The following is a 72,089-nucleotide window of genomic DNA, read 5'->3' as shown; positions in this document are numbered from 1 at the left end:
TTCATACTTGAGCTTCTTGTCCATCGCCTCCATCAACGATTTGAACCTCTCCGCCTTTTTCTCCTCCTTGTTGCCCGAGCGCTTCACGCATGCCCATCCGGCGGCGTCCAATTTGAACCACTCTATACTGTGGCACGCACGTCTGGCGGCGTCCACCACGAACGCCTCATCCGCCACAACCTCCACGCCGAACACCACCACCAGACCCACTGGCGGCCAACTGCTCTTGAGCTTCTCCTCCTTTGCGGACTTCGCTCTAATGCGGCGAGTTTGCCATGTAGCCGAGCTGATCTTCCGGGTGAGCATGATGCTCAGATCCTCCAGCGCCTTCATCTCCGACAGGTTCTCTGGTGGTTCCATGCGTCAGCGGCGGAAGGAAGGAGAGAGTTGGAGAAAAGAGCGGGAATTGGACGGAGAGCGATGGGGATGGAAGAAGAGAGTGGGGGGTTTTGGCACGAAAACAATGCGAGATGCTACAAAAGCGCGGGCTCCGTCTTCCTTTTGGGTGGACCAGGATGGCAGGGAGCGACGTTCCGCGTGTCCAGACTCCCGCAAAGCCCCCCCCACCCCAGTTTGTCTCCGGTTTGCGGAAGAAAACACATCTGAATTTCCCTACAGACTGGTACAGACCCGCATTGGATGGCGCAACACATTTAGATAACGCGTCGCCCATTGGAGATGCTCACCTTCAATATTCTTTGCCTTTCTTATTAATAGGGTATAGATAAATTTGCTAAAAATGAACCTCTCCTATAGATGCAGGATAAATCTTTGCTCACAATGATTTTGCCTTCAAGTTTTAAAAATACTCCCTCGTCTCATAATGTAAGACTTTTTTGACACTACATTATGGAAAGGAGGGGGTAATTTTTTTATTAATAGGGTCCATGGATAGATTTGCCTACACATGTGCGTCAACGTTGTTGCCATTGACAACATGTAATGTCCCATGGCGAGCCTTTCATCTAAGAGCATCTCTAGCCGTTCGCCCCCCCACCAAGGACGAAAAATAGCGCCTCTTGGGGGCTTGCCGGCCCTATTTTTGGCGCGGGGGGGGGGGGGGGGGGATCCAGATCCCAGTCGCCCCCCAAGTCCCCCCCCCCCCAGCCGCCGAGTTCCAACTCAGATTTGGCACAAATTTGTTACACTTCGGCTCAAATTCAACAAAAATAAATTTTTATCACATAGTTCATTACAGAAATCAATACAAATCAAATAGTTCGACGAAGCAAGCTCATAATTCAAACACAAATTAAAAACACAACGAACTAGGCGTTGCCCTTGAGCCTCCGTAGGTGCTCCACCAGATTGTGTTGCAGTTCTTGATGTACCTGTGGTTCTCGGATCTCCTGAGGCATATTGAGGAAGGCAGCCCATGCTGCTGGTACCTGGTGATCACCAGCTGCAAGAGGACCCTACCTGAAATATGATTCAGTGTCAAACACTAGCTCGTCCTGCTCACTCTCAATGATGATGTTGTGTGATACGTCTCCAACGTATCTATAATTTTTAATTGTTCCATGCTATTATATTACCTGTTTTGGATGTCTATGGGCTTTATTTTACACATTTATTGGGACTAACCTACTAACCGGAGGCCCAGCCCGTATTGCTGTTTTTTTTGCCTATTTTAGTATTTCGAAGAAAAGGAATATCAAACGGAGTCCAAACGGAATGAAACCTTCGGGAGCGTGACTTTTGGAACGAACGCGATCCAGAGGACTTGGAGTGCAAGCCAAGAAGCAGCCGAGGCAGCCACGAGATAGGAGGGCGCGCCCACCCCTCCTGGACGTGCCCCCTGTCTTGTGGGCCCCTTGGGCGGCCACCGACGTACTTCTTCCTCCTATATAAGCCTATATACCCGAAAACATCCAGGGAGCCACCGAAAAAATATTTACACCACCGCAACCTTCTGTATCTGCGAGATCCCATCTTGGAGCCGTCGTCGGCGTTCTGCCGGAGGGGGAATCCACCATGGAGGGCTTCTACATCAACACCATAGCCCCTCCAATGAGTTGTGATTAGTTTACCACAGACCTTCAGGTCCATAGTTATTAGCTAGATGGCTTCTTCTCTCTTTTTGGATCTCAATACAATGTTCTCCCCCTCTCTTGTGGGGATCTATTCGATGCAATCTCTTTTTGCGGTGTGTTTGTCGAGATCCGATGAATTGTGGGTTTATGATCAAGTTTATCTATGAATAATATTTGAAGTTTCTCTGAATTCTTTTATGTATGATTGAGTTATCTTTGCAAGTCTCTTCGAATTATCGGTTTGGTTTGGCCTACTAGATTGATCTTTCTTGCCATGGGAGAAGTGCTTGGCTTTGGGTTCAATCTTGCGGTGTCCTTACCCAGTGACAGAAAGGGTTGCAAGGCACATATTGTATTGTTGCCATCGAGGATAAAAAGATGGGGTTTATATCATGTTGCTTGAGTTTATCCCTCTACATTATGTCATCTTTCTTAATGCGTTACTTTGTTCTTATGAACTTAATACTCTAGATGCATGTTGGATAGCGGTTGATGTGTGGAGTAATAGTAGTAGATGCAGGCAGGAGTCGGTCTACTTGTTGCGGACGTGATGCCTATATACATGATCATGCCTAGATAATCTCAGAATTATTCGTTTTTCTATCAATTGCTCGACAGTAATTTGTTCACCCACCGTAATACTTATGCTATCTTGAGAGAAGCCTCTAGTGAAACCTATGGCCCCCGGGTCTATCTTTTATCATATAAGTTTCCAATCTACTTTTATTTGCATCTTTATTTTCTGCATCTATATTAAAAAATACCAAAAATATATTTATCTTATCATATTATCTCTATCAGATCTCACTTTCGCAAGTGGCCATGAAGGGATTGACAACCCCTTTATCGCGTTGGTTGCGAGTTCTTTGTTTGTTTGTGTAGGTTCGTGGGACTTGTGAGGAGCCTCCTACTGGATTGGTACCTTGGTTCTCAAAAACTGAGGGAAATACTTACGCTACTATGATGCATCACCCTTTCCTCTTCAAGGAAAACCAACGCAAGCTCAAGACGTAGCAAGAAGGATTTCTGGCGCCGTTGCCGGGGAGGTCTTCGCTCAAGTCAAGACATACCAAGTACCCATCACAAACTCACCTCCCTCGCATTTACATTATTTGCCATTTGCCTCTCGTTTTCCTCTCCCCCACTTCACCATTGCCGTTTTATTCACCCTCTCTTTCCCAATCTCCTCTCTTTTCTGCTTGCCTTCTTCTTCCTCTCTCTTTCACTTGCCTTTTTCTGTTTTCCTGTGTGTTGGATTACTTGTCGCCATGGCGCAAGATAATACCAAATTGTGTGATTTCTCCAATACCAATAATAATTATTTCCTTAGTACTCCGATTGCTCCTCTTAATGATGTTGAGTCTTGTGAAATCAATGTTGCTTTGCTGAATCTTGTTATGAAAGATCAATTCTCTGGCCTTCCTAGTGAAGATGCCGCTACCCATCTAAACAACTTTGTTGATTTGTGTGAGATGAAAAAGAAAAAAGATACGGATAATGATATTGTTAAATTTAAGTTATTTCCGTTTTCACTTAGAGATCGTGCTAAAGTTTGGTTTTCGTCTTTGCCTAAAAATAGTATTGATTCTTGGAACAAGTGCAAAGATGCTTCTATCTCTAAGTATTTTCCTCCCGCTAAGATCATCTCGCTTAGGAACGATATTATGAATTTTAAACAACTTGATCATGAGCATGTTGCCCAATCTTGGGAAAGAATGAAATTGATGATTCGCAATTGCCCTACTCATGGTTTGAATTTATGGATGGTCATACAAAAATTATGCCAGATTGAATTTTGCTTCTAGAAATCTTTTAGATTCGGCCGCCGGAGGCACATTTATGGAAATCACGTTAGGAGATGCTACAAAACTTCTTGATAATATTATGGCTAATTATTCTCAATGGCACACTGAACGATCTACTAGTAAAAAAGTGCATACTATAGAAGAAATTAATGTTTTGAGTGGAAAGATGGATGAGCTTATGAGGTTGTTTGCTACTAAGAGTTCTTCTATTGATCCCAATGATATGCCTTTATCTACCTTGATTGAGAATAATAATGAATCGATGGATGTAAATTTTGTTGGTAGGAATAATTTTGGAAACAATGCTTATAGAGGAAACTTTAATCCTAGACCGTTCCCTAGCAATTCCTCTAATAATTATGGAAATTCCTACAATAATTCTTATGGTAATTTTAATAAGATGCCCTCTGATTTTGAAAATAGTGTGAAACAATTTATGATCTCTCAAAAGAATTTTAATGCTTTGCTTGAAGAAAAATTGCTCAAAGTTGATGATTTGACTAGGAACGTTGATAGACTTTCGCTTGATGTTGATTCTCTCAAACTTAGATCTTCTTCTCCTAAGCATGATATCAATGAGTCTCTCAAAGCTATGAGGAGTTCCATTGACGAATGCAATGAAAGAACCGCTAGATTGCGTGCTAAGAAAGATTGCTTTATAAAAGCGTGTTCTTCTAGTTTCCATGAAAATAATGATGAAGATCTTAAAGTTATTGATGTGTACCCTATTAGATCTTTATTTTGCAATATGAATCTTTATAATAATGGGACTAGATATGAGTCAACTTTATTTAGAAGGCGTCCCAAGATTTTGGAGTTTTTAGATCTTGATGCTAAACTTGGTAAAAGTGGGATTGGAGAGGTCATGACTTTAAATAGTATTGAACCCACTATCTTGGATTTCAAGGATTTTGATTATGATAATTGTTCTTTAGAAAGTTGTATTTCCTTGTTGCAATCCGTTGTTAATTCTCATCATGCTTATAGTCAAAATAAAGCCTTTACCAAACATATTGTTGATGCCTTGATGCAATCTTTTGATGAAAAACTTAATTTGGAAGTTTCTATACCTAGAAAACTTGATGATGAGTGGGAGCCTACTATAAAGATTAAAATTAAAGATCATGAGTGTTTTGCTTTGTGTGATTTGGGTGCTAGTGTTTCCACGATTCCGAAAACTTTATGTGATATTCTAGGTTTCCATGATCTTGATGATTGCTCTTTAAATTTGCACCTTGCGGATTCCACCATTAAAAAACCAATGGGAAGAATCAATGATGTTCTAATTGTTTCAAATAGAAATTTGGTGCCCATTGATTTTATCATTCTTGATATAGATTGCAATCTTTCTTGCCCTATTATTCTTGGTAGACCTTTCCTTAGAAATTGGTGCGATTATTGATATGAAGGAAGGGAATATTAGATTCCAATTTCCATTAAAGAAAGGCATGGAGCAATTTCCAAGAAAGAAAGTCAAATTACCTTATGAATCTATCATGCGAGCTACCTATGAATCAAGTGCCAAAGATGGCACTACTTAGATCTATCTTCGCTTTTATGCCTAGCTAGCACTACTAGGGAAAACCCTATACACAGAACTTTAGTAGTAGCATGGGTCAGAAAAGCAAGCTGGTGCTAATTAGCAGTAGCGTGCCAGAGGAAACCGCGCAGCAGATAAAGATCTAGCAGTAGCGCGTCTTGCTGAACACACGTTACTACTAAAATTTCCACGGCTTAGCCCATAGGCTACACATAGTAGTAGCGATCTATGACGAACCGCGCTACCGCTACGTCGTTTGTAGCAGCGCTTTTTAATATAAACTCGTTGCTGCTAAAGGTTATAAAATTAAATGGAAAGAGAATGGAAAGGTAATTGAAAATGAAAGAAATAGAATAAGGTGAAAGGAAACAAATAAAATGTGAAGAAAACTAAATGGAAAAGGGAAAGAAGAGAAAGGAGTAGCAGTAGTGTGTATCAGAGAACGCGCTGTAGCTAAGATAGCAGCAGCGCTTTTCCCGGAACGAGCTACTGCTACTTCTGACTTAACCACGGGGTTCGTCCTTCCCCACACCACTTTCCCCCAAATCCAACTCTCTCCACTCTCGCCGCCGCCATCGCCCGTCGGCCGCCGCGCGCTCTCCGCACCCTCTACGCCGCCCCGACCCCCGACCTCAATGCCGCCCCCGCCCCCGACCTCAACGCCCGCCCCCGACCCCAGATTCAACGCCGCCCCCACCCCCGACCTCAACGCCGCCTCGGACGCCGCCCCGACCTCGACGCCGCCCTGCCCCTCCCTCGTTGCAGTCACCCGAGGTGAGCACGCCCGCTCCTCCCTCTCCCCTACCTCTGCCTAGGGTTTCTTTATATTTTAGTTGCATATTAAGTTTATTTTTATTTATAGTACGTTTATTTTAGTTGCATATTAAGAACTAGGTACTAATTAGGTAGTAGAATATTTTTATTTATATTAAGTTTATTTTTAGTAAGAACTAGTTGAATTAATAGAACTAGTTAGTAAGAACTTGTTTATATTTTTTAGTTAAAGCAATTTTTCCTGCCTCGACGTCGACAATGCCTATCCCGCATCCTCATCGTCGAGTCGGCGGAGGACGACACCTGCTTGACCAGATCGGCCATGTCCGGGACTGGGCTCCACCGGGGTGGTACTGGGAGGCGCTACCTACCGGGGGGCGCAGGTTGGTGAGGAGCCAGCCTGTTGTTGACCCGAACCTTCTTTGGTGGCGGCCGCGTGGGCCAGTGACGATCGAGAGGCTCGAGGACTCCGCGGAGGTGGTGCGTCACCGTGTCAGTGAGGACGACGCGCACGTCCGTCGCTACTTGTTTGCGTTGGAGCACAGGCCGTTCTCCAATACCTGGCAGGTTCTCCGGGGATCTCACTGGAGCTATGATCCTGTGATGGTTCCTTCTCTATGGGTGTCCACCGCCCGCGCCGATACCTGTCGTGTGCTAGGGTTTTAGTTGTATTAGTGATGTTATATGTATGACACTATTCGTGATGTATTAGTGATAATATTCGACGATGTATGGACGTATGAGATGATTTACTTTTGCTTATTGAATGCATGCTAATTTGAGTCCTATAAGATATTTTGAAATGTATATCTTGTGTTGCTCAATATCCAAGTGGCCCGTCATGTTTGCAGGTTACACCTCCGAGTGGTCTATGTTTTGCCGGAGTGTTGATTCATTTCTGTTCCGGCAAATTTCAGGCGCTCGATATGTCCTATTTTAGCAAAGGTCATGCCGGATTTTTCCGTGAATTTTGGCATGACTTGTGCCAGAATATGTAGGAAATATCGAGTGCCCCGGATTTGTGTGTTGAGTATCTTGGTAGTTGTCTTCGATCGATTTTCAATTAATGTTTTAACTATGAACATAGGAAATGTCTGACAATGAAAAGGATTTCGGTATTTGCAAATACTGCGAAGACGAGCGCGGCCTGTGCGACGGAATCTTCCTAGATGATGATAGGCACTTCAGCATCAAGCTAGACGAGAACTTCGAAGTGGATACAGTAAGTCACAGCGACAAGTCTTTTTTCGTAATTAAGCATGACATCTGCTTCATTTGCTTCCACTTATATTTTTTTACTATTCTACTAGTGTATCCCCTGCCATGCAAGAGTTTTTGTATTGGATAAGATAGGTTTCAGTCATAGTATGGAGGAAAAGAAAGTTTACTTGAAGACCGAGCATGGTTATATTTTCCATGCAAAATTGTATAATTCAGACAACTACACCTATTTTGGATGCAAAACATGGCGAGCACTATGCAAGACTTATGCATTTGAGCCTGATATGGTTATCACCTTTGATATTCGTCCGGAAGATGATATTGAAGGTAATACCGACATCTAGGTCGATATGCAGACGCCTCCAGTTATACCATTATGTAAGTTTCTCAACCATATTTATGTCTTTGATCGATATTGTTTATTCAAAAATAGTTGACAACTAATTTGTATTGTCAGCTTATTTCGGTGCAAGCAAACATGTCCAGCGCTTGGTAGACAGGACCGTATACTGTCCTGGGGCTGAACTCAACTGCGAGGAGCTTAGTCATTATGTTTCGTGGCTTGAGGATCTTGATACTGTCAAGACAAATTTTCTTCCTGCATTTAGAAATGTTAGTACTGAAAATGTGCGACCAATAGTGTTCGTAATGAACTACGGTCACATCTATTTAGGAAGGATGGTAAGATTTTTACTATTTGTCATCAGTGCATCTTTTCCATACATTATTTTTGAAACTAAACTTTATTGCTAAGTATGTTAACATACGATGTTCTTCAACAGGGACTCCCGATGAATGTTGTGCCTTATGGGATCGAGACTAAAGGTACCATGAGTATTATCAGCTTACAGCCAAGATATCCTACAGATTACTTTAGTGCATTCAAGATTAGCGACGGATGCTTAATAGTGCAAGACTGGACCAAATATGTGATGGGGGAGCGCAGAGAAGTACTAGGGGGCAGCAAACAGATGTGCTACCCACGATTAGGAGACAGGTTCATCTACATGCTCCAGCTTGATCAAGGAGGAGAGCTATACATGTTTTATGTTATTTTACCTAAGAGAGAGCAGCAGGAGTGATTAGCTAGCTAGAAATGAGTTTCAGGATGATGATGTGCTACACTATATTACTATGATGATAAAATAGCTAGTGTTGGTGGTAATGACTATGATGATTATTATTAGCTAGTGTTAGTGGTGATTAAATAAATACTGTTTTTTTAGACAGAAATAAATACTGTTTGTGGTAATGACTATGAGGATGATTAAATAGCTTGTGCTGGCGGATTAGATTCAAGTGGAGGCAACATGTGATGCACATCGAAAGTACTACTAGTCCAAACTAGATCAAGTTTGGATTAGTAGTATACTTTTGACATGCACCACATATTGCCTCCACTTGAACCTAATCCACCTTCATTTGACACAATGTTATGGACATAATGATGTAAACCTCATAACTGGTATTGTATCAATATTTGTACGATGGCACATAAATACACTAGAAATAAAAAAATAAAAAAATGTACTAGTAGCGATGGACAGAAAATACACTGCAAGTAGTTACCTTAGCAGCAGCGTGGTACCAAACAAATGCTGCAGCTATTCGTCCTAGCAGTAGCGCGGGCATGCACGCGCTGCTGCTAAGCAATAGCTGTAGCGCCTTATTAGTAGCGCGCCCTCCCGCGCTACTAGTGAGCACAAAACCCGCGCTGCTGCTAGGGTTTTCCCTAGTAGTGTAGGGGCGTTAAACGATAGCGCTAGTTGGGAGGCAACCCAATTTTCTTTGTGTTTCTTATTTTTGTTGCTGTTTAGTAATAAATTTTGTTTCTACTTTCTGTTTAGATGTGTTTTTATGTTTTATTTAGTGTTTGTGCCAAGTAGAACCTATAGGATAACCTATGATATAAGTTGATTTGATTCTACTGAAAAACAGAAACTTTGCGCTCACAAAAAAACATTCAATAAATCACAGAAACGAGATTTTGCATTGATTCATTTTGATGCTGTTAAATAAACAAATTGTATAGGACTTCCTATTTTGGTAGGATTTTTAAGGTTCTAGAAGTTTGCGTTAGTTACAGATTGATACAGACTGTTCTGTTTTTGACAGATTTGGTTTTTCGTGTGTTGTTTGCTTATTTTGATGCATCTATGGCTAGTATGTAAGGCTATGAACCATAGAGAACTTGGAATACAGTAGGCTTAACACCAATATAAATAAATAATGAGTTCATTACAGTACCTTATGTGGTGGTTTTGTTTTCTTTCACTAACGGAGCTTATGAGATTTCCTGTTGAGTTTTGTGTTGTGAAGTTTTCAAGTTTTGGGTAAAGATTTGGTGGACTATGGAATAAAGGGTGGAAAAAGCCTAAGCTTTGGGATTCCCAAGGCACCCCAAGATATTCAATAATAGCCAAAAGCCTAAGCTTGGGGATGCCCCCGGAAGGCATCCCCTCTTTCATCTTTGTTCATTGGTAACTTTACTTGGAGCTATATTTTTATTTGCTACATGATACGTGTTTTGCTTGGAGCGTCGTGTATTATATTAGTCTTTGATTTTTAGTTTACCACAATCATACTTGCTGTAACACACCTTTTGGGAGAAGCCTCCTTGATTGAAATTTACTAGAATACTCTATGTGCTTCACTTATATCTTTTGAGCTAGATAGTTTTTGCTCTAGTGCTTCACTTATATCTTTTAGAGCACGACGGTGGATTAATTTTGAAGAAATTATTGATCTCTCATGATTCACTTATATTATTTTGAGAGTCTTTTAAGAACAGCATGGTATTTTCTATGGTTATAAATTGGTCCTAGAATGATGAGCATCCAAGTTGGGTATAATAAAAACTATCATATGAAGTGAATTGGATGCTATGATCTACTTGATACTTGATAATTGTTTTGAGATAGGGAGGTAGTGATATTAAAGTCATGCTAGTTGGGTGATTATGAATTTAAAGAATGCTTGTGTTGAAGTTAGCAAGTCCCGTAGCATGCACGTATGGTTAAATTTGTGTAACAAATTTGAAGCATGAAGTGTACCTGGCTTGTGCATCCTTATGAGTGGCGGTCGGCCGGGGATGAGCGATGGTATTTTCCTACCAATCTATCCCCCTAGGAGCATGCGCATAGTGCTTAGTTTTTGATGACTTCTAAATTTTTGCAATAATTATATGAGTTATTTTGACTAATGTTGAGTTCATGGATTATACGCACTTTCACCTTTCCATCATTGCTAGCCTCTTCGGTACCGTGCATTGCCCTTTCTCACCTTGAAAGTTGGTGCAAACTTCGCCGGTGCATCCAAACCCCATGATATGATACGCTCTATCACACATATACCTCCTTATATCTTCCTCAAAACAACCACCATACCTACCTATTTATGGCATTTCCATAACCATTCCGAGATATATTGTCATGCAACTTTCCACCGTTCCATTCATCATCATCATGACATACATTACTTTTTTCATATTGCCATTGCATGATCATGTAGTTGACATCGTATTTGTGGCAAAGCCACCATGCATAAGTTTTTATACATGTCACTCTTGATTCATTACACCATCCCGGTACACCGCCGGAGGCATTCATATAGAGTCATATCTTGTTCTAGTTTCGAGTTGTAATTCATGTGTTGTAATCAATAAAAGTGTGATGATCATTATTATTAGAGCATTGCCCAAAAATAAAAAAGAAAGGCCAAAAGAAAAAAAAGGCCAAAGAAAAAAAAGAAAAAAAAGAAAAAAAAGAAAAAAAAGAAAAGGAAAAAAAAGAAAAAAAAATTAAAGGGGCAATGCTACTATCTCTTTTTTTCCACACTTGTGCTTCAAAGTAGCACCATGTTCTTCATATAGTTTGTCTCATATATTGTGCTTCAAAGTAGCACCATGTTTTCATGTACAGAGTCTCATAGGTTGTCACTTTCATATACTAGTGGGAATTTTTCATTATAGAACTTGGCTTGTATATTCCTACGATGGGCTTCCTCAAATGCCCTAGGTCTTCTTGAGCAAGCAAGTTGGATGCACACCCACTAGTTTTCCTTTGTTGAGCTTTCATTCATTTATAGCTCTTGTGCATCCGTTGCATGGCAATCCCTACTCCTCATCTTGACATCAATTGATGGGCATCTCCATAGCCCGTTGATTATCCTCGTCAATGTGAGACTTTCTCCTTTTTTTGTCTTCTCCACACAATCCCCACCATTATTCTATTCCACCCATAGTGCTATATCCATGGCTCACGCTCATGTATTGCGTGAAGGTTGAAAAAGTTTGAGATTATTTAAGTATGAAACAATTGCTTGGCTTGTCATCGGGGGTATAGAAGTTGGGAACATCTTTGTGTGATGAAAATGAAGCATAGCCTAACTATATGATTTTGTAGGGATGAACTTTCTTTAGCCATGTTATTTTGAGAAGACATGATTTCTTTTATTAGTATGCTTGAAGTATTACTATTTCTTTTGTCAATATGAACTTTTATTTTGAATCACTTGGATCTGAATATTCATGCCACAATAAAGAGAAATTACATTGAGAATTATGCTAGGTAGCATTCCACGTCAAAAATTCTATTTTTATCATTTACCTACTCGAGGACGAGCAGGAATTAAGCTTGGGGATGCTTGGTATGTCTCCAACGTATCTATAATTTTTTATTGTTCCATGCTATTATATTACCTGTTTTGGATATGTATGGGCTTCATTTTACACATTTATATCATTTTTGGGACTAACCTACTAACCGGAGGCCCAACCCGTATTGTTGTTTTTGCCTATTTCAGTATTTCGAAGAAAAGGAATATCAAACGGAGTCCAAACGGAATGAAACCTTCGGGAGCGTGATTTTTGGAACGAACGTGATCCAGAGGACTTGGAGTGCAAGCCAAGAAGCAGCCGAGGCGGCCATGAGATAGGAGGGTGCACCCACCCCTCCTCGGCGTGCCCCCTGTCTCGTGGGCCCCTCGGGTGGCCACCGACATACTTCTTCCTCCTATATAAGCCTACATACCCCAAAAACATCCAGGGAGCCACCGAAGAAATATTTCCACCATCGTAAACTTCTGTATCCGTGAGATCCCATCTTGGAGCCGTCGTCGGTGTTCTGCCGGAGGGGGAATCCACCATGGATGGCTTCTACATCAACACCATAGCACTCCAATGAGTTGTGAGTAGTTTACCACAGACCTTTGGGTCCATACTTATTAGCTAGATTGCTTCTTCTCTCTTTTTGGATCTCAATACAATGTTCTCCCCCTCTCTTGTGGAGATCTATTCGATGTAATCTCTTTTTGTGTTGTGTTTGTCGAGATCCGATGAATTGTGGGTTTATGATCAAGTTTATCTATGAATAATTTTTGAATCTTCTCTGAATTCTTTTATGTATGATTGAGTTATCTTTGCAAGTCTCTTCAAATTATCGGTTTGGTTTGGCCTACTAGATTGATCTTTCTTGCCATGGGAGAAGTGCTTAGCTTTGGGTTCAGTCTTGCGGTGTCCTTACCCAGTGACAGAAAGGGTTGCAAGGCACGTATTGTATTGTTGCCATCGAGGATAAAAAGATGGGGTTTATATCATATTGCTTGAGTTTATCCCTCTAGATCATGTCATCTTTCTTAATGCGTTACTCTGTTCTTATGAACTTAATACTCTAGATGCATGCTGGATAGCGGTCGATGTGTGGAGTAATAGTAGTAGATGCAAGCAGGAGTCGGTCTACTTGTTGCGGACGTGATGCCTATATACATGATCATGCCTAGATAATATCAGAATTATTCGCTTTTCTATCAATTGCTCGACAGTAATTTGTTCACCCACCGTAATACGTATGCTATCTTGAGAGAAGCCTCTAGTGAAACCTATGGCCCCCGGGTCTATCTTTTATCATATAAGTTTCCAATCTACTTTTATTTGCATCTTTATTTTCTGCATCTATATTATAAAATACCAAAAATATATTTATCTTATCATATTATCTCTATCAGATCTCACTTTCGCAAGTGGCCGTGAAGGGATTGACAACCCCTTTATCGCGTTGGTTGCGAGTTCTTTGTTTGTTTGTGTAGGTTCGTGGGACTTGTGAGGAGCCTCCTACTGGATTGATACCTTGGTTCTCAAAAACTGAGGGAAATACTTACGCTACTGTGATGCATCACCCTTTCCTCTTCAAGGAAAACCAACGCAAGCTCAAGACGTAGCATTGTGCAATATGACACATTAATTCATCACCTCCCACATCTGAGATTTCAACCAGGTCAGAGCGGGGTACCGGACAACAGCAAATCGATATTGAACACACCAAATGCCCGCTCGACATCCTTCCTGCAAGCCTCGTGACACTTAGCAAAGTAGGAGTTCTTGCTTGATGGCACAGGGTTTGAGATAGTCTTCACAAATGTTGACCATCTTGGATAGATGCCATCTGCTAGGTAGCATCCCTTGTTGTAGTGGCACCCATTAACCTCGAAGATCATCGGAGGAGCATGACCTTCAACAAGCTTAGCAAAGACAATCGAGCACTGCAGGACATTGATGTCATTTTGAGTTCCTAGCATACTAAAGAAGGAGTGCCAAATCTATAGGTCCTGTGTAGCCACTTCCTCAAGTACCACACTACAAGCTCCTTTTGTGCCTTTGTACATCCCTTGCCAAGAAAATGGACAGTTTTTCCATACCCAATGCATGCAGTCAATGCTTCCAAGCATCCCAGGAAATCCTCTTGCTTCATTCTGTGCTAGGATTCGAGCAGTGTCTTTAGCATTGGGTGATCACAAGTATTGTGGTCCAAACACTTCCACCATCGCCCTGCAGAACTTGTACAAACACTCAATGGTGGTGGACTCGGCCATGCGTCCATAGTCTTCCTGTATATCACCAGGAGCTCCATATTCAAGCATCCACATAGCCATCATGCACTTCTGGAGTGAGAAGAATCCAACTGTGCCGGTGCAATCCTTCTTGCAAATGAAATAGCTTTCGAACTCCCGAATGGCATTCATAATCTTGAGGAAGAGCTTCCGGCTAATCCGATAACAGCGTCGAAATGCTTTCTCACCATGTAGTGGAGCGTCGACGAAGTAGTCGGTGTATAGAAAGCAATAGTCCTCCATTTGATGCCTCTGCTTGCTATTGCGATGGCCCGGCGCCGAACCACCTCACCATGACTTTGCATTCTTTGCGAACAGGTCTGCCAGAGCGGCGAGGATCATGAGGTGCTCTTTGTCATCGGTGTCGGCCTCGGCTTCCTCCTCCATCAGAGCCACAAAGGACTCCTCAATGTCGGAGTCCATCGTCGAACACCTGGCAGGCATGGTGGGCAGGTAGCCGCTGTTATCCTCACCTGCGTGGTGGGCAGGTAGCCGCTGGTATCCTTACCTGCGTGGTCGGAGTACTGGAAAGCTCAGCCAGGAGCGGATGGAGGCTATCGCGGCGAAACTTTCTCTTTTCAAGGTAAAAAAACCTCTCTTTCCGGCGGGGGAATGGCCTTTCTAGCGGCGGAGCAGCGGCTGTGGGCAGGGGGGTAGCGCTGGTATCGGCATGGTGGCTGAAAGGATCGAGAAGAGGTGTCTAGAGGGGGGGTGATTCGACCCTCAACAGACAAAGTTGGCAGTTTTTAAGTTTTCAAGTTGAGGTGGTAGATTAACACAATTTCGAGCATACACAATGCAATTCAAGCAAGCATGCAAAGAGTATATGAGCAGTGGAAAGTAATGCATGCAACTTGCAAGAAAGTAAAGGGATGGGATTGGAGTGTGCAAACGCAATTGGAGACACGGAGATTTTTGGCGTGGTTCCGATAGGTGGTGCTATCATACATCCGCGTTGATGGAGACTTCAACCCTCGGAGGGTAATGGTTGCACGAGTCCACGGAGGTCTCCACCCACGAAGGGTCCATGAAGAAGCAACCTTGTCTATCCCATCATGGCCATCGCCCACGAAGGACATGCCTCACTAGGGTAGATCTTCACGAAGTAGGCGTTCTCCTTGCCCTTACAAACTCCTTGGTTCAACTCCACAATCTTGACGGAGGCTCCCAAGTGACACCTAACCAATCTAGGAGACACCACTCTCCAAAAGGTAATAGATGGTGTGTTGTTGATGAACACCTTGCTCTTGTGCTTCAAATGATAGTCTCCCCAACACTCAACTCTCTCACAAAGAGTTGGCTATGGTGGAAAGATGATTTGAGTGGAAAGCAACTTGGGGAAGACTAGAGATCAAGATTCATATGGTAGGATTGGAATATCTTGGTCTCAACACATGAGTAGGTGGTTCTCTCTCATAAAATGAGTAGTGGAAGTGTAGGTACGTTCTGATGGCTCTCCTCGCGAATGAAGAGTGGGTGGAGGGGTATATATAGCCTCCACACAGAATCTAACCGTTACACACATATTCCCAAACTCGGTGGGACCGAATTAGCAAACTCGGTCAGACCGATCCAGGTAAAAATATGAACATTAGAGTTTTCGTGGGACCGATATAGTCATCTCGGTGGGACTGATGTGCAGGGGTTAGGGTAAAACCTCAACTCGGTTTGACCGATTACTCAAACTTGGTGAGACCGATTTTGGTAATAAGTAAACAGAGAATTGGTCAAGTAAACTCGGTGGGACCGACTGAACAAACTCGGTTAGACCGAAACTGTTGCAATAGATCATAGAGAGTTTGCAAGCCTATCTCGGTGAGACCGAGATCCCATCGGTGAGATCGAAGTGACTAGGGTTTGGCAGTGGCTGAATAAGGTGAAACTCGGTGGCGCCGGATAGATCAAATCGGTGGGGTCGTGTTTTACATTTAGGTTTAGGACATATGTGGATGTGAGAAAGTGGCTGAGGGTTTTGGAGCATATCACTAAGCACTTTGAGCAAGCAAGCCATTAAGCAACACCCTATCCCCTTTTAATAGTATTGGCTTTCCTATGGACTCAATGTGATCTTGGATCACTAAAATAGAAAATATAGAGTCTTGAGCTTTTGCCAATATTTGTCCTTAGCATCTTGAAGGGGTTCCACATCCTCTTGTCCATGTCCATGCCACTCCAATGTTGAACTTATCTGAAATGCACTAGGTAGAAGTATTAGTCCAACAAGAGATATGTTGTCATGAATTACCAAAATCACCCAGGGAGCACTTGTGCTTTCAGTCTCCCCCTTTTTGGTAATTGATGACAACATACATCAAAGCTTTAGATAGAGATATAAGGAAGTAGCAAGTAAAGCTTTGGAAGGACATGCAACATGCATTGGCTCCCCCTACATGTATGCAATCATGTGATAGATCATAAGAGTATGAGAATGCATAAACATGTTAGAGCAAGCAATGAGTTACATGTGTCTTGGCTATATGCATCAGAGTAAATGATATAGATACTAGAATATACCTTCATGTTCATGAGTCTCTCTTGCAAACAATATGTACCACAACAAGGGATCTTCATGCACATGAGTATGATGCATATACTTACCTTATGATCTTGAGTTAGCTTTGAAGAAGATGTACCTGGGTAAACAAGGTTAGATAACACAAGAACATCTACTAGACAAAGCAAGAACTAAGGACATAAGAATACCAAGACTGGGATGACCTGTAGAGCCTGAGTACTAGGTACTCTATTTGGATATTGACATGTCCCCAAGAATAAAGATATGCAATGAATTCCAAAGATTTTCTTCCCTTAGATGTCTTTCTCCCCCTGAATCTGACATGGGCTAATGGGAGTAGATAGGGTAGCAGAAAATCAGAGCAAACAAGAAAATGACCAGGGCAAGATAAGGTCATAACATATACTATCATGTCTTTCCCCTCTTGAAGACATGAGAAAAATTTCCTCTTAAGAATAAGAGCATCAGGAGAAGCTTTTATGAGTGCATTCTCTCTTATGTGATAAGCTTGAGAAGCTTTGATGTGCTCTCTCTCCCCCCCCCCCTTGACATCAATTTCCAAGAAGGGACTTCTGGAGCATGTGTCAAGTAGGTTTGGTCCTGGAGTCACATTTCAAAGCCACGTGTAGTATTGATGCTGGTAGAGGACAAGTTACAAAGAGTGGAGCTGGGACAAATATGCAGAATGCAAGTGACACAAATTTTGTCTCGGGACTAAAATCGGTAGCACCGGGTGGTTGCAATCGGTGGCACCGAGTTGATTCGGTTCAGCCGAAGAAATCAATCCGGTGAGACCGAGTTCAACCCAGAGAGTAACTTATTGTCACCTCAGCTCACTAGGCAAATAAGATCTCACAAGGATATGCAAGGAATTAACTGAATGATTTGCAATGAATTGGATGCAGGGAAATGCAGAAAATAACAAAAAAAGGAAAAGAAGAGAAATCTAGATGAAGTTTTTTTTGAAAGAGGAACTAGCATGCATGAGACAAATGCAAGGGCACAAAGAAACAATAGAGAACTTCATCTAGAATTGGTCGGCGACAAAGTCACCTATGATAGAGTATATTGACTTAGGAGTCAAGTGAAGACACTTGATCATAGGTCATACTCATCGTTTAAGCTCAAAATGGGGTTGCCATTTTTCGTTTAAGCATTTTGATGTATTCTCATATTGTTGAGTTGCTTTGACCCATGTCTTGGGGTTAAGCTTCTCTAAGATGGAATGACACACCTTGGGTGGTTGTGATGAACTTGGTCATGTAGTTGAACTTGTGTAGGGTGCTCAAGTTGATGTAGATCATCAAGAGTTGGGAGCACCACTTTTAGTTGAAGTTCATCTTCCTACATGGGTTAGTCTTGCAAGGAAGAGCACTTGTGTAACCAAAGTGACAATCATGAAATTTGATATAGGAATTTGTCAAAGGATATATATTGAATGGTTTCGTGCTTCCTTGTCTTCATCCACCATCGTGGAGACTTGGAGATGTAGAGATTGCTTAAAATGTGATTGAGTTGCAATCTCATAGAATTGGGCTTATCCAAGTACCTACAAGGGTTAGATAGCATGCAAGAGTACAAGAGTATCCAAGACATATGATCATCATCATAAGAGAATGGTCAAGGATTAGTCATAGTAAGGCTCATGCCTTGCATGCATCCACATGGAGTTTCTACTCCAAATTTGAGGCATCAATGATGTTCAATTCACCTCTCAACCTGCAAAACACTTTCTCATCAAGTGGTTTAGTGAATATATCCGCCAATTGTTTGTCGGTACGAACATGCTTAAGTTTGATATCTCCCTTAGCAACATGATCTCGAATGAAATGATGACAAACTTCAATATGCTTAGTTCGAGAATGTTGCACGGGATTACCAGCAATCTTAATAGCACTCTCATTGTCACAAAGCAATGGAACACGTTTCACATATATATCGTAATTTTTAAGAGTTTGGGTCATCCAAAGTAATTGAGCACAACATGAACCAGCGGCAATGTATTCCGCTTTGGCGGTGGATAAGGATACTGAGTTTTGTTTCTTGGAGGACCAAGACACAAGAGATCTACCAAGAAATTGACAAGTACCCGAAGTGGACTTTCTATCAACCCTGTCGCCATAGTCCGAGTCGGAGTAGCCAACAAGATCAAAAAAAGACCTCTTAGGATACCAAATGCCAAGAATTGGTGTATGTATTAAGTATCTCACTATCCTTTTCACAGCCTTAAGATGACACTCTTTGGGGGCTGCTTGATATCATGCACACACTTAGCATAATATCGGGACGGGAGGCACATAGATATAACAATTAACCAATCATAGAGCGGTAGGTCAACCGGTTCACCATCCTTTGTCAAGTCAAGATGTCCACTAGTAGGCATGGGGGTATTCATACCTTTGCATTCTTGCATGTTGAACTTCTTTAATAAGTCCTTGGTATACTTTGTTTGAGAGATAAAGGTTCCCTCCTTAGTTTGCTTGATTTAAAAAACAAGAAAGAACTTGAGTTCACTCATCATAGACATCTCAAACTTCTCCGACATAAGCTTCCCAAACTTCTTGCTAAAATGAGGGTTAGTTGATCCAAATATGATATCATCAACATAAATTTGGCACACAAATAATTCTCCATTAACCCTTTTGGTAAAGAGTGTAGAACCAGTTTTACCAATTTCAAACTCTTTATCAAGAAGAAACTTAGTCAAGCATTTATACCAAGCTCTAGGAGCTTGCTTAAGACCCTAAAGAGCTTTGTGAAGTTTGTAAACATGGTTGGGTTTCTTAGGGTTAACAAAGCCGGGAGGTTGTTTAACATAAACTTCCTACTCAATTTCACCATTGAGAAAAGCACTTTTGATGTCCATTTGATATAAGGTAATGTCATGATGATTGGCATAAGCAACTAAGATGCGAATGTACTCAAGTCTAGCAACGGGGGCATAAGTCTCACCATAGTCCATACCTTCGACTTGAGTGTAGCCTTGAGCAATGAGACGAGCCTTGTTGCGTACAACTTGTCCATCTTCATCTTGCTTGTTCCAAAACACCCATTTGGTTCCAATGACATTGTGCTTCTCATCGGGCTTCTCAACCAACGTCCATACTTGGTTCCTCTCAAAGTTGTGTAGCTCTTCGTGCATGGCATTTATCCAATCTGGATCTTCTAATGCTTCTTCAACCTTTATAGGTTCAATGCTAGAAATGAATGAGTAATGTTCACAAAAGTTATCCAAACGAGTTTTAGAGCGAGTAATTCTCCCGGTTTGAATGTCATCAAAGATTTGTTCGACGGGATGATCTCTTGAGACTCTTGCTCGAACTCGTGATAGCTTTTGTTTGAGTCGGGGTGGAACATCCTCTTCATTGTCTTCTTCTTCTTCTTGTCTTTCTTCGTTGTTGTTGGCGTGGTCGTTCTCCCATGGAGGTGGAGAAGGAGGTCGTTCAGGTTCATCTTGTTGTACATCCTCAGTCTCATCGTCTTGACGTGTCCCACTTGTGTATGCCTCCAAGTCAACTCGTGGTTCACCTTGGCATGAGGTTGAGGCTTCCACTTGGACAGACGAGGTACTCTCCTTCACCTTCGTTGGGCGAATCTTGCCGATAGACAAGTCTTGGATTGCTTCTGAATGATCTTTGTCACCTACATCAATTGGCAATTGCTCTACTTGCGAGCCGTTAGATTCATCAAACTTCACATCTACCGTCTCTTCAACCTTTCGGGTCAAATTGTTGTAGACACGGTAAGTGTGAGAGTTTGAGCCATAACCGAGTAGGAAACCTTCATGAGACTTAGGAGAAAATTTCAAACGATGAGCTTGTCAAGAATGTAACACTTTGAGCCGAATACCCGAAAGTATCCAACTTGGGCTTTGTTACCGGTGAGGAGCTCGTATGCCGTCTTGCGGATACGTCTCCATCGTATCTATAATTTTTGATTGTTCCATGCCAATATTATTCAACTTTCATATACTTTTGGCAACTTTTTATACTATTTTTGGGACTAACATATTGATCTAGTGCTGAAGGAAATATGCCCTAGAGGCAATAATAAAGTTATTATTTATTTCCTTACATCATGATAAATGTTTATTATTCATGCTAGAATTGTATTAACCGGAAACATGATACATGTGTGAATACATAGACAAACTGAGTGTCACTAGTATGCCTCTACTTGACTAGCTCGTTTATCAAAGATGGTTATGTTTCCTAGCCATGGACAAAAGAGTTGTCATTTGATTAACGGGATCACATCATTAGGATAATGATGTGATTGACTTGACCCATTCCGTTAGCTTAGCACTTGATCGTTTAGTATGTTGCTACTGCTTTCTTCATGACTTATACATGTTCCTACAACAATGAGATTATGCAACTCCCGTTTACCGGAGGAACACTTTGTGTGCTACCAAACGTCACAACGTAACTGGGTGATTATAAAGGAGCTCTACAGGTGTCTCCAAAGGTACATGTTGGGTTGGCGTATTTCGATATTAGGATTTGTCACTCCGATTGTCGGAGAGGTATCTCTGGGCCCTCTCGGTAATGCACATCACTATAAGCCTTGCAAGCAATGTAGCTAATGAGTTAGTTACGGAATGATGCATTACGTAACAAGTAAAGAGACTTGCCGGTAACGAGATTGAACTAGGTATTGGATACTGACGATCGATGCTCGGGCAAGTAACATACCGATGACAAAGGGAACAACGTATGTTGTTATGCGGTTTGACCGATAAAGATCTTCGTAGAATATGTAGGAGACAATATGAGCATCCAGGTTCCACTATTGGTTATTGACCGGAAACATGTCTCGGTCATGTCTACATAGTTCTCGAACCCGTAGGGTCCGCACGCTTAAGGTTTCGATGATAGTTATATTATGAGTTTATGAGTTTTGATGTGCCGAAGGTTGTTCGGAGTCCCGGATGTGATCACGGACATGACGAGGTGTCTCGAAATGGTCGACACATGAAGATTGATATATTGGACGACTATATTCGGACACCGGAAAGGTTTCGAGGGTTATCGGATATATACCGGAGTACCGGGGGGTTATCGGAACCCCCCCGGAGGTTAATGGGCCTCATGGGCCCAAGTGGTGGAAGAGGAGAGGCGGCCAAGGGGCAGCTGCGCGCCCCTCCCTCCCAAGTCCGAATTGGACAAGGAGGGGGGGTGGCGCCCCCCCCCCCCTTTCCTTTCCCCCTCTCTTTCCTTTCCTTTCCCCCTCTCTCTCCTTTCGACCGCCCAGGAGGGGCGCGCCTCTCCTCTCCTACTCTAACAAGGAAGGGAGGAGTCCTACTCCCGGTGGGAGGAGGACTCCTCCTGGCGCGCCACTCCTGGCCGGTCGACCCCCTCCCCCTGGCTCCTTTATATACGGTGGCAGGGGGCCACCTCTAGATACAACAATTGATCCTTGAGATCTATTAGCCGTGTTCGGTGCCCCCCTCCACCATAATCCACCTCGATAATATCGTAGCAGTGCTTAGGCGAAGCCCTACGTCGGTAGAACATCATCATCGTCACCAAGCCGTCGTGCTGACGGAACTCTCCCTCAAAGCTCGGCTGGATCGGAGTTTGAGGGACGTCATCGAGCTGAACGTGTGCTAGAACTCGGAGGTGTCGTAGTTTCGGTGCTTGATCGGTCGGGCCGTGAAGACGTACAACTACATCAACCGCGTTGTTCTAACGCTTCCGCTTTTGGTCTACGAGGGTACGTAGACGACACTCTCCCCTCTTGTTGCTATGCATCACCATGATCTTGCGTGTGCGTAGGAATTTTTTTGAAATTACTACGTTCCCCAATAGTGGTATCAGAGCCAGGTTTTATGCGTAGATGTTATATGCACGAGTAGAACACAAGTGAGTTGTGGGCGATACAAGTCATACTGCTTACCAGCATGTCATACTTTGGTTCGGCGGTATTGTTGGATGAAGCGGCCCGGACCAACATTACGCGTACGCTTACGCGAGACTGGTTCTACCGACGTGCCTTGCACATAGGTGGCTGGCGGGTGTCAGTTTCTCCAACTTTAGTTGAACCGAGTGTGGCTATGCCCGGTCCTTGAGAAGGTTAAAACAGCACTAACTTGACGAACTATCGTTGTGGTTTTGATGCGTAGGTAAGAACGGTTCTTGCTCAGCCCATAGCAGCCACGTAAAACTTGCAACAACAAAGTAGAGGACGTCTAACTTGTTTTTGCAGGGCATGTTGTGATGTGATATGGTGAAGACGTGATGACATATTTTATTGTATGAGATGATCATGTTTTATTATCGGCAACTGGCATAAGCCTTATGGTTGTCTCTTTATTGCATAAGATGCAAGCGCCAAATAATTGATTTACTTTATCGCTATGCGATAGCAATAGTTGCAAGAGCAATAGTTGGCGAGACGACCATGTGATGACACATTGATATAGATCAATATGATGGAGATCATGATGTCATGTCGGTGACGATAGAGATCATGACAATGCTTTGGAGATGGAGATCAAAGGCACAAGATGATGATTTCCATATCATGTCACATATTTTGATTGCATGTGATGTTTATCCTTTATGCATCTTATTTTGCTTTGATTGATGGTAGCATTTTAAGATGATCTCTCACTAATTATCAAGAAGTGTTCTCCCTGAGTATGCACCGTTGCGAAAGTCCTTTGTGCTGAGACACCATGTGATGATCGGGTGTGATAGGCTCTACGTTCAAATACAGTGGGTGCAAAACAGTTGCACGCATGGAATACTCAGGTTAAACTTGATGAGCCTAGCATATACAGATATGGCCTCGGAACACGGAGACCGAAAGGTCGAACGTGAATCATATAGTAGATATGACCAACATAGTGATGTTCACCATTGAAAGCTACTCCATCTCACGTGATGATCGGACATGGTTTAGTTGATTTGGATCACGTGATCACTTAGATGACTAGAGAGATGTCTGTCTAAGTGAGAGTTCTTAAGTAATATGATTAATTGAACTTTAATTTATCATGAACTTAGTCCTGATAGTATTTTGCAAATTATGGTGTAGATCAATAGCTCGTGCTGTTGCTTCCCTATGTTTTTTATATGTTCCTAGAGAAAAACTATGTTGAAAGATGTTAGTAGAAATGATGCGGACTTGGTCCGTGATCTGATGTTTATCCTCATTGCTGCACAGAAGAATTATGTCCTTGATGCACCGCTAGGTGATAGACCTATTGCAGGAGCAGATGCAGACATTATGAATGTTTGGCTAGCTCAATATGATGACTACTTGATAGTTTTGTGCACCATGCTTTATGGCTTAGAACCGGGACTACAAAAACATTTTTGAAACGTCACGGAAAATATGAGATGTTCCATGAGATGAAATTGGTATTTCAGACTCATGCCGAGGTATGAGACCTCTGACAAATACTTCGCCTGAAAGATGCAGGAGAATTGCTCAACTAGTGAGCAAGTACTTAGATTGTCTGAGTACTACAATCGCTTGAATCAAGTGGGAGTTAATCTTCCAGATAAGATAGTGATTGGCAGAGTTCTCTAGTCACCATCACCAAGTTACTGGAACTTCGTGATGAACTATAATGCAAGGGATGACAAAAACGATTCCCGAGCTCTTCGTGATGCTGAAATCGACGAAGGTAGAGATCAAGAAAAGAGCATCAAGTGTTGATGATTGACAAGACCACTAGTTTCAAGAAAAGGGCAAAGGGAAAGAAAGGGAACTTCAGGCAAAATGGCAAGCAAGTTGTCACTCCCGCAAAGAAGCCCAAAGCTGGACCAAAGCCTGAAACTGAGTGATTATACTGCAAAGGAAATGGTCACTAGAAGCGGAAATGCCCTGAATATTTGGTGGATAAGAAGGATGGCAAAGTGAACAAGGGTATATTTGATATACAGGTTATTGATGTGTACCTTACTAGTATTTATAGTAGCCCCTGAGTATTTGATACTTGTTCGGTTGCTAAGATTAGTAACTCGAAAAGGGGTTTACAGAATAAACAGAACCTAGTTGAGGGTGAAGTGACGATGTGTGTTGGAAGTGGTTCCAAGATTGATATGATCAGCATCGTACACTCCCTATACTTTCGAGATTAGTGTAGAACCTAAATAAATGTTATTTGGTGTTTTCGTTGAGCATAAATATGATTAGATCATGTTTGTTGTGATACGATTATTCATCTAAAACGTAGAATAAATTGTTGTTCTGTTTACATGAATAAAACCTTCTATGGTCTTACACCCAATGTTGATGGTTTATTGAATCTTGATCGTAGTAATACACATATTCATAATGCCAAAAGATGCAAAGTTAATAATGATAGTGCAACTTATTTGTGGCACTGCCGTTTGGGTCATATCGGTATAAAGCGCATGAAGATACTCCATGCTGATGGGTTTTTGGAATCACTTGATTATGAATCATTTGATGCTTGCGAACCGTGCCTTTTGGGCAAGATGACTAGAACTCCATTCTTCGGAACAATGGAATGAGCTACTGATTTATTGTAAATAATACATACCGATGTATATGATCCAATGAGTGTTGATGCTCGTGGCGAGTATCGTTATTTTCTGACCTTCACAGAGGATTTGAGCAGATATGGGTATATCTACTTAATGAAACACAAGTCTGAAACATTTGAAATATTCAAAGAAATTCAGAGTGAAGTGAAGAATCATCGTAACAAGAAAATAAAGTTTCTACGATTTGATCGTGGAGAAGAATATTTAAGTTATGAGTTTGGCCTTCATATAAAACAATGTGGAATAGTTTCACAGCTCACGCCACATGGAACACCACAACATAATGGTGTGTCTGAAAGTCGTAACCGCACTTTATTGGATATGGTGCGATCTATGATGTCTCTTATTGATTTACCACTATCGTTATGGGGTTATGCATTAGAGACAGCTGCATTCACTTTAAATAGGGCACCATCAAAATCCGTTGAGACGACGCCTTATGAACTGTGGTTTGGAAATAAACCTAAGTTGTCGCTTCTTAAAGTTTGGGGTTGCGATGCTTATGTGAAAAAATTCAACCTGATAAGCTCGAACCCAAATCGGAGAAATGTGTCTTCATAGAATACCCAAAGGTAACTGTTGGATACACCTTCTATCACAGATCCGAAGGCAAGTTATTCGTTGCTAAGATGGATCCTTTCTAGAGAAGGAGTTTCTCTCGAAAGAAGTGAGTGGGAGGAAAGTAGTGCTTGATAAGGTAATTGTACCTTCTCCCAAATTGGAAAGTAGTTAATCACAGAAATCAGTTCCAGTGATTCCTACACCAATTAGTGAGGAAGCTAATGATGATGGTCATGAAACTTCAGATCAAGTTGCTACCAAAATTTGTAGATGTTCCAGATTAAGATCCGCACCAGAGTGGTACGGTAATCCTATTCTGAAGTCATGTTACTAGACAATGATGAACCTACGAACTATGAGGAAGCGATGATGAGCCCAGATTCCGCGAAATGGCTTGAGGCCATGAAATCTGAGATGGGATCCATGTATGAGAACAAAGTATGGACTTTGGTGGAATTGCCTGATGATCGGCAAGCCATAGAAAATAAATGGATCTTCAAGAGGAAGACAGACGCTGATAGTAGTGTTACTATCTACAAAGCTTGACTTGTCGCAAAAGGTTTTTTGACAAGTTCAAGGTGTTGAATACGATGAGATTTTCTCACTCGTATCAATGCTTAAGTCTGTCCGAATCATGTTAGCAATTGCCACATTTAATGATTATGAAATATTGCAAATGGATGTAAAAACTGCATTCCTGAATGGATTTCTAGAAGAGTTGTATATGATGCAACCAGAAGGTTTTGTCAATCCAAAAGGTGCTAACAAAATGTGCAAGCTCCAGCGATCCATCAATGGTCTGGTGCAAGCATCTCGGAGTTGGAATATACGCTTTGATGAATTGATCAAAGCATATGGTTTTATATAGACTTTTGGAAAGGCCTGTATTTACAAGAAAGTGAGTGGGAGCTCTATAGCATTTCTGATATTATATGTGGAAGACATATTGTTGATTGGAAATAATATAGAATTTCTGGATAGCATAAAAGGATACTTGAATAAAAGTTTTTCAATGAAAGACCTCAGTGAAGCTGCTTACACATTGAGCATCAAGATCTATATAGATAGATCAAGACGCTTGATAAGATTTTTCAATGAGTACATACGTTGATAAGATTTTGAAGTATTTCAAAAATGGAACAGTCAAAGAAGGAGTTCTTGCGTGTGTTGCAAGGTGTGAAGTTGAGTAAGACTCAAAACCCGACCATGGCAGAAAATAGAAAGAGAATGAAACGACATTCCCTATGCCTCAGTCATAGGTTCTATAAAGTATGCAATGTTGTGAACTAGACCTATTGTATACCTTGCTCTGAGTTTGGCAAAGGAATACAATTTTGATCTAATAGTAGATCACTGGACAGCGGTCAAGAATATCCTTAGTGATGACTAAGGAGATGTTTCTCCATTATGGAGGTGATGAAAGAGTTCGTCGTAAAAGTTACATCGGTGCAAACTTTTACACTGATCCAGATGACTCTAAGTCTCAATCTGGATACATATTGAAAGTGGGAGCAATTAGCTAAAGTAGCTCCGTGCAAAGCATTGAAGACATAGAATATTTGCAAAATACATACGGCTCTGTATTTGACAGACCCGTTGACTAAACTTCTCTCACGAGCAAAACATGATCATACCTTAGTACTCTTTGTGTGTTAATCACATAGCAATGTGAACTAGATTATTGACTCTAGTAAGCCCTTGGTGTTGATCACATGACGATGTGAACTATGGGTATTAATCACATACAGATGTGAATATTGGTGTTAAATCACATGGTGATGTGAACTAGATTATTGACTCTAGTGCAAGTGGGAGACTGAAGGAAATATGCCCTAGAGGCAATAATAAAGTTATTATTTATTTCCTTACATCATGATAAATGTTATTTATTCATGCTAGAATTGTATTAACCAAAAACATGATACATGTGTGAATACATAGACAAACTGAGTGTCACTAGTATGCCTCTACTTGACTAGCTCGTTTATCAAAGATGGTTATGTTTCCTAGCCATGGACAAAAGAGTTGTCATTTGATTAACGGGATCACATCATTAGGATAATGATGTGATTGACTTGACCCATTCCGTTAGCTTAGCACTTGATCGTTTAGTATGTTGCTACTGCTTTCTTCATGACTTATACATGTTCCTACAACAATGAGATTATGCAACTCCCGTTTACCGGAGGAACACTTTGTGTGCTACCAAACATCACAACGTAACTAGGTGATTATAAAGGAGCTCTACAGGTGTCTCCAAAGGTACATGTTGGGTTGGCGTATTTCGAGATTAGGATTTGTCACTCCGATTGTCGGAGAGGTATCTCTGGGCCCTCTCGGTAATGCACATCACTATAAGCCTTGCAAGCAATGTAGCTAATGAGTTAGTTATGGAATGATGCATTACGTAACGAGTAAAGAGACTTGCCGGTAACGAGATTGAACTAGGTATTGGATACTGACGATCGATGCTCGGGCAAGTAACATACCGATGACAAAGGGAACAACGTATGTTGTTATGCGGTTTGACCGATAAAGATCTTCGTAGAATATGTAGGAGACAATATGAGCATCCAGGTTCCGCTATTGGTTATTGACCGGAAACATGTCTCGGTCATGTCTACATAGTTCTCGAACCCGTAGGGTCCGCACGCTTAAGGTTTCGATGACAGTTATATTATGAGTTTTGATGTACCGAAGGTTGTTCGGAGTCCCGGATGTGATTACGGACATGACGAGGAGTCTCGAAATGGTCGAGACATGAAGATTGATATATTGGACGACTATATTCGGACACCGGAAAGGTTTCGGGGGTTATCGGATATATACCGGAGTGCCGGGGGGTTATCGGACCCCCCCCCCCCCCGGAGGTTAATGGGCCTCATGGGCCCAAGTGGTGGAAGAGGAGAGGCGGCGAAGGGGCAGCCGCGCGCCCCTCCCCCCCCCCCCAATTCCGAATTGGACAAGGAGGGGGGCAGCGCCTCAGGGAGTCTTGGATAAGGGGGTATCCGGACAGCCGTACTATGTACTTTGGCCGGACTGTTGGACTATGAAGATACAAGATAGAAGACTTCGTCCCGTGTCTGGATGGGACTCTCCTTGGCGTGGAAGGTAAGCTTGGCAATTCGGATGTTGATCTCCTTCTCTGTAAACCGACTCTGTGTAACCCTAGCCCCCTCCGGTGTCTATATAAACCGGAGGGTTTAGTCCGTAGGACACAACAACAACAATCATACCATAGGCTAGCTTCTAGGGTTTAGCCTCTCCGATCTCGTGGTAGATCAACTCTTGTAATACTCATATCATCAAGATCAATCAAGCAGGAAGTAGGGTATTACCTCCATCGAGAGGGCCCAAACCTGGGTAAACATCGTGTCCCCAGCCTCCTGTTACCATTAGCCTTAGACGCACAGTTCGGGACCCCCTACCCGAGATCCGCCGGTTTTGACACTGACATTGGTGCTCTCATTGAGAGTTCCTCTGTGTCGTTGCTGCAAGGCTAGATGGATTCTCCAACCTTCAACCATGCTGTCCTGGTTGAGATTTTTCTCCCCGGACAGATCTTCGTGTTCAGCGGCTTCACACTGCGGGGCAACTCACTTGGCCATCTGGAGCAGATCGATAGCTACGCCCCTGGCCATCAGGTCAGGTTTGGAAACCTAAACTACACCGCCAACATCCGCGGAGACTTGATCTTCGATGGATTCGGGCCCGCGTCAGGAGCGCCAAACAATCATGACGTGCATGACCTAGATCGGCAGTCGGACAGTATTCGGAACATCGCGCCTGCTATAGCTCCGGACTTCGTTCCAGAGCAGGTCGTGCCTTCCGAGGACGGTTGGATGGACCCCACCCCGGAGGCCGCACACTCCCCGGTGTTGGAGCCAAACACAGACTCCTCTCCTAAAGGGAGCTGTGTCTCCGGACCCCCGGACTCATCTCCGGCTGTGTGTTCCGAACCGCGCGCATCCGTGCCCATTGAATCTAACTGGGCTCCAGTCATGGAGTTTACCGCCGCGGATATCTTTCAGCACTCACCCTTCGGAGATGTGCTAGATTCTTTAAGGTCTCTCTCTCTGTCAGGAGACTCCTGGCCGAACTATGTCCGGCTCGAGTGGGAAGCTGGTGACGAAGAAATCCGTTTCCCACCCACCACCCACTTAATAGCCACGGTCGACGACTTGACCGACGTGCTTAACTTCGACTCCGAAGACATTGACGGTATAGACGATGATGCAGGAGAAGAACAGGAACCACCGCCCACAGGGCGCTGGACTGCCACCTCTTCATATGATATATACATGGTGGATACTCCCAAAGAAACCAATGGCGATGAAGCAACGGAAGATAACCCCTCGGGGAAAAAAGCAAAACACGGGCGTCATCGGTGCCGCTCCAAGCCTCGCCACAACAATACCGGCACTGGAGAAGAAAATCTAGATGGTCCCGAAGAGGAATACGATCCTGATCAACCCACCTTCAAGCAAGATGAACAGGAACACGGGCTGGCTAGCCCAGACAAACAGGCGACGGGCGGATACTTGGAGGACGATAACTATATGCCTCCCTCCGAAGACGAGGTGAGCCTCGGTGACGACGAACTTGGCGTACCAGAGGATCCCATAGAGCAGGAGCGCTTCAAGCGCAGGCTTATCGCCACTGCAAGAAGCCTGAAGAAGAAGAAGCAACAGCTCCAAGCTGACCAAGACCTACTCGCAAACAGATGGACCGAAGTCCTGGCGGTCGAGGAATACGGACTCGAGCCCCCGAGCAGGGGATACCCAAAGCATAAACCGCTAGAAGAAGAGGCCTAAGAGCCTGAACTTCCAGCACAAGATGAGGCTGACCAGCCACCTCGTGGCCGGGATAAAACAGGCTATCAGGCCGGACACCAGCCCGCACCCCCATGCCGGTTCACTACGACCCGGGGCAATACGCAGGATGTGTGAGACATATTGGAAAACAACGCAGGACAACCAAGATCGATCTACGGATCACGAGGGTGCGCCACAGCTCATGACACCGATCGTCACGCCGGATACAATAATGATACATCCGGCCAGGCCGGACATTACGGACCAGACCCAATCGGACTACGCCGCGACATAGCCCGGCACAGAGGCGCCGCACACCCCCTCTACTTCACTGATGAAGTAATGGAACATGAATTCCCAGAAGGGTTTAAACCCATCAACATCGAGTCATACGATGGCACAACAGACCCCGCGGTGTGGATCGAGGATTTTCTTCTCCACATTCACATGGCCCGCGGTAATGACCTACATGCCATCAAGTATCTCCCACTCAAGCTTAAAGGGCCAGCCAGACACTGGCTGAATAGCCTGCCAGCAAACTCCATTGGGAGTTGGGAAAATCTTGAGGACGCATTCCTCGATAACTTCCAAGGCACCTATGTGCGACCACCGGATGCTGATGATTTAAGTCACATCACCCAACAGCCCGGAGAGTCAGCCAGGAAATTCTGGACTCGGTTTTTAACTAAAAAGAACCAAATTGTCGACTGTACAGACGTCGAGGCCCTGGCAGCCTTTAAGCATAATATCCGTGACGAGTGGCTTGCCCGACACCTCGGCCAAGAAAAATTGAAGACCATGGCGGCACTCACTACACTAATGACCCGCTTTTGCGCGGGTGAGGATAGTTGGCTGGCTCGCAGCAACACCGCGCCAGGAAACCCTGGCACTTCAGATAACCGTGACAGTAATGGAAAGCCACGGCGCAACAGACACAAGCGTCGAAACAATGGCGACAATGCTGAGGATACGACAGTCAATGCCGGATTCAGCAACTCCAAATTCGGTCAGCGAAAGAAGTCATTCAAAAGAAACAATCCAGGATCATCCAGTCTAGACCGCATACTCGACCACTCGTGCCAGATTCATGGCACCCTCGATAAACCAGCCAATCACACTAACAAAGATTGCTGGGTGTTCAAACAGGCCGGCAAGATAAATGTCGAGAACAAGGATAAGGGGCTGCACAACGATGATGACGAGGAGCCCCGGCATCCGAACACTGGAGGACAGAAGAAATCCCCCCCAGGTTAAAACGGTGAACATCATATATGCCACTCACATCCCCAAACGGGAGCGAAAGCGTGCACTTAGGGACGTCTATGCGGTGGAGCCCGTCGCCCCAAAATTCAACCCATGGTCATCGTGCCCGGTCACCTTTGATCGTAGGGACCATCCCACAAGCATCCGTCATGGCGGCTCAGACGCATTGGTCCTTGACCCAATCATCGACGGGTTCCACCTCACGCAAGTCCTCATGGACGGTGGCAGCAGCCAGAACCTGCTTTATCAGGACACAATGCGCAAAATGGGCATCGATCCGTCACGGATCAAACCCACCAAAACCACCTCCAGAGGTGTCATTCCAGGGGTAGGGGCCTGCTGCACGGGCTCAATAACACTGGAAGTGGTCTTCGGATCTCCGGATAACTTCCGAAGCAAGGAGTTAATCTTCAATATCGCCCCTTTCCGTAGTGGCTATCATGCACTACTTGGACGAACCGCGTTCGCTCGTTTCAACGCAGTACCGCACTATGCATACCTCAAGCTCAAGATGCCAGGACCTCGCGGGGTCATAACAGTCAATGGAAATACAGACCGCTCCCTCCGTAAGGAAGAACACACTGTGCCCCTCGCGGCAGAAGTACAAAGCAGCCTCCTCCGACAAACAGCCAATTCGGCAACAACATCCCCCAACACCGTCAAGCGAGTCTGGAGTACCCCACAACAGGATTGTCAGGCACGCCGGGAGCTCGACTAGCAATCCGGCCTCCACGTCAGGGGAATGCTCAAGTGGTCCTCTTCAATAATCATTATACCTGTTCTTACATACCCGCATGTAGCCTGCCCTTGGATAGGATATGTCAAATAGTCCTATTTTTCTGCTTAATGCATCAATTGTACACCTACGTTTTGCCGTATTGTCCAAATAAATTGGAAGTAGTACATAGCGTCAGCTTCTTATTACTATCCTCATATTTTCTGTTGAATATTTATTCAATATTGCATCCGTACATTTTGGTACGGTCAGTTTGCCAGGGGCTTCTTATCGAGTCCCATAAAATGGCAAGAAAAGTCCGAACACTTTCAACAGTGCGGCACCCCGAACTTATAGCATTATATGCATCAGCTCCGAATCATGTCTTGGGTCAATAGTTAGGTTAGCCCGGCTCCCTTGTTTTGGTACCTTACGTTCCATTATATCGGCTAAGGTAGCGCAGGGAGAACTACTGCGATTGTGTCCCGGTTCTTCCGGACGAGCACCTCAGTAGAGAAAGCCGAAAACTGACCGTCATGATGCGGCGAGAGCTGGTCGTTGTTCACGAGGTACTAAAATCCCTAAAGATTTTTTACGCTTAAGGAGAGGAATCGGCTTTGCCCGATTTAGGCGTGTATAACGCCCCAGTACGGCTTTCTGAATACTAGGGGCTTCGCCAAAATTTAAAATTATAGACTTCTATGGCCAAGTGAGAGTTATAAAGCCGAATAGTCCGATTGCCTAGTTCGCTGCGCTAAACACCTCCTTAAAGGACCAAGAATTTGGAAAAAGAGTGTTTAGGTTTTCCACGAACACCCCAGTACTAGTTACAAGGGGGCGAAAGCCGATGACTGGCCTACTTTCAGATTTTGATAAACGGCCGCAGAGAAGGTAATATTTTAAATCAAACAAAGTGTTATATAGCGCAATCAAACTCGTCCTCATATTACACAGACGACATGAGTACATTTACTCGAAAATAATGTTCTTAGGACATTCATTCGCCACAAGCCGAGCGCCTTTCATAACGCCATCATAATACATTTCGGGATAGCGGTGCTCCTTGCCCTTCGGGGCTCCAGCCTTCATGAGCTTCTCAGCATCCAGTTTGCCCCAACGCATCTTCGCGCGGGCAAAGGCCCGTCGGGCACCCTCAATACATACGGATTGCTTGATAACTTCTAGCCGTGGACAGGCACGCACCATCTGCTTCACCAGGCCAAAGTAGCTGCCGGGAAGGGGCTCGCCAGGCCACATCCGGACTATGAGGTCCCCCATGGCCTGTTCGGCCGCATTGTGGAGTTCGACCAGCTGCTTCAGTTGGTCACTCAGAGGCATCGGGTGTTCGGCCCCAGTATATTGGGTCCAGAACAGCTTCTCCGTAGAGCTCCCCTCTTCAGCGTGATAGAACTCCGCGGCATCCGAAATGCTGCGTGGCAGATCTGTGAACGCCCCTGGAGAGCTCCGGATTCGTGTAAGTAAAAGAAATGACTCCTCCACATGCTTGCTTTGCATAAAGAATGCCTTACCCTCCGCTATCTTCTTGGCCACCTGGATTTCCTGGAGAGCCTTTTGGGCTTCGGCCTTGGCATCGGCCGCGCTCTGGAGGGCCTTCGCAAGTTCAGACACTTGTGTCTTGTAGTCATGCTCCAGGGAGTCGAACTTCTTGTTGAGCTCCTGGAGCTCCTGCTGTACCTCTCCCACCCGAGCATCTTGCTTCTCTCGCTCGGTGCGCTCTGTATCCACCTTGGCTTCGGCCGCGAATATCGCTTCCTTCAGGGTCGCCACTTCGCTCGCGGTCCCTATCAAAAGCCATGATGCTTCTTATTAGCATCACCAACTTTTTATGCTCTATACGACATATGGACGGGGTTTCTCTTACCTTTGTTCGCCTCGAGCCGCTTCTTCACGAGGCCGAGATCTTCTTCGGCCTACCCCAGTTTGTGCTTGAGCCTGGCAACCTCAGCTGTGCACGCAGCGGCGGTCAGCAGCAGTGCCTATTTGATTCATACAGACAAAAACTATTAGCTTCTTGCGGTTTTTTAGTTGACCCTCCATTTGGCTTTTCTTTCCGAACACCAATCAGAGTATCAGGGGCTACTGTCTATTGGGTGATATTTCCTCACACTTTCTTTACCTCCAAGCATGTTAGCAGGCTGGTGCAGGCTTCGGTCAATCCGCTCTTGGCGGACCGAACCTTCTCAATCACCGTACCCATAAGTGTACGGTGTTCATCCTCAATGGAAGCGCCTCGAAGCACTTCCAACAAATTATCCGATGCCTCCGGCTGGGCGGAGGTCATCGGCACGGCCGACTCGCCCTCCTTCGCAAGGGACTGCTTACTGGAATCCGGAACCTTTGTAGGCTCCGGCGTAGTAACCGGCTGGGAGCCAGACTTGCTATGGCGCCCGTCATCATAATCCATGGGGTTCTCACCCCCCATGTGTCCGGCGCCTGAGATTTTGCATTGGAGCATCTATGGAACCATCGCCTCCTACTCTGGCATCCTCCGGGACAACATCTCGGTGTCATCCACTGGTTTTGGGGAGGTCACCGTCGGGAGTGAGTTCATCTCCGACTCGTTCAGAGACTCCTCCGAAGAGGGCTCCTCGAGATCGGACCCGGCCGGACTGCATATACGTGTTCGGCGTCATTTACAAACCATGAGGTCAAAGTCACATGGAAAATATTATGGAATTCGGATACTTACGACCTCGCCCGGGGTTTGCCCCTGGGCAGCCACTCCTCGTCACTAAAAGCGGCAGTAGTGGATTGATCTGGAAGGGACGCCTTTCCCTTCTTTGGCGTCCCGGCCTCCCTCGATGGGGCGGCCTTCCTTTTCTTCTCCTCCCTAGCACGGGGAGGAGGCATTTCTTCATGTTCTCCCCCATCTTCGGGGGGAGAATCTTCCTCGTCATCTTCGGATGACGACTCTATCACGGCCCTGCGCCGGAGGCCTTTTCTGGTCCCCGCGGCCACCTTCTTGGACCCTTCGGCCTCCTTAGTTGAGGCGGCCTTCTTCTTCTTCTTCTCCTCCCCTTCGTGGGAGGAGTGCGCCTCGTCATCTTCTGGCGAGGCGTCTGGTGCGGCTTCGCGCCGGAGACCCTTCCGGGTCCCTGCGGCCTTCTTTTCGGCCTTTTTCTCCGGCACCTTGTAAGGCGCCGGAACCAGCATCTCCGCTAGGAGTGTGCCTATTGGGTCCTCAGGCAATGGAGCCGGACAGTTAATCCGCTCCGCCCTCTCCACCCAATCTTGTTCGGTCAGCATAGTGACCTAAGAATCCTCCCACGAATGTACTAGTAGGGAAACATCTTGTAATGACCAGAGGACTTACCGGACTGGCGAGACGGCTTGCGCTAAGCCCCCGATCCTCAGAAAGGGGAGGAGGAACTTCGCCGGTCTTGAACAACACCTTCCAGATTTCTTTGTGTGTTGTGTCGAAGAGCTCTAGCAGCATATGGTGTTCGGCCGGGTCGAACTCCCACAATCAAACGCCCGTCTTTGACACAGGAGAATCCGGCGAATGAGCATGACCTGGACCACGTTGACAAGCTTGATCTTCTTGTCCCTCATACCTCTGATGCAGGTCTCGAGTCCGGTCAGCTCCGTGGGTTTGCCCAGGCCAGGCCCTTCTTCTCCCAGGAAGTGAGCCGCATGGGGATTCCGGATCTGAATTTGGGGGCCGCTACCCAGTTGGCGTCGCACGGCTCGGTGATGTAGAACCATCCTGATTGCCACCCCTTTATGGTCTCCACGAAGGAGACACCGAGCCATGTAACATTGGGAATTTTGCCACCATGGCACCTCCGCACTCCGCCTGTTGGCCGCTCACGATCTTCAGCTTCACGCAGAAGATTTTCAACCACAGGCCGAAGTGAGGCTTGATGCGGAGGAAGGCCTCGCACACGACGATGAACGCCGAGATGTTGAGGACAAAATTCGGGGCCAGATCGTGAAAATCTAGCCCGTAGTAGTACATGAGCCCGCAGACAAAAGGGTGGAGTGGAAACCCTAGTCCACGGACGAAATGAGGGATAAATACTACTCTCTCCCGAGACTTCGGAGTGGGAGTAATCTGTCCCTATGTCGGAAGCCTGTGCGCGATACTCTTGGCCAGGTATCCAGCCTCGCGAAGCTTGGTGATGTTCTCCTCTGTGACAGAGGAGGCCATCCACTTGCCTCCCGCTCCGGACATGATGTGATCCTACGGAGAAGGTGAGAACTTGGGCGTTGGAGCTCAAGGGTGCGAGAACGGATGAGCGAAGGAGGAAGAAGGCGTGGGTGAAAACGGGAGATCTCTGTCCCTTTATAAAGGCGATGTGGAATGTACGCCTTCCCGCTTGCCTCTCGAAATCTCTTATCTTTCCAAGCGCCTCGATTGATGGCGCTGGTTGGGTTACCCATACCCGTATTGATGAAGATCCCGCGATAAGGGGACACGATCTCTACTTTGACAAGACGTGCCAAGGAAACCGCCTCGCGATGTGTGCGGGAGCAGGTCGTAAAAATGGTTCGAATAAGTTACCGAGCCGTGGCATGATGTCACACAACGAAGAATTGTTGACAGATTAGATTCATGGATTATTATTCTCTCTACGGTGGTATATGGAAATTATCTTATAGAGCCGGACATGGTCCTTGTGTTCGGAATCAATTTTGGAGTATTCGGAGGTGGAACCCGCCTCGCAATGCCAAAGACAATCTACGCGCTGGACTCAGCATCATTGAAGCCTGGTTCAGGGGCTACTAAGGGAGTCCTGGATAACGGGGTATCCGGACAGCCGGACTATGTACTTTGGCCGGACTGTTGGACTATGAAGATACAAGATAGAAGACTTCGTCCCGCGTCCGGATGGGACTCTCCTTGGCGTGGAAGGCAAGCTTGGCGATTCGGATGTAGATCTCCTTCTCTGTAAACCAACTCTGTGTAACCCTAGCCCCCTCCGGTATCTATATAAACCGGAGGGTTTAGTCCGTAGGACACAACAACAATAATCATACCATAGACTAGCTTCTAGGGTTTAGCCTCTCCGATCTCGTGGTAGATCAACTCTTGTAATACTCATATCATCAAGATCAATCAAGCAGGAAGTAGGGTATTACCTCCATCGAGAGGGCCCGAACCTGGGTAAACATCGTGTCCCCAGCCTCTTGTTACCATTAGCCTTAGACGCACATTTCAGGACCCCCTACCCGAGATCCGCCGGTTTTGACACCGATAGCGCCCCCCCCCTTTCATTTCCCCCTCTCTCTCCTTCCCTCTCCTCTCCTACTCCAACAAGGAAGGGGGGAGTCCTAATCCCGGTGGGAGGAGGACTCCTCCTGGCGCGCCCCTCCTGGCCGGCCGACCCCCTCCCCCTGGCTTCTTTATATACGGGGCAGGGGGGCACCTCTAGATACAACAATTGATCCTTGAGATCTCTTAGCCGTGTGCGGTGCCCCCCTCCACCATAATCCACCTTGATAATATTTTAGCGGTGCTTAGGCGAAGCCCTGCGTCGGTAGAACATCATCATCGTCACCACGTCGTCGTGCTGACGGAACTCTCCCTCAAAGCTCGGCTGGATCGGAGTTCGAGGGTCGTCTTTTTTAGAAAGCTCATGAAACATATATTTATCTCCGGTCATGTGATCGATACATCCATTATCAAGGACCCATTCCTTTCCTCCAGCCATGTAGCCGCGAAGGTTAGCCATAAGACCAAAGTGTCTCATAGATTCTTCAAGATTAAAGTCATTATCATCATCTTCATCATAGTATCCATGTTCAACATCATCTCGCAAATGATTATTTCCTATAGAGAGTGATTCATTAGATATATGATTTTGACAATGTTCATCTCTATGAATTCTAATAGCTTCAGAAATAATATTGCTAATGATTCCAACATCTCCTTTGGCACGCACAAGATTGGTAACCTCAAATAAACAATCTCCAAACTTAGGATCTTTGGGATTCATCTTATTTAAAGCAATAGACTTGTGAAGAATCTCATCTAAGTTTTTCAAGGAATAGTCAGGAAATCGTTCCTCAAGAAATCTCCATATAGTATAAGCACAATCAAGAGTTGGCAAGCGACCAATCAAATTTCTAGGCGAGCCTCTAGTGATAAGATTGATAGTTCTAAGATTGCGAATCATGTCAAGAGACTCATCATGGGTAGGATGCAAGGGATCAACAAGGGGTTCACAAGGAGTAGTAATGTACTTGTTCAAGTGATATTCATGAAAGATTCCAAGCATATCATTTTTCCACTCACTAAAGAACTCCATCAAGCATAGGCACTCTACGTCTAAGACTCCCCAATGTAGACTCATCCATCTTCCTCCAATGGTGATTAAACCAAAGCAATGGAGACCAAAGCTCTAATACCAATTGAAAGGATCAAGAAGAGGTGTCTAGAGGGGGTGATTAGACCCTCAACAAACAAAGTTGGCAGTTTTTAAGTTTTTCAAGTTGAGGTGGTAGATTAACACAATTTCAAGCAAGCATGCAAAGAGTATATGAGCAGCGGAAAGTAAAGCATGCAACTTGCAAGAAAGTAAAGGGATGGGATTGGAGTGTGCAAACGCAATTCGAGACACGGAGATTTTTGGCGTGGTTCCGATAGGTGGTGCTATCGTACATCCACGTTGATGGATACTTCAACCCACGGAGGGTAACGGTTGCACGAGTCCACAGAGGGCTCCACCCACGAAGGGTCCACGAAGAAGCAACCATTTCTATCCCATCATGGCCATCACCCATGAAGGACTTGCCTCACTAGGGTAGATCTTCACAAAGTAGGCGATCTCCTTGCCCTTACAAACTCCTTGGTTCAACTCCACAATCTTGACGGAGGCTCCCAAGTGACACCTAACCAATCTAGGAGACAGCACTCTCCAAAAGGTAATAGATGGTGTGTTGTCGATAAACTCCTTGCTCTTGTGCTTCAAATGATAGTCTCCCCAACACTCAACTCTCTCACACAAATTTGGCTATGGTGGAAAGATGATTTGAGTGGAAAGCAACTTGGGGAAGACTAGAGATCAAGATTCATATGGTAGGATTGGAATATCTTGGTCTCAACACATGAGTAGGTGGTTCTCTCTCAGAAAATGAGTAGTGGAAGTGTAGGTACGTTCTGATGGCTCTCCTCACAAATGAAGAGTGGGTGGAGGGGTATATATAGCCTCCACACAAAATCTAACCGTTACACAGAGATTCCCTAACTCAGTGGGATCGAATCAGCAAACTGGTCAGACCGATCCAGGTAAAAATATGAATGTTAGAGTTTTCGGTGGGACCGATATAATCATCTCGGTGGGACCGATGTGCAGGGGTTAGGATAAAACCTCAACTTGGTTTGACCGGTTACTCAAACTCGGTGAGACCGATTTTGGTAATAAGTAAACAGAGGATTGGTCAAGTAACTCGATGGGACCGACTGAACAAACTCGGTTAGACCGAAAATGTTGCAATAGACCACAGAGAGTCTGCAAGCCCATCTCGGTGAGACCGAGATCCCATGGGTGAGACCGAAGTGACTAGGGTTTGGCAGTGGCTGGATAAGATGAAACTCAGTGGCGCCAGATAGATCAAATCGGTGGGGCCGAGTTTGACATTTAGGTTTAGGACATATGTGGATGTGAGAAAGTGGCTGAGGGTTTTGGAGCATATCACTAAGCACTTTGAGCAAGCAAACCATTAAGCAACACCTCATCCCCTTTTAATAGTATTAGCTTTCCTATGGACTCAATGTGATCTTGGATCACTAAAATAGAAAATGTAGAGTCTTGAGCTTTTGCCAATATTTGTCCTTGGCATCTTGAAGGGGTTCCACATCCTCTTGTCCATGTCCGTGCCACTCCAATGTTGAACTCATCTGAAATGCACTAGGTAGAAGTATTAGTCCAACAAGAGATATGTTGGCATGAATTACCAAAATCACCCAGAGAGCACTTGTGCTTTCAGCGGCGAAAGGGGAAGTGGCGTTCTACCGCACGCGGGTCGAATCTGGGCGGGAAAAAGGCGTTTCTCGTCTGACAGTAGTGGTCCAAGTGCCACTTTCCCTTCCGCCGGAGCCCCCAAGTGCCCCATAGTGCGCTAGGTTCGGCCTGGGATCGCCGGGCCAAAAAATGGCCCGAACCGGCGGAATTCGGCGTCCTGGAAGCGCAACTGGACGATTTTCTTTTCATCGGCGAGAAAAAAGGCGCCTTGGGGACCTGTTGGGAGTGCGGCTGGAGATGCTTTAACAAAACCCCGGCTAGGCCTCCGCTATCGTTGTTGTTGTGTTGTAGTCACCGCCATTCCACCGTAACCACTCTAGCAAGGTCTTCTTTTTTGGCCTTGCTGGTTGCCGCCGTGGCCACCTCTGCCTCCTCCTCATCCATGTCTAGTTCATCGATGCTTAAGTTTCATGTGTACAGTATTGCGTTTAATTTTTTGTGAAAAAAATGTTGTTTCTCATAAGTCGCGGAGACCTCGTCCAACAGTTGTGTTTCAAACAAGCACTAAGAGCAACTCTAGCAGACCCCGCATCCCGCTGGCCCGCAAAACGCGTTTGCAGTTCTTGGGAAACCGCTTTTCCGGGCTGGCTCGGACTGGCGCAGATGCAGACCCCCCAAAAGGACCCGTATAAAAGGATATTTACGGAATATTCTTTTTTACGGGTCGGCTTTTGCGGGGTCTGTTCGGACACCGCCCCGTCGACACGGAAACAGAAAACGCTCAAGTCTCGCATTTGACATAAGTTTTCACAAATAAGTTCAAATTCAAACAACATAACACAGTTTTAGGCGCAAATAAAAGCCAAGTTCAGTACGAGAAACACAAAAGAGGGCCTTGCAAAAGTTACGGCCATGTCCGACATCATCTTGGTCGACCTTCACTCCGCCTTGAAGTTTATCGGCACTACCGAATCCACCTCCGGCGCTTGTTCCAACTCACGCACCAAAATCATCGACATTGCCACCATATGGAGCAGAGAAAACATCTCCCGAACTGTAACACGGATGGGCCGACGCGACCATCCTCCTCTTCAAGATTTCTCTCCTTGCCATATCATGCCATATTTTGGTGAGGTCGTCCATGTCATCGCGGTTCGTTGACATGATCTTGTTCTCTTCGGCGAGCAACAAAGACATGGATTTGTTTTCAGCGGCGCGTGCTCTTCTCTCCTTAATGGCAGCTTTGCGGAGCCCCTCTTCCTTGAGTAATTGCCACTTTTCTTGCTTCTCTTTTGCCTTCTTCTCGGCCAACTCTTTCTTGATCTCCAATGACTTCAACAACATCAACTCGTTTGATTGCACCATGACATCAATCTTCTCCCTCAAGCTCGATGCTTCTTGCTCTCTCTTCATCTTCTCCCTAGTCTTCTTGTCGCCATTAGGCTTGTTCAAATTTCTTGGGCCATCATCATCCTCATCTTCTTCCATGTTTATAAGCGAGCCTCGCACTTTTGGAGCAAGTCCCAACAATGCTCTAATTTGAAGAATTTGCCTTCGGAAGCTTCCATGTCTTTGTATCTATGTTGGGCAATCTTGTCCTACACAATGTGAAGAACAAAGTGATGTAATCAATTCTATGATGCAAATATGATCATGCACAACTTGAACAAAGGCAAAACAAACTCACATAGTCGGATTCCACGATACCACTTGGAGGTGCATTGCGTACTTGCTCCAAGCAAGCAGCCCAACGGTTGCACATAGGCTTGATGTTCTCCCAACGGCCTTGAAGCGACCAAAATGTGCGAGGAGTCCTATTGGGATACTTTGCCATGATGCGGAAGTACTGATCTTCGATCCTTTGCCAATATCTCTTGGCGGTTTGAGAAGTACACGTGCATGCATCAAGAGACACCACACTCCATGCTTGGATCAATGCTTGATCTTCCAAGATCGTGTAGTTCTTCGATCTTTGGCTTTTCCCAGATTTTGATTGTGATTGCTCAAACGCTTCCGCTTCGATCTCGGCCAATTCGTCCTCACAACCATGACCATCCACGCCGCCCTCCGGTTCATAGTACTCGAATGCGAACGGGGCTTGATCAATGTCAACGGCATTGGCGTCCAACAAGTTCACGAACTCGGCAGTTCCATTGTTTGAGCCACCACTATATTGAACGATAACAAGTCACGAGCTAGCAACAAATGGCGAAAACGAAAGGAAAGCATGATGCCCGAAGACGCATACCTTCCGGCCATTTCGTCAAACACCTCGCTTGCGGGGGGAGCAGCACCGTTGGACGGCATCAGCGGGGCACTTCTTGCCGGGATGGAGTTCGAGGATGAAGGAGGCGCCTTGTTTGTAGCCGGATTCCTCTTCCTCTTGCCGGCCACGGCCTTGGTCACCTTCTCCGCCGCCGGCTGAGATCGCGCAACAGCTTTGGCGACGGGAGCGCGAGCCTTGGTGGCGGGGGCTGCCGAATTCCCGCCATGCACGACCATGTTGCCCTGCCGCTTGCGGGCAGGCGCGGCGCTAGCTTGAGCGACGGCGTGCCAACATGGCCGGCGACGAGATCCGCCTGAGGGGAAGGGGCATGCACGATCTCGACGGTGACGGGGGGCAGCTGGAAGTCGTCCATGGCGGCGAGGGACGGCCGCGGAGGATGCACCGGAGCGTGCGGCGACGGGGGCAATGATGGCAGAGGGTAGAGGGAGCGGAAAAGGGTGCGGAAATGGCCCTCTCGCCAAATCTCGCTGCGGATGGGGGCTGCGCTCGGGTCTACCTCCCAACCCGTGAAACTAGAGGTTGGGGGAGAAGTTTTGCTGCACCCTGGAAAAATGTTTACGGGCCGAGACGAGATGCGGGGTCTGATTGGGTAGGTTTTTTCGCCCCAACCCGCACTTTAGCAGTTATTTTGCAGGTCGGGGTGGGATGCGGGGTCTACTAGAGTTAGCTCTAAACCTACATAAGAACAAGAGGGCAGGGGACTGTCGGACTGATCACAAGTCAGAGCATAGAACTGTCGTCTGGTCCAGCGTGAACTGGACGTCTTGTCTCGGCGGCGGTGGTGGCCCAGGGTGGGCGCTAATCATTTTCTCTTGGCCGGTGCAAAAGGAAAGGGACATCCCATAAAAGATGGTCAGAAAAATGATCTCGACTCGGGCCTTTCCGCACGTTGCACCGTCACCGGCAAGTTTCCACCTGCGCTTTGTGCAGAGAATAATCACGGAAGTTCTTTTGATTATTACCAAACTCTCAGTACGGGCACTAAATTATCATGCAGTTTCTTTCTTTTTCCTTGAAAAAATAGATCTATTCATCAACTGTCAAAGACAGTACAACGGACACCAGAAATAACAATGATTACATCCAGATTCGTATATCACCTAACAATGACTACCTTTTTTTACGAAAAGGCCTTCATGGCTAGCTTTATTAACCTCAAATAACGCTTACATCGTCTGCTAAAAATTTAGTAATAGTAACCGGAGGTGCATCCACCCATAAAGAAGGGGTGTTTACACGCCCCCACTCAGCTAGCTCATGAGCAACTACATTTGATTCTCTATTACAATGCTCAATAGTAACCTTCCCGAACTCTCGTAATAACTCTCTGCAATCATCTAAAACTGGAGCCGCCACCATAGAATGTCTCTCATTCAGATGTATAGCATCGACCACAACAGAATTATTCATCCTCACCAAGACATTATTGCACCCTATACTCTGAAGTAACTTTAAACCTTCAAGTAGTGCCGCCGCTTCCGCAGAGACGACATTTGCCACATGCTCAAGGCGAGAAGTAGAAGCAGCAATAAAATTACCTCTGTGGTCTCTAACTATTGCCCCACATGACCCCATATGCAGATCCTCAATAAAAGACGCATCAACGTTTAGAATTTGTTGCGCTGCCAAGACAATGGCCATGTGTTCCGTCTAGGTGCAGTAGTTTGTTTCGCTGCCGCTCGTGTGAAGTTAAGAGCCAATGCATGGATGGCTAGCGCAGATCGCAACGGCGTCTGCACTTCCTCCCCTCTGACCTGCTGTCTACGTTGTCACCATACGAACCAGCTCACTGTAGCTATCAACTCTGGAAGCTCTATCGAGTCGTCATAATTGTGTTGCGTCGATTGATCACACAAGAGAAATTCCAGCACGCCGGAACCTGAGCGATCAACAAGCGACGCATCATGTATGACCCTCTCAATCCCAAGGGCAGCCCATACTGCCTTTGCTCTCATGCAGTTAAATAAAGCATGCTTGATATCTTCTGCTCCTGATTTGCAAATTGGGCATTGAGAAATACTACCAATGTGACGGTTTGCGAGAACACAAAAACAGGGGATAGCATTATGTAGACATCTCTATAGGAAGATCTTAATTTTTCCCGGCAATCTTAGACTCCAAATTTTCCTCCATACCGGGTGTGGCCGGGAACCACCATGGCGACTCAGACTAGTGCTATCATTGTATGTATCCTCCCATTCTTTGTAGTAGGCTGACCGTACTGAGAAAATCCCGCTTTTTGTAAGGTGCCATGCAACATAATCCTCCGTTACCTGGTGGTGTAGCGGAATCTGCAGAATACGCTCTGCATCAATATGCCAAAAGTTGTCACGAATTAGTTGTTCATCCCACTCCCCTGTAACTGGGTCTATAAGATCATTCACTCTTGACAATAGTTGATTACCCCTTACTGTCACCACTTTCCTTGATGCACTGCTTGGGATCCAACAATCACTCCAAATATCTATTTTTGCACCATCTCCAACTCTCCAAATGCATCCCTTCTTGAAGGTTTGGATCCCTGCCCATATACTCCGCCATACATATGATGACCCTTTTTTTAATTCACAGTTAAGAATATCCCCATTTGGGTAGTATCTAGCTCTCAACACTTTGGCACACAATGACGCATTGTTCTCAATCAACCTCCAACACTGTTTTGCCAGCATCGTCAAATTGAAACTGTGAACATCACGAAAACCCATACCTCCTTGCTCCTTCGGTACACACATTTTCCACCATGCAAACCAATGCATCCTACGTTGGTCATCCTCGTCACCCCACCAATACTGCGACATTGCATCAGTGATCCCCTTACAAATTTTCTTAGGGAATTTAAACACACTCATTGCGTATGTAGGGATGGCTTGGGCCACCGCTTTCAATAAAGCCTCCTTACCTCCAAAGGAGAGGGTTCTCTCTTTCCACCCATTTACCAATTTCTGGATCCTCCCTATTAAGTGTTTGAAACAATTAACCCGGTCAACACCAATCATAGAGGGGAGCCCCAAATATTTATCCGACAATGATTCCGTCATAATATTCAATATTTGACATATCTCAGCTTTAACCTCCACATCAGTATTGGGACTAAAAAAGATAGAGCATTTGGCCTCGCTTACCAATTGTCCGGAAGCCGAACAATACTCATCCAATATCGTTCTCAAAGTCTGGGCATTTAACTCGTCTGCTTTCATCAATATAAGGGAATCATCAGCAAATAATAAATGAGAAATTCTGGGAGAGTCACGACAGACCTGAACACCCTTCAAATTACCAGCCGCCTCCTCATGGGTAATGAGCGCAGATAGGCCTTCGGCACAAAGCAAAAATAGATAGGGAGACAGGGGATCCCCCTGCCTAAGACCTCTTGTCGGGGAGAACTGTAAAGTTTCATTAGAATTGAACCATACTTTGTATTCAACAGAAGTGACGCACGCCATGACCAGCCGAATCCATCTATGATCAAAACCAAGCTTCCCCAAGATTGCTTTCAAAAAGACCCATTCAACTCTGTCGTACGCCTTGTGCATATCCAGTTTTACCGCACATGTGCCCACTTTCCTGTCTTTCTTTTTTTCATTGTGTGTAAACACTCATAAGCAACGATAACATTATCAGTGATAATCCGACCGGGGACAAAGGCACTCTGCGTCGCACTAATTCTATCAGGCAATAACAGTTTCAGTCTTGCCGCCAACATTTTAGATATTACCTTATAGACAACGTTGCAAAGACTTATTGGACGAAACTGGGTTACCTTCTCTGGATTGTCAACTTTGGGTATAAGAACAATAGTGGTCTGATTCCATCCCTCTTGTATTACACCACTGTTTACTGCCTGAAGCACTTCCCTAATCAAGTCCTCACCTAGGATAGGCCAGAATTTTTTATAGAAAATGGCATGTAGCCCATCCGGCCTCGGGGCCTTTAAGTCACCGATGCTAAAAAGAGCATGCTTCACTTCCTCCGCTGTGTAAGGTGCTAAAAGAGTTTCATTCATGTAATCTGTTACACAATGTTTCACTTTATTCAAGACTCTGTCATCAGGTAAACCAACTTCTGAAGAAAAAAGATGCTGGAAGTAATCTAAGATTAAACTTCTCATAGACTCATTATCTTCTAGCCATGTACCGTTATCATTCATAAGCCGTCGGATGTGATTTCTTTTTTTCCGTGCAGTGGCAAAATTATTGAAAAATTTGGTATTGCGATCTCCAAATTTCAGCCAGTTTGCACGGCTTCGTTGAACCCAATAAATTTCCTCCTTTTCTAGGTTTTCCTCGATCTCAATTAACAAGATTCTTTGCCGGTCCGCCGACTCATCAGTGAGAGGGCCCAACCGCAAATTTTTCAGCTCCGCCTTCAAATCTTTAAGACGTTTGTGAGACGCCTTAAGGATCTCTCTGTCCCATATATGCATTTGAGCATGCACTGCCGCGGTACGGTCCGCCAATGATGCGTGTGGGTCGGCTCTATCCCATGCATCTGAAACTAGCTGCGTCACATCCTCCTCTTTAAGCCAGCAACGGACTTGATCACCGGCAACGTCACCATCAGTATCAATTAGTACAGGTCTATGATCTGACTTAGTATGTGAGGTATTAGTGACCTTGGCGCTAGGGAATAAGCCATGGAATTGGCCGTTGCAAACACTTCTATGCAAACGTTCATGCAGTCTACGTCTCCTCCAAGTGAACTGATCACCGGTGAACCCCATGTCCTCCAACTCACAGTCTACCAGTGCATCTCGAAAATTTTGCATCATATTCATTGGTCTCGGAGGGCCGCCTTCCTTCTCGTGTGAGTACAAGATCTCATTAAAATCACCTCCTACCATTCCAGGAAGACGATCTTGTTGGTACAGACTACGAATGTATCCCCACGACAGATGTTTATCTTCCCACCTTGGTTCCCCATAGAACCCTGTGAACCTCCAAGGTTCGTCACCCGGTGCTCCTACCACAACATCAATAAAATTCTTTGATTTATCTTTCACTTGGATATGAACCGGATTTCGTCACAAAAGAATTAATCCTCCACTCGCTCCCACACTGTCAACTACCTCCATATGCTCCATGTTTACTTTCCTTCTCACTTTTTCTGCCTTAACTGTGTTCAGATGTGTCTCAGACAGGAAAAACACATCCGGCCCCCACTGCTTCTGGACGTCCAGAAGTGATCTTACTGCCGCGTGCTGGCCAAACCACGACAGTTCCAACATAGTATTTTCATTGCGCCTAGCGGACACTCTCGAGAGGAGTGCACACGATCTGAATAGAGCTGCAAAAACCTCGCCGAGAAAACGGCCAGAATTGTAGTAAAGAGAACCGGTCGCTGTCAAACAACGCCGGGATAGAAAACCGATCGCTGCCAAACAACGCTGGGACAGAAAACCGATCGCTGCCAAACAACGCCGGGACAGAAAACCGATCACTGCACTAGGCAGCGGCGGGATAGAAAAGCTTGAACAAATCCAAATTTGTCTTCAGATCCGATCAACAGGCAAGTTCCCTAAGCACCATCAGGGAAGCTGTACGCTACGCAAACAAAGCATTGGATGAATTCCTCGACATGCAAGCAGCACACACATGAAGCCTGCACCGGCACCGGAGTTGTTGCTGCACCCTAGCAAGGCCGAAATACGAGAGACCAGCCACGGCACCTCGGCGCCGTCCTTGGAAAGAGATGCCGGCACACGCGCCGCCGCCAAGGAGGCGGCCGGCGGCGGGCCGGCGAAACCCTAGTCGCCCTTGATATGGCCTCTTACTTGAAACTCCTCTATTTTTCTAACAATGACTACCTAACTATTAGTACGGGCACTCAATTATCCTGCATTTTCATTTTTTAGAAAAACTTTGATCTATTCATTAACTGTCAATACAGTACAAAGAACATCATAGATAACAACAATTACATCTAGGTTCGTAGACCACCTAGTAACGACTACAAGCATTTGAGTGAGCCGATGTGCGCCTCCATCATCGCCCCTCCTTCACCGTAGTGGGACAAACCTTGTAGTAGATAGTCGAGCAGTCATCGTGCCAAAGTCCGACAAGACTAGCGCATCGGAACAGAAACCGCTGCCAATGAAGTGAGGCATAAATTGATTGAAAAGATCCAACATGCAGACAACACCAACGCAGGCAAACAAAGACCGAATTCAAGTGGATCTATCGAAGACAAACGCCGATCTAATCCCGCGAGATTCCCTAGAGACACATCTCACACACTAGAAACACGATCCGGATAGGGGCTAGGCAGGAAGAATCTTATTTCACTTCAGGGAGCCTCCACCGTCTTGCCTTTTTGAGCAAGACATAAATCCTAACAAAACTAAAAACACATAAAAATGAAGTCCTTCCATAGGGACAGGCCTGAATCCACCGCCCCTCCATAGCCTTAAGGCCACAGAAGATGAGACATACCAACGATAACACCGACCGACGCGAGGCAAGGAAACGGGCGCTCTTGTCACGAGCCAAGGCGTATGGGAGGACGTATTGAGTAGTAGTATTACCTAGTTCGGCCTAGCTTAATTTTCAGTATGGGCAACAAATAAGAGAAAATTACGAAGAGAAAAGCAAAAGAAAACATAAAACGTCAAGAAGAAATAAACAGAAATGTCGAATATTTTTTTGATCATTTTCGTGCTGAAATTATTTATTTTATCTTTTTTGAAAGAATTATTTATTTTATCTTAGAGAATTCAACTTTTTTCTCTTTCAAATTTGAGAATGAAGCCGGGAGGGCGGCTGACAGATTGGCAAAGAGAGGATGGGAAAATTGCGGCCTATGCACCCTTTGCAGGCGGGAAAACGAAACATCCGCCCACCTGTTCTACAAATGTCGGTACATGATGCGGGTAGCGAATGGTGAAGGCATGGCTGGGGCTAGGTGCACTCGAGACAAATAGGTGGGCAACAAAGCGAAGTATGAAGAGTTGGTGGTCTAGTATGTCAGAAGCCAAATACCACACACCGGAAGGCTTTTGCTTCCCTCACCATACTTGTTTGTTGGGTTCTTTGGAACGAGATCTGCCCGCCACGTGTTGTGATCTGGACGCTTCCTTCGGATTTTGTTTTTTTATTTTTCCTCGCGCGTTTTTTGCTTTTTAACAGATTTTCCGGGTTTTTCTATGTTTCGGTTTTTCACCGGTCTTCCTTACCTTTTGGATAAAAATATTCACGAAAAAACGCTCTTTTTATTTTGCGAGAGTCACGGTTTTGCTTTCGCGAAAGTCATGGTCGTGCCTCTCGGAAACGAAAAGAAAACATGTTTTCTGATTTTTTTTCCCCTTCCGAGAGAGGCACGGTTTTGCTTGCGTGTGCCTCTCGAAAACGAAAAAAAACGCGTTTTTTTCTTTCACGAGAGGCATGGTTTTGCTTCCGCGAGAGGCATGGTTGTGTTTTCGCGAGAGGCACGGACGTGCCTCCTCGAAAACGGAAAAAACATGTTTTCTTTTTTTTTTTCTTGCACGATTTTGCTTCCGTGAGAGGCACGGTTGTGATTTCGCGAGAGGCACGAGGCGTGCCTCTTCCGGAAAGGGAAGAAACTCGTGCTCCCGGTTTGATTTTTTCGTCCGATTTTTTTCGTGAAAAAAAGATTCATCAAAACATATCAACATTGAATCTAGTTTTGAAGAACGCGAGGAATCAAACGGTGAGAACGGTTCGAGATTTGGACGCACGGTTTAAGAGATAAAACGTTTTGAATAAACGGATTTACGAAAAGAAAAAAAAACTCCCAGGTTGCGACAACTTGCAACCTGGAAAAATGGGAGTGATCTTTGCAACGAATACTCCTCAATTATTGATTTCGCTCTTCTCCCGTCAAGACGAGTGCAGATTGTTTTTTTAGAGAGGGGTCCTTTTTTTAAGAGGGAGAGGTCGGGTTTTTTTTAATTATTATTCTCAAAAAAGAGAGAGGTCGGGTGAGAGCCCATGCGTTGTTATCGGGCCAGGGGGCTATCACACATTCTGCCGTGAGCGCGGTGAGCCCATGTCCGACTCACTCTCTCTCTCTCTCGTCCTCCAACGCGTCAGTAGAGCAGAGCAGTCTTTGCCTCCCTCAAAAACAAAAACAAAAAAGCAGAGCAGTCTTGCAGATAAGGAAGGAAAGCTCTGGTTCTGCGTACAGCTCCAACCAAATTCCGACCCCTCTGCGCAGACCAATCACCAATGCCTGGGCCTCCTTCCACCACGTCGCTGCCGAGGCCGAGCAGGTGCTACCGCTGCCGCTCGTCGTCATCGCCGCCACCGCCGCCGCCGCCGCCGCAGAAGCAGCGAGGCGCGGAGAGCAAGCGGCGGCCTATCCGTAACCCATCGTCGCCACCTCTACTCATCCGCTCGTTCTTGCCGCGCCGACTAACTCCTCGCGTGCCGCGCGCAACAGTGCAGGCGGAGCGCGGCTGCTGCTGACCCGGAGGGCGCTGGCGACGGTCGCGGTGGCGGTGGCGGGCCGCGCTAGAGCGGCGGAGAAGGACGGCGACGGCGGGGATGGTGGCGAGGGGGTGGTGGGCGCGTTCAAGTCGCTGTTCGACCCGAACGAGGAGACCAAGGCCGGGAAGGTGCTGCCCAAGGCGTACCTGAAGGCGGCGCGGGAGGTGGTGCGGACGCTCCGGGAGTCGCTGGGGGAGGGGGACGCCGCCGGCGACTCGGCCAGCTTCCGCAGGGGCGCCGACTCCGCCAAGACGTCCATCCGGGAGTTCATCGGCGGCTGGAGAGGCCAGCCCGCCGTCGCCAAAGAGGTACAGCTAGCAACCCAGCAGCAGCTCCATTCCCTTTCTGTCAAGCCAATGCTCTGAATGCTGTTGCTCAACTAGTACCAAAGTTTGTCAGGAAATTCAGTTTTACATGAATGAACTGCATGCTCTTAATAATCTTCCAAACTAGCCAGACGTTTGAAGAAAAAGATTTATTTGGGGTGATTAAACCATCTATGACTTCACTCACCTGCGGCCCTAATATTGGATTGGATGCAATGCAGGAGTCGTATGTGGCGCTGGAGAAGGCCATCAAATCGCTGGCGGAGTTCTACTCCAAGGCAGGGCCCTTCGCCTCGCTACCGGGAGATGTCAAGAACAAGATCCTGGACGACCTTAACGCCGCAGAAGCTTACCTCTAGATCTCCTTGCCTAGCGGCATTGTATTTCGGGCGTAAATTTCGTTATACTTGTGGACGTGTCCTTTTGATGCGACGTCATGAGTAAATAAATATTTGCATTTTATTCAGTTTTGCCAATGCAGAAGCACAGATGTAACCCTGATTGATGCTCGCCAGCAGGCCCCATCCCCTATGAGTTCCTCCACAGTTAAAACATCCTAAAATTTCAGGTTTGAAATTACTCGCAGCAGCATGCATGGCAAAGCTTTTTCGCCCATACAACGAGCATCTTACAGGCAATGAGGTTCCTTCTTCTGGTTGCAAAAGTGCAAAGCTATTGACAGAAACAACAACTAACATCCACTATGATATGATTCACGGCGCCATTGGCCTTCGACTTTTAAGTTAAACCCCCCCCCCCCCCCCCCCCCCAAAATACACAGAATAAAACTATCATCCCCGTTCTACCTGCTGAGGATTCCACATACAGTTAGGTATGGTCGGGGTCAACAACTTTTAATACTGCACACTGCACAGGCTGTCCTGTCCGAATCCAATCCTGGCCAAAACAGCACTAGTCTTCAAAAACGCATCCTTTCAGGTTTGCTTTCTGGAAGAAGCAGATGCACGGCAGGCTGAGTTAAAACAAGATAACTAAATGGTTTCATCATCCATGTCTGTCTCTCTTACGAAGCAGGCTGCGTTGTCTTGTCGGGCCAAAATGAACTGGAGACGAGGCTCGTCAATCTGCAATTAAGATTTAAAAATCTTGAGACCCGCGTAAGTATAGAGAATACTGCGGTACAACTCATGCATGCATCTATTGCTAAACACTTAAAAGTACAGCCATGGCCCGGACATCTTATCAGTATGATGGGTATATTAAGGTGCTAATTGTTTGAGTTAACAGTATGTCCTAATCCTTCAAAAAAGGAAACAGTATGTACTGGGGTTACTATATTATATTTATAAAGAAAAAAAACTAGTATTCACACCACCTTCACTGACATGCTAAACAAAACTATGCTTATCCAAGGATGTTATTTCAGATTAATATGTTATAGTAAATGGAGGGTTTTCCTGCAATTAACTATGGGTCGAACAAGTATTAGCTGTTTAAGAAACATTATGCACTGGAGTTGGCCATCTTTCCAAAGCAAAACTAAACTTCGAGTTCAAAGTCTGTCCTCTGAAATTCTGTTTCAAATTAAGATCCAAAAAGAACACGAAAATGGTTATTACGAAGCATTTACCTTTGCAAGTTTCAGCATCTTCTTTGCTGCTGTTCAACTGATCCATGACCTCCAAACCTTGGGTCTCCGCATCCGCATCCGCATCTGCATCTGCAACGGAGCAAACAGAATCCACATTGGATACTTTTCTGAACTTGTCTCCAGAGAAATCAAGTATCAATTGTACAAATGGCCAGTCGCCATTGGATAAAGAAACAGGGAGACAAAATGAAATATACATATAGAGACATGTTATTCATGGTGCTGACCTCCTTCAGAATCTGGGTGTTCCTGAGGTGAAGCCTGCTTATTTAGCAATGCCTTTTGAAGAAGACCTGTACCAGGAAAGACTAACATGTTGATAGACTTGACTTCTTGCTTGTCTGAAACTTCAAGTGGGCTAAATCCGAATTTGGATGTCCAGGTGTCCACAAGTTCATTAATAGCAGGAATGATCAACTTCTCAACTTTGAGAGAACTGAGGATCTGAAATGTAAATAAGAGAAGGCATTAAGAACACACATGGAATTACCCTACTATGATAATAAAACAAAAAACATCAAGCCAATTCATCTATAACCTATTGTAGGGAAAGGTGCAAAGTGTTGCCAGTTATACACTAATATAGCTGTACCATGATGGAATTACCCTACCATTGAGTGCATATGCGCTATATCCATTACAGGTTTCAGTACCAAATGAAGAAAACATTGTCAAGCAGTTGTAGCATGCCAATTGTAACTCAATACCATTTTACAAGAGGGCAATATTAGTTTGCTACCTTTGTAATCTCTCTGCTACTACTTTTGAACAGATTTCAGGTTGATAACAAAATCTTGCATAAGTTCATAAAGTTAGGGTTTGAGAAGTTCAGTTCTTCAAATTACAAACTATAATGAAACATACATAACTACAGGAGGACTAAATAGAACATCCCCAAACTTTTGTCCTATATAAGCACCATGAAGAATGCCAAAATGGATCTGAGGCTCAGGTAAAGATACCATTTCAATTCCATCTAAAAGTCGACGGCACATCCCTTGGCGCCGATACATATGTCGTGTACCAATGAATGGCATCTCTGCCAACTTGGTCCCATGTATCCTGGTTCAGCATAAGACATAATAACAGTAAACTTGTATTAGAATCCAGCAATTCAGCGGAAGAAAAAAGAAACTCAAGAGCAACCAGAGAATAGCAAGTGTTACAAAGTTAAGTCTGATGTCTATTACTGCTTAATGCTAGAGTTCAGATAGCGAGGCTAAAAAGTTGCATAAACAAAGTATATAGTGTAGGATATATCTAGACAAGCAAGCTACAAAATTGCATGCAAAGAGCTTTATGAAGTATGCAAGCAATAATAAGTTTATAACTAACGTATCTTACTAAAGTGTAACGCTCCAGTGCCATAAAGCTACTTTCTTTAATACAGAATACCGCCAACACCATCAGGATAAATGAGTACTTCCGTAAAAACTGCTCAGTGCTCACAGTAATGATCTAGTAAGCGTCACCTAGCAGGCTAGCAGTAGTACTAGACGATTGAACATAACTTGTTTTTGTCAAATGATTGGAGTGGGAATGCAGCTTCCAATCCATAGTTGGAGCATACATGACTAATTGCCATATAGGTCAGCAAACTAGTGGTTGAAACAAGACAAACTCGGTATATTAAGCGAGGACATGAATCTCTGATACCAATGAATAGTGTATTCAGTTCATACACATGGCAGAACAGTCACAAAACATGGCATACACACAAAAGAAGGAAGTAACCCACCTGACTGATGCTGCAGATACTATTTCATCTCCACGCTCCAAAATAAAGATATAAAATCCACGGAAATCCAGCCGGAGAAAATTTGACCTGCACACAGACAAGAAATGAGAGACCAATCAAACATCTCTCACTGATAAATGTTACCAGTTCAACTTGTTGTCATGACGCAACTGTTAGATAAGTAACTTGACCAATGTGCCCAGCAGCATAAACAAACACCCAAACCAATTCTGTATGCCAGTAACTGAACATACAGTAAGCCAGAGGGATCATACCCGCATATAGATTCAAACTACCCAAGCCACATATGCACACGTAAGCACTAGGAATAGGTCCCATCAAACAGCCACTTTATCAAACTAGGAATAAGCAATTAATTGTCGAATGGCGTCGTTGGTCAATTTTGTTAGTTTGCTATTTGGTGCATGCATAGGTGATGCATTAATACTTGGGTCTTTTTTTTGCCGTTTTAACACACATATTGCACATATTTGGCATTATTCACATACCTCTATATGCCATTGTAGCGAAACACATGATGCAAGCTCAAAAAGATCAAAGAACTAAACCGACGGACAGCAAATCTTATCATCACAAGAATAAGCAAAATGTTAAAACTCCACAATCATTTTATGGCGAGGGGCATTGCCAGCTTGCTTGACATAATCAAGGGCAAGGCCCGATTGTGGGCAAGGGCAGGGGCCACGGTCTCCCGATGCTTCTACATGGAGTGTACCGTTGTATTTCTGGGGCGTGGGCCATTTCAGGCATGTACATGGAGACACAAGGCTTTTGCGTTTTCGAGGAAAAACAATTATGGCGAGGAAACAAAAATATTGCGAGGTGAGCTCACCCCAACAGACCTGCATCTGTCAATAGCTATACAGCCAAGCAGGAGAGGGGTAGAAGGATATTAAAAACGACCCAGCTTAAATGAGTAGCAAGAGGTAACTATAGCAACATTGAAGGTAAACTCAACCCCACCCACCAAAACACACGTGCAGAGGAAGGAGAGAAAGAGAGTGTGTGCAAAGATTTACAAATCGAAAGCATATCAACAACAGAGGAGTTCTACAAAATATCCTTGAGCTTGCTTAGAGTACCATGAGCTTGTGTTAAGAGAGATGCCTACCCACAGTTGTACACAACATTACGTATCAAGTTGATGCCAGTTCTTTGGTCAACAATAGGAAGAAAGCACTCATCCATCAGTGAAAGAGCAACTGCAATCTTGGAATTACACTCGACCCTTCCATCCAAATCAAGAACTGTTTCTGGTGCATCTTCATGGCTGCACTGAATAATTGTGCATGCAAATTCAGGTTCAAGATCCTTCTTGACCGCAAGAAGATTCTGCAATTCCTCAAACAGCTGCATTGCATAAAAAGTTATTTAGATTCCGTGGTGCAATGAAGATTCAGGGAGGGAAAATGCCGACTGATGGAAAAGAAAGTGAGAATAAAGAATAACATGTGAACAGGTTTGGTCTTCAAAGGGATGCAGGAAACAGAAATATTAAGCATTAGGAAACCTTCCAAACTGTTTCAGTCAAAGTGAAACAGAAATAGTAACCATTAAACTGATCACATACGTCTTCATATAGAATATCAATACTATTTTTGTTTGTTTTCCACAGTATCCAAGGTGGATTAGTTTGTACAATAATATCGCAATATTGACGGAAAAACGATAATAATATTTCTATGCAGCATTTCAAAATACTTCTACATATATCCATATCCAAATTTCAACTGTACTACACAAATCCTCAAACATCACTCAAGTAATAACTACTTCCTCCGTTCCTAAATATTTGTCTTTCTAGAGATTTCAACAAGTGACTACATACGGAGCAAAATGAGTGAATCTACACTCTAAAATATGTTTATATACATCCATATGTGGTAGTCCATTTGAAATCTCCAGAAAGACAAATATTTAGGAACGGAGGGAGTATTTCAAGGATGATGGCATGCAAAGTTCTGAATATTTTTCAGATAGTAAATTGTCACCATACTGGAAATATTCAGTCTCAGAAGACCAACTCAGAAAAGGAAATCCAAATTCCGAAGTAAATGATTTTGGTAGCTTTGCATACTATATTGGTCGCTTATCAAGTATAGCTACTTGGACAAAAAACTAAATGCCATAATTCAAAAAATAAAAGCAATAGAACTCTGCTGAGTAGGTTAAGTGCAGATATTTAGCGAGTGACATTTTCAAGCATCAAGTTGTTACAAGCTAGTGACACTCAACTTAGCTCAAAATATATAATGTCAATGCTAGAATTGTAGTCATGGAAAACTACATCGTAATATGTCCAGAAAGAAAGTCATGGAAAGGGAAGAACTAAAGTTGACAAAGTATTACCAGTCTGCAACTTTGTTGGCAAAAATGATTTCCTGCCTGATTGGAGACACTGGATAGGTCCTCAGTCTCAGGAGAGCAAGCTGGGTGATCTGCAGGCATCACCATTGTGGAACAGTCAAAAACATGATTGACTAACACAACATTATAGTAACAACAACCGGAATCTGACAAAATAAGTTATCGATCACATACATTTCTCCTCGCATTGGGAACAAGAATGTAATGAATCAACTTCAGCATTGTCTGGAGCATCATGATTCAAATGCTCCTGACAAAATTTACAGGAACAGTTTGCACAGCGCCAATCATCAGATGGAAGTTCCTGTAAATTGGATATTCATGCTCATTAGAGAATGCTGCGCCAGATACACTTAGCCATAGACCATATACTAGGGGGGAAATCGAGGTCATAAACCAAAATGACACATAAACCAAAATGCTGACAAATCTGCCATACAACTGAAAGAAATGTCAGACGGTTATTGCTCAGAGTAAAAACGGCATTAAGCCAACAACCTAACACAGTAACTATATGAAAAGTGCCTTTTTTAGCATAAACACCATTTACTCTCTGTATATAAATACATACCTCAAGTTCTAGGCAACTCATGTGGAATGTTGAGGGGCATCCGTCACAGCAGATCAAATTGCCTCCATCACCACAAATACCACACGTGTCGTCATTGGGATCATCACCCTCAGTGCTAACAGGGAAAAAAGCCTGTCTTTCAGAATCAGACTGCTTGTCCCATGCACTAATGAGACAATGCAAAAGGTCATTGTCCAGCCCATCCACAAGTATATTCCTGTATGGTTTGCTCAGTTGACCACCAGCATGAGTCACAAATTCGAGTACTGTGACATCCTTGCTACAGCAGCTACAGTTAATTCCATCCCTGGTGATTAAACCCTCTAGCAGAACTTTTGAGCGGCTTTCATCCATGCATTTCAGTCTAGTGTTGACGGATAGAACATCCAGATCAATCAACCAGGAGAAAATTGTGCGTTTCCATTCATATGGAGCAAAACCATTGCTGCTTCCAGCCTCCTGATTTGATCCACGAGCGAGTAGAGCACAACCGCCTCGCTTTTTTCTTTCCTTTGAAATCTTCTTCTTCTTTTCCTTTGGCCTGCCCTTTGAATTTTTAGAGTTCTTTAGCAAACCATGCTTCCTCTTTTTTAACTTCTGAAGCTCAATTTTGGTCTTTCGCTTGTTAACAACTACTCTTTTTAATTTGCTGAGGATCTCCTGTGGTAAAGAACTACTCATAGAAGCATGCGTTTTGCCAGGGCTGCCCGGAGATTTCTTTGATAAATTCTCGCTTGTAGCTTCGTTCTTTTGCTCAGATTGCATACTTTCATACATTGCGTATGCTTTTGTGATTGACCAGTAAGATCCTTTACCACTTGGAGGTATATAGACAGAATCCCAATAATTTCTGCCATTCCTTGGTCTCAGATCAATCTTCCAACCAGCATCCAGAAGTATGGTCTTTATCTGTTCACTTATTTGACGCTTTAGTTCGAAACGACCTGTTGGTTCACCTGGGTTTCCAGATTTTGCCTTGCTATTGCCTTTGGAACAACTTGCTTTGGGAGAACCAGAAGAACGGTTTGGTCTAGATTCGGACCTTTGTTTATGCACTGGATGTTTCCTTTTTCGCCTGTCTTTTCTCACGACAATAACTTCCTCAGATTCACTAGAATACTCTTGTTTTACCATGACGGCAGGAACACCATGTTCTCTGCGCCCTCTACAATTTCTCTTGTGGGTAATAATGATATCAGTTCCATCAACATCAGATCCATTATGTGAAAGCTTGCAGGCATCTTTATTAGAGGGGTCAACAGATCTGCTCAACTCAGCTGCTCGACTGTGATGCTGCCGTTTTGTCAAAATATCTTTTTTGTCTGGACCGGAGTTCTTCTCTGTAAGCATCTTCCCAGAAGACTTCTTTGATTGATCTAACTCGGTGTGAGAAGTACTTCTTGTCTTTTTCATGGATGGCGTCTCAACTGGTGATCCTCCAGCAATTTTATCAAGACCTGATTCCAACATCCTCTTCTTGCTGGCAACAATCTTAGCACCAACTGATAATGGTGACTTCGGCACGGCAGTCTTGTTTTCAGATCTAACTCCTTCCGAATCTGTTAGCTCTGTATCATTCTTTTCAGTGATAGCTGAACTACAGACATTCTGATCCACCAGAGAAACTGCATCTTTTGTTGTGGCCTTGGCAATGCTACCACTTCTCATGGACGGCTGTGGCTTCGAATTGATCTTTATCTCTGTTGCTGATGCCTTGTTCTCTGTGGTATTTTCAGGATAATCATTACCAGTAACACCTGATTTTCTTTGAGCAGTAATCTTTCCATTTGGTGTGTTCTTCTTTGTGTTGGTTCCACGTTTAGAAGGTTCAGTATGGTCAGCTTTTAAGGATGCAGTATTGCTCACTTTCCTTGTATAATGATGAACAACATCTTCCTTTCTCCCCTTGCTTTCCATGCTAGCCGCGTTCGCACTACTTTTGCATGAGCTTCCAGAAGCCTCTCTTTGTTTAACTGTAGATGACCTTGTAACTCTCCTCTCAAACTGAACCTCCTCCTCTTCATGTTTCACCTGCTTCGTTTCACATGTGTTTCTGGTTAACGACTTTCTCCTTATAAATACAATGTCAGGAGTCGAAATCCCCTTGGTTCTGCCTACAGGGCTACCTAAGCCCTCTTTATGGTTATTGCAATCAGCTAATGCGATGCTGTTATCAGCCACACATCTTCCATTATCATTTAGAGAAGCTTCAGTGTCTTTACGTACATCTTCATCGTGACAATGCTTCTCAACTCCCTGATCACCACTCTGGAGTACCATTCCCTCAGTATGCACAACATTACCATCCTGCTGAACAGGTTCTGATGCGCTAGTAGGGTTGTTTCTGCTTACATCAATGACCAGTTCATCATCTTTTGCTGCAGCTGATGGGTCTATGACCTCCCCCTGGCAAGGTCCATTGGCACCCTTGTTTTCGTGGGAGTCATCAGTACTACCCCCACTTGTTCCAGACACATTCTCCTCCTCCTGAGTTGCAGAGTAAATCTTCTCGTCTGCCTTCACTTTCTTATCATCAGATTCAAAATTGCTTTTTTGGTTATCTAAGCCATTCTCTTCAGCAATACCGGCACTTTCCACACTATTCTCAGAACACTTAGCTGGCACTTCTATAGCATCATCCACTTTCACTGGATCCTCATCCATGTGCTCATCACCTTTAGAAGCGTCGACTGTCTGCGCCCCGCTTCTGCCTTCCTCTGCAACAGCCTCACAGTTAGCCTTCTCCAGACTGCCACCCGCAGTAGCCTCGCAGTTAGTCTTGTCCAGACTGTCACCCGCAGTAGCCTCACAGTTAGTCTTGTCCAGACTGCCACCCGCAGTAGCCTCGCAGTTAGTCTGGTCCAGACTGTCACCCGCAGTAGCCTTGCAGTTAGTCTTCTCCAGATTGTCACCCGCAGTAGCCTCACAGTCAGTCTTCTCCAAAGCGTCACCCTCGCTAACATCCACGGCGGCGGCGGCGGCGGCTTCATCCTCGGGCTCGGCATCCACATGCAGCTTCATGGAGTCCGACCTCAACACCCTCTTTGCCGCACCGCCATTCTCGCCCGCAGGAACATCCTTCCTCTTCTTTCCCGTAAGCGTGGGCCCACCGCTGAGATCGTCAACATCACCAAGGGAAGGGTTTTCCACCTCCACCAAGGAGGAAGCCTTGGGCGAGTCCTTCATCAGGGCGTCTTCTATTCCTGGCATCGGGCTTCGCTCCAAACCGTTAAGCATCATCCCAGTGCCCTGCGTAACAAGACCAGAAAAATCATCAGAACCACACTCCCACTAAATGTTGAACTGATAGCCACCTAGCTGCTCTAACTCCCAGCCAGCGTAAACCTAGCCCGATAATTAAGGTCGGGGAACTCGGAGCAATGGGGTATCGAGCGCATGAAATGGTTAAAACCTGCTCTTTCGAGTAAACCTAGACGGCAATTCGGGAAACCGGTGAAACATCTTGACATCAAGCGGAAAAAGGCATAATCCCTTGAAATCCGGAGGCGAAGCAGCGGAGCAGCTCACCAGAAGCCAGGGGGGGAGGGGAGCATGCCCCGGATCAGCACCGAATCGCGCGGCCGGAACCGCGCGAGGCCGAGATCGCCGGCCTCCGCCGCCGAGAGCAGGCGGTGGAAGCAGCGGTTGCCGCCGGCCCCGCCGATCCGGGCGCGGGGAGGTGGGGTCCGGCGCGAATCCGCGGCGTGGGGGCGGCGAATCTGGGGGGGATTCGGGCGCCGGAATGCCGAATTGGGGTCGGGGCGGGGCGGTGGGAGGGAGGGGGCGGGCGCTTGGTGGTGTGCTGCTGCTATAGGCTTTTGGGTTTGTGGGTTTTAATCCGCTCCCTAACTCCTTTTCCTCCGTAGTTTTAAATCCGGGGGGCTGGTTTTCGGCAGGGGAGGGGAGAGGAGGGGGGCTTCCGTTTCGCCTCGCGGAGGGAGAGACCCGGGACGGGACGGGACGGGAGGAAGACGTGGGCGGGGTGGGTGGGCGGACTGGCGCGTGGACCCCGTCGGCAGCCGCCTAGGGCTGGCTGGGGCGGTTGTTGCTCCAACGGCAGGAGCGGTGACATGTGAGGAGTCACGAGCTCGAAGCATGGGTTGGTTTCAATCCCCACGCAGGCTGTGGGGGTAGAAAGCACCCTCCATGGTGCTCGGCTCTTGGATTTTCTACAGCGGGTGCGGGTTTAGTTGGATGCTTCAATGGCTAGAGCAAGGCTAGAAGAAGAAAGAAAAGCGGTCTCATCTCGCCGCCAGGTGCGCGACCAACCTTCCGGCGGTCCCCCCTTCGCCGACGACCTCTCGGCCGTCGTCGGTGGTGAGAGGGGGTTGCCGGGTCTCGCATATGTGGATCAGTGTAGCTGGAGGGTTAGGGCCTCAGTGGTTTAGGGTTTCGGCTCTTCGACGTCTTGGCTTCGGCAAGGGCGAGGGCGGCGGTGAATATAAGTACTCCAGATCTTCTCACGACACGACGCTCTGTTATGTGGTTGGTGGTGGTCTAGGTGGCTATCTGTTCAAGCCGGGATGGTGTGGCGGCGTCAACATCCATGTGGTAGACATGCGTCCTCGGGCTCCACCGTGTGCGTCGGTGTTTGCTCCGGCGCCGGCGTGGAGCTTGGGAGGTAGTCCAGGAGAGGATGCAGGTAGTGGCATGTGTTGGCGACATCTGGAAGACGGCGGGTCGTGAGCTGGGATCGCGATTGGCGGTTGGCAAGTATGGTTTCCTCCTCCGGCGTCTTCGTCGAGCGAGGATGCCAGATCTGGAGTTTGATGGCGTGTACGGGGTGTCGCATCAGTCGGATTCGTTCAACGACAATGGTTTCCCCTTTTGTGAGCTACCTTGGAGGTCCGCAAAGTTGCATTCAATGATGGAACCGCGTCGAGCTCGGATGAAGAGGTGATCCGTCATATTTTCCTTTGGTGACTATTCCACTATGATGGTGCCGGAGGTAGGTGTTAGGCGTTGGTCTCAAGCTCAGTGGATTCTTCAATCTTCATTGTAATTTTTCTTCTTGGCTAGTGGGCCTTAGTGCAAAGGCTATCTGGCGTCCTTAAAGTTTTGTCAGGTTGATGTCTACGTGACTTGTACTATTATCTTTATGGTGTGAATGAGACACGTATTACCATGTAAAAAACTGAGATGAAAAAACTATTCGACAGTGACGATAACAACGTGTTAAGTTAACCTTTATCGTATCATTTCGTCGGGTCTAAACATATGGTGGGCGATTTACTAATATAAAAAATAGAGTGGTTGCCTTAATTATGCCACTTTTGTTGTTGAAATGCATGGTTGGGTAAAGTGTATCATTGCGCAATGGCTAATAAAAAACCTCTCTTCAAACTAGGTTGGATATCTCATGTGTTTTAAACTTAAACCCTAGTTACAGCGTATTTATGGTAAGAGATTTTTGAGCTAAACTCCTGTAATGTGGGAAACCTTATCAACGATTACTATGTAATGACCTGGTGTTATTTAATATTTTGCCTATTGTATTCTACCTCACTCTAAAGGATGGTTGGGTTTTAAAGATAGAATGTAGAAGCATCGTCGTATTTCCTTTTTATCGTTCATGTGCATCACTGAGTAAAGTGTGTCATTTCACGTTTGCTAATAAAAACATCATTCAGTTTTGCCTGATATCTCACAGTGCATTAACCTCCAACCCTAGCTTCATACTACAATGTATATATGACAAGAACCTTTTAAGCTAAGCTATTAGGATGCGGAAAACCTTATCTATATTTTGTGTGTGATTTAGTTTACCTTTTAACGTGACACAAAGGATTATTAGACTTTGGGGATGGAATCAGTAAGCAATCGTTCCTTGCAATGAAGAATAAAATAAAACTATTCAACAATTATGTTAACATTGTGCTAGTTAACCTTCTCCTATCACCGTTGAATTTATCGTATCTAGACAAAAGTACAAGATTTAAGCAAGATGGAAAGTCGAGGCATCATCTTATGTCATCTCTTGTCGTTGAAATGCATAGTTGAAGATAGTGTACATTGTGTGTTAGCTAATAAAAACATCACCAATTAGGTTGGCGGGTATGGTTTCCTCCTCCGATGTCTTCGTTGAGCGGGGGTGCCATATCTGGAGTTCGATGGCATGTACCGGGTGTTGCCTCTGTCTGATTTATTCAACGGCAATGGCTTCGCCTTTGGTGAGCCACCTTGAAGCTCTGCAAAGTTGCATATCAACGATGGATCCACGTCGAGCTCGAGTGAGGAGGTGATTCGTCATATTTTCCTTTGGTGACTACTATAATATGATGGTGCCAGAGGTAGGTAACAGGCGGCATTGGTGTCATGCTCAGTGGATTCTTCAATCTTCATTGTAATTTTCGTTCTTGGCTGGTGGTCCTTTGTGCAAAGTCTAGCGTTATGTTGTCCTCAAAATTTTGTCAGGTTGATGTCTACGTGTCTTGTACTATGATCTCTATGATGTGAATGAGACGTGTATTACCATGCAAAAGAAAACGATGGCTAGAACAAGAAAACCTATTCGGCAATGACGATAACAGCATGCTGAGTTAACGTTTCTCGTAGCATTTCGTCGAGTCTAGACATATAGTGGGCGATTTACTAATATAGAGAGTAGAGTGATTTTCTTAATTATGCCATTTTTGTTGTTGAAATGCATGGTTGAGTAAAGTGTATCATTGCGTCATGGCTAATAAAAAACCCTCTCTCCAAACTAGGTTGGATATCTCATGTGTTTTAAACTTAAACCCTAGTTACGACGTATTTATGGTAAGAGATTTTTGATTTAAACTCCTACAATGTTGGAAACCTTATCAATGATTACTAGGTAATGACATAGTCTTATTTAATATTTTGCCTATTGTATTCCAATTCCCTCTAAAGGATGGTTGGGTTTTAATGATGAAATATAGAAGCATCGTTGCATTTCCTCTTTATCATTCATGTGCATTGCTGAGTAAAGTATGTCATTTTGCGTTTGCTAATAAAACCATCATTCAATTTTATTTTATATCTCACAATGCATTAACCTCAAACCCTAGTGAGGGAGTCCTGAATTAGGGGGTGTCCGGGTGGCCGGACTATGACCTTTGGCCGGACTCCCGGACTATGAAGATACAAGATTGAAGACTTCGTCCCGTGTCCGGATGGGATTTTCCTTGGCGTGGAAGGCAAGCTTGGCGATACGATATGTAGATCTCCTCCCATTGTAACCGACTCTGTGTAACCCTAGCCCTCTCCGGTGTCTATATAAACCGGAGAGATTTAGTCCGTAGGACGAACAACAATCATACCATAGGCTAGCTTCTAGGGTTTATCCTCTCTGATCTCGTGGTAGATCTACTCTTGTACTACCCATATCATCAATATTAATCAAGCAGGAGTAGGGTTTTACCTCCATCGAGAGGGCCCGAACCTGGGTAAAAATATCGTGTCCCTTGTCTCCTGTTACCATCCGCCTTGACACACAGTTCGGGACCCCCTACCCGAGATCCGCCGGTTTTGACACCGACATTGGTGCTTTCATTGAGAGTTCCTCTGTGTCGTCACCTTTAGGACCGATGGATTCTTCGATCATCAACCACGACGCGGTCCAGGGTGAGACTTTTCTCCCCGGACAGATCTTCGTATTCGGCGGCTTTGCACTGCGGGCCAATTCACTTGGCCATCTGGAGCAGATCGAAAGCTACGCCCCTAGCCATCAGGTCAGATTTGGAAGTTTAAACTATACGACTGACATCCGCGAAGACTTGATCTTCGATGGATCCGAACCACAGCCGAGCGCACCGCACTGTCACGATGGGCATGATCTAGCTCTGCCGCCGGACAGTGCCCAGGGCGCCGCTCAGGTGTCCGCTCCGACCCTTAGTTCGGAGCCGACTGCGCCGGTCGAGGACGGGTGGCTAGACGCCGCCTCGGGGGCTGCAATCTCTACGGCGATCGAGCCGAACACCAACCTTGTCCTGCGCGGAGCTCGTGACTCCAAGGTGCCGGACTCCTTTTCGGACTCCAAATATTCCGCACCCCTCCCGATCGAACCCAACTGGACTCCAATCACGGAGTTCACCGCCGCGGACATCCTTCAACACTCGCCCTTTGGCGACATCCTGAATTCACTAAAGTCTCTCTCTTTATCAGGAGAGCCCTGGCCGGACTATGGTCATCAAGGTTGGGATGCGGACTACGAAGAAATTCAAAACCCACCCACCACCCACTTCGTAGCCACTGTCAACGATTTAACCAACATGCTCGACTTCGACTCCGAAGACATCGACGGTATGGATGCCGATGAAGAAGACGAACAAAAACTAGCGCTTATAGGGCACTTGACAACCACCTCATCCCATGATGTATACATGGTGGACACACCTAAAAGAAACAACGACGAGGATCAAAAGGGTGCAACGAGGGATCGTTCCCTCGAAAAGCAATCAAAGCGGCGGCGGAAGCGCCGCGCCAAACCCCACCTCGACAGAGACCCAGCCATAGAGCAGGACGAACCAGCGGACGACGAACATGCCATCGAGCAACCGTCCGAACAGGGCAGCTTGGATAGACAAATCGAACAAACCATCCCTGGCGAAAATAATAGTCCGGACGACCTCACGCCGGACAAGTTGCTGGAGAAGAAGAACCTCCACCAAAGGCTCGTCGCCACTGCGCGTAGCCTGAAAAAGCAGAAGCGGAAGCTCAAAACAGCGAAAGATGCACTCAGAATCAGATGGGGCAAAGTACTCAACACCGCACACAAATACGGCGACAGTCACCACACAAAGAGCTATCCGAAGCGAAAATTACTACTGAAATTTGATGAGGAGGCCTTAGAGCCCCCACGGTCAAAAAACAAGGAAGCCACCAGGTCGGATAGACGACCCCATGGCCGACATCGAGCGGCAAAGGGCGCCACATTCAATCCGGCACGCGATCCGTACAAGGATTCGAATCAAAAAGAGGGCCCAACTAGATCTATCTATGGGCCAAGAAAGCAAGCTCTAGTAAGCAATGCAACGCAACAAATATCCGAACATCGCGGCACATCGAAATACAGGGGCGCCGCGCATCCCCTATGTTTCACCAATGAGGTGCTGGACCATGAATTTCCAGCGGGATTCAAGCCTGTAAGCATAGAGGCATACGACGGAACAACAGACCCTGGAGTCTGGATCAAGGATTATATCCTCCACATACACATGGCTAGAGGAGATGACCTCCACGCCATAAAATACTTACCCCTCAAGCTCAAAGGGCCAGCCCGACATTGGCTTAAAAGCCTTCCCGAAAACACCATAGGAAGTTGGGAGGAGCTCGAGGATGCTTTTCGGGCAAATTTTCAAGGGACCTATGTCTGACCTCCGGATGTAGACGATCTAAGTCATATAACTAAACAACCCGGAGAGTCAGCCCGAAAACTCTGGAACAAATTTCTTACTAAAAAGAATCAGATAGTCGACTGTCCGGACGCCGAAGCCCTAGCAGCTTTCAAGCATAGCGTTCAAGACGAATGGCTCGCCAGACACCTCGGCCAAGAAAAGCCAAGAACAATGGCCGCATTGACAAGCCTCATGACCCGCTTTTGAGCAGGAGAGGATAGCTGGTTGGCAAGAAGCAGCACCAGTGACCCAAGTACATCCGAAGTCAGAGATGGAAACGGAAACCGCACCGTAACAAGGAACGACACCGGATCAAGGATAACAGCCCGAAGAGCACGTCAGTCAACGCCGGATTCAAAAGCTCTCGACAGAATCAGAAAAAGCCACCTCCAAAAGATAATAGGGACGAGCTATCTAACCTCAACAAAATCTTGGACAAAATATGCCAAATCCACAGTACTCCCGGGAGGCCTGCAAACCACACCCACAAAGATTGTTGGGTCTTCAAGCAATCCGGCAAACTCAACACCGAACACAAGGGGCTCGACATACCAAGCGAGGATGACGACGAACCCCACAAGCAGAGCACTGGAGAACAAAAGAAGTTCCCGCAATAAGTCAAAACAGTAAATTCACTTTATGTGACAAAAGGGAAAAACAGAGTGGCGCCTATGGAGATACGCGCCATACGGCCTGTCCCAGAGGAGTCCCGCCACTGGTTGTTACAACCTATCACCTTCGATCATCAGGATTACTCTAGAGGTATCCGGAACGCAGGCCGGACTACCTTGGTCTTAGATCCGATAATTGACGGACTCCACTTTACACAAGTCCTAATGGCCGGCGGCAGTGACTTAAACCTGCTATATCAGGACACAATCCGCAAAATGGGGATAAACCCAACAATAATTCACCATGGCAACACTTCCTTTCAAGGGGTCACGCCAAGCCCAGATACCCATTGTATGGGTTCCCTCTTGTTAGAAGTTATGTTCGGCTCCCCCGACAACTTCCGAAGCGAAAAGCTAACCTTCCACATCGCCCCATTCATAAGTAGCTATCAAGCACTACTGGGACGCGAAGCTTTCGCCCGCTTTAACGCAATACCGCATTATGCATCCCTTACACTCAAAATGCCCGGTCCACGAGGCATCATCAGGGAAATATCAGGTGTTCCCCGAGCGCGGATGATGGTGCGGCTGCCTTGACAGCCGCACACTAATCCAGCTTTACTAGTTAGAGCACCCAAACAGGTCGTTAAAGACCCCGGACATGGCTCGACGAGTCCGGCGTAAACATACAAAGGCCGAGTAGCCGCATAACCCTGTACAAGGGGCTCCGCGCGTTTACACCAGGAGATAATAAAGCTCAATTCTACCCATTTTCTATATTATACTTTGTTTATTTTAACATAGATTTCTCGCACGATTGTTTTCCACTAAGTTCCTCTCTTTTGCAGACGAACACCGTGCTACACCCATCCAGGATACGGCACAACGGAGACACAAGCATAGACGTGCAGTAGGGACCCGTTTCAAGGATTCTTTTCAGATTAAGACCCTGTGTAAACCTTTTTTACTGTCTCTTGTTGACTACATCCCCCAGTTTTTTGCTATAACCGAGGACGAGGCTGGCGTCTTGGCATGTGGCCACGCCAGAATTTTGTGCGTACCTGGACACCAGGGGATTCTTACCAAGGGCTTTTGTTTGGCCCGTTTTCATTAAGACCGAATACCTTAGGGAGTGTTCGGCGTCGCGAGTTTGGCCTTATATGCATCAGCTCCGAATCATGTCTTTGGTCAAATGTTGGGTTTGCCCGGCTCCTCTGTTTTGCTGCCTTACGTTCCGCTCTATCGGCTAAGGCGGCACCAGGAGAACTACTGCGATTGTGCCCCAGTTCGTCCAGGCGAGCACCTTAGTAGAGAAAGCCGAAAACTGACTGTCATGATATAGCGAGAGACTGGTCAACCACTCGATGACTTGCCGGAATCTTTAGGATTCCTCCGCATTAACGAAGGGTCGTTTCCCGGTCAGGCACACACACGCCCCAAATTCGGGCGAGCGCGGTGCCCCTAGGGGCTATTCAGTAGCCCCACTGTCAAACTCCTATGGCTAAGTGAAAGTGATAAAGCATTATAGTCCGGTCGCCTAGTTCGTTGCGCTATCACCTCCTTTATAGGACCAAGACGTTGGATCAAGTGTGAAAATGCGCCTTCTGCGAACACCCCCGCATTATATGCGTGGGGGCTGAAGCCAACGACTGCCATCTTTCAGGTTATATACACATATACATTAACGGCCGCACATGAGGTATTCTAATTCTTGAAAGCACAAGTATAAAAAGCTTTTATATTCCATCAAAACATTGTTTTACAATAGCACATGTTATTTGAACACAACATCCTTCGAGCACTGCGTCTCTATTAAACGAGCGCCCTGCAGAACTTCCTCAAACTAGTGCTTGGCAGGTACTCGGCTTTCGTCCGAATCCTGGGATGCAACAACATTGGCCTTCATATCCGCCTAGTATGTCTTGACACGGGCAAGAGCCATCTGTGCACCCTCTATGCACGCTGACCTCTTCATTGCATCAATATGCGGCACCGTACCAAGGAACTGCTGCACCAAGCTAAAATAACTCTTCGGCTCTGGCCCTTCCGGCCACAGACGGCTCGTGACGTACTGCATGGCGAGTCCGGATAACTTGTTCAGCTCCGCCCAAGCGGCCAAACGGTCGGACACCGAAAGTGGGCGCTCTGGATTGTGGAACTACGACCAAATATGTTCTTCCAATTCATGGTCATCTAGACCCCGGAAGATCCTCTTACCAGATGTCTTTGGAGACATTACATACCTTGTGCCTCGTCTAGCCGCTCATTTACAAGCGCGATGTCAGCATCTGCCACGTCAAGTTGCCGCTTTAGCTCGGCAAAATCATCAGTCCGGCTAGCCACCGAACACCTCGCCACCTACATAGGAAAGGCGACATATTATACCTGGGATTATGATCCTCTGTGCGCCGTTATTTTTGACAACACACAGAGTCTCAGGGGCTACTATCTATACAGGGCGCATTTTATATATGCGGCTCTGTCAAAAGGTACATCTTTTCGCTTACCTCAAAACCTGTCAGTAAACTCCTGGCGGCCTCGTACAATCCGCTTTCCGCGGATGAAATCCTTCTAATCACCATGTTCATCAACACACGGTGTTCTTCTGAGATAGACGCTCGCCCGAGCAGATCCTTCAGCTCCTCCGACCGTGCACCAAACGGTGCCGGACTAGTCCGACGACCTTTTTCAAGGTCCGGATTTGGAGAAACCCTCCGAGACGACACCTCGGGGTCGCCCGCCTCGCAAGACGGAACAGTTGGGGGAGGCGTTTCGCTCTCCATCATCTCCGGACAAAGATCCCCTGAAGATGAGCTCTGCTGTGAAGGGTTGAGATCCGAACTACAAGGTAAAATTTCGGTTATCTTCCTTAGAAATCAAGTAGGGATGTCTCTCATTTTAAAACCCCCCTCTTTACTTACAGCTCGATGGAGAGCTGATCCCCTTGGGGGCGTAATGCGGCCGAGGCACCCTCCGGCGCCGGACCCTCTGACGAAGATTTCTTCCCCCGCTTTGAGGCCATCGCCTCCGGGTCTTCAGAGGCGGTCCTCTTCTTTCCCGAGATAGAGGAATTCTCGATTCCTCCTTTCCTGACAGTCTCCTTCGCGGAGGCGGTAGATTCTTTGTTCCCCTCTTCGCCTTCTTCCAAAGGTGCAATCTCCAGCATCCTGGTCAACATGGGATCCGGCGTGGTCTCAGGGAGGGGGGTCGGACACCAGATAAGCTTTGCTTTCGCTATCCACTCCTGTTTAAAGAATAGCTCTTTTGAGGGCAGTGTTATGATAAATGTACGGATAGCGTGTCCGGGTACATGGCTACTTACTTGAGTGTCCGGGCGATTGCAGCTCAGACCTGCATCCTCGGACAAGTCCGGACACATTGCTTGTGATCCGAAGAACAATTTGTGCATATCCACGGGCGTCGTGCCCATAAAATGTTGGAGGGCTCGCGGTCCTTCTAGATTAAATTCCCACAGGCGGAGGGGGCGACGTTTGCAGGGCAGTATGCGGCGAATCAACATAACCCGCACCACTACAGCCAAATTGGTATATCTTTGTAGGAGATCTCGAATGCGGCCCTGCAGCAAGGGCACGTCCTTGGACGGCCCCCAGTTAAGCCCTTTATTGACCCATGACACTAGCCGTGGTGGGGGACCCGAGCGAAAAGCAGGTGGCGCCACCCACGTGGTGCCCCTGGGAGCTGTGATGTAAAACCACTCTCGTTACCATAAGCCGAACTCCTCTTGAAAAGAGCCCTCGGGCCATGGAGCGTCGGCAATCTTGCTTATAATAGCACCTCCGCACTCAGCGTGCTGCCCCTCGATCATCTTCGGTTCTACCTTGAAGGTTTTAAGCCACAATCCCAAGTGAGGAGTAATATGGAGGTAGGCCTCACATACGACAATGAACGATGAGATTTGGAGGATGGACTCCGGAGCTAAGTTGTGAAATTCCAGCCCATAATAAAACATGAGCCCCCTCATGAAGGGATCAATCGGGAAGCCTAGCCCCCGAAGGAAGTGAGATGTGAACACCACACTCTCACCAGGCTGGGGAGTGGGAATAGCCTGCCCTTGAGCAGGCAGCCTATGCGAGATTTTGCCCGTCAGATACCGAGCATCTCTCAGCTTTCGCACGTCTTCTTCCGTAACGGAGGAAGGCATCCACCGGCCTTGGAGGTC

The 72,089-nt window shown here is 45.6% G+C and overlaps 2 protein-coding genes across 2 annotated transcripts; one reads left to right on the top strand and one right to left on the bottom strand.

Annotated features, from left to right (window-relative positions):
- Positions 1-50,878: 50,878 nt before the first annotated feature.
- LOC123113304 (photosystem II D1 precursor processing protein PSB27-H2, chloroplastic) lies at positions 50,879-52,106 on the top strand. Its single transcript, XM_044534499.1, has 3 exons — positions 50,879-51,179; positions 51,263-51,612; positions 51,852-52,106. Exons 1-3 carry the CDS (start codon positions 51,044-51,046, stop codon positions 51,987-51,989), a joined length of 624 nt encoding a protein of 207 aa, XP_044390434.1. The 5' UTR covers positions 50,879-51,043; the 3' UTR covers positions 51,990-52,106.
- A 357-nt stretch (positions 52,107-52,463) lies between these two features.
- On the bottom strand, positions 52,464-61,761 carry LOC123113303 (uncharacterized). Its single transcript, XM_044534498.1, has 10 exons — positions 61,468-61,761; positions 57,940-61,188; positions 57,543-57,672; positions 57,351-57,439; positions 56,113-56,351; positions 54,981-55,067; positions 54,205-54,304; positions 53,470-53,686; positions 53,222-53,311; positions 52,464-52,715 (listed from the first exon to the last, which is right to left on the bottom strand). Exons 2-10 carry the CDS (start codon positions 61,177-61,179, stop codon positions 52,711-52,713), a joined length of 4,197 nt encoding a protein of 1,398 aa, XP_044390433.1. The 5' UTR covers positions 61,180-61,188; positions 61,468-61,761; the 3' UTR covers positions 52,464-52,710.
- Between the last annotated feature and the right edge of the window lie 10,328 nt (positions 61,762-72,089).

This window comes from Triticum aestivum, chromosome 5B, assembly GCF_018294505.1.
Source record: "Triticum aestivum cultivar Chinese Spring chromosome 5B, IWGSC CS RefSeq v2.1, whole genome shotgun sequence".
Lineage (NCBI taxonomy): Eukaryota > Viridiplantae > Streptophyta > Magnoliopsida > Poales > Poaceae > Triticum > Triticum aestivum.
Note: the sequence above shows the minus strand (reverse complement) of the source record. Positions and strands in the feature narration are given on the sequence as shown.

What these genes read in the sequence shown, in the direction of transcription:
- LOC123113303 (XM_044534498.1), bottom strand. Translation starts at nt 61,179, where the DNA reads ATGATGCTTAACGGTTTGGAGCGAAGCCCGATGCCAGGAATAGAAGAC. An exon ending in GTATCTGCAGCATCAGTCAG is followed by an intron (nt 54,305 to 54,980) that starts GTGGGTTACTTC and finishes ATGCTGAACCAG; the next exon opens with GATACATGGGACCAAGTTGG. An exon ending in ACACCCAGATTCTGAAGGAG is followed by an intron (nt 53,312 to 53,469) that starts GTCAGCACCATG and finishes GCTCCGTTGCAG; the next exon opens with ATGCAGATGCGGATGCGGAT.
- LOC123113304 (XM_044534499.1), top strand. Translation starts at nt 51,044, where the DNA reads ATGCCTGGGCCTCCTTCCACCACGTCGCTGCCGAGGCCGAGCAGGTGC. An exon ending in GAGCAAGCGGCGGCCTATCC is followed by an intron (nt 51,180 to 51,262) that starts GTAACCCATCGT and finishes GCAACAGTGCAG; the next exon opens with GCGGAGCGCGGCTGCTGCTG. An exon ending in AGCCCGCCGTCGCCAAAGAG is followed by an intron (nt 51,613 to 51,851) that starts GTACAGCTAGCA and finishes GATGCAATGCAG; the next exon opens with GAGTCGTATGTGGCGCTGGA.